Here is a 72,089-nt window from a genome sequence, read left to right as displayed (position 1 = left end):
TATTGTCCAGTTTAAATCTATATTAGTTTAAACTGAAAGATCACTCTATCATCCGAGTGCATCAAGCATCTATGCAGCCGCGATGGCTCATGAGGGGCTTAAGAGAAAGACTAAAAAGAAACATCATGGTGTTCCGCTGTGTTACAAGCCGTGTGCTGATCCCTGCCCTCGCTACATCACGGGTGGGGACAGCTTGTGCGTGGCGTGCCTGGGAGTGGAGCACGCGGCGTCAGGCCTCGAGGGGACTGATTGCCCGCATTGTTTGCAGTTACCACTGCGAACACTCCGCTGCCGGAGGGCTCTCTTTGAGGAAGGAGCCTTCACCAGCGTCCCCAGGGGTTCTGGCGGAGAACGCGATCTGGCGGAGAAGATGGAAACGGGCTCGTCCCTTTCTCCATCGGAATCCGCCAGATCGGGCGCTCGATCCCGTGGATCTGAAGCCCGAACATCGGCTTCTTCGGCCACGGGGGAGACGTCCACCCGTGCTTGCTCTTCCTCCGAGGAGGTCGATGCTGACACGGGTGACGACACACCGCTGCACACGCCCCAATACGAGGAGCTTTTAAAGGTGGTAACTCGTGCGGTTGCTAAACTAAACATCGATTGGCCCGCCAAGCAATATGCTGAGCCTCAGAAGTCTAAGCTGGATGAAAGATTTCTGAGAGCAAAGCAGCCACCTCTGAGACGGAGACTTCCGTTCTTCCCAGACCTCCACAGTGAGCTATAAGACGATGCCCCGGGTGGAACAGTCTCTCGCCACCTATCTGTCCCCCGGCACGGTGTCGTCTTTGAAGGCTCTGACCTTACCATCAAAGCCACTTAGAACAACGTCGGCTTTGGTGGCTAAGGGGTATGCGGCAACGGGTCTGGCAGGGTCTTGTCTGCACACAATGGCGGAGCTGCAGGCATATCAAGCCGACTTGCTGAAGGAGGTCGACAAGGGAGAGGGGGTCAAGTCCGACGAAATTGCAGAACTGCGTCGGACCTCTGACCTCTGCCTCTGCGTCACAAAGGAGACCACCCGCGCTATGGGGTGGTCTATGGCATCCCTTGTGGCCGCGGAGAGGCATCTCTGGCTGACCCTGTCCGACATGAAAGAGAAGGACAGGGTCTGCCTATTGGACGCCCCCCTGCAGATCTCAGGGGGCATCGGGATGAGAGATGCCCCCACTGCATGCTGGAGTGCAGAAACAGAGCGTCACCTCTCGTTCCCCCCCTAAGAAACAGCAGGGGGCGAAGCGGCGCTCTGGGCCGGAGGCTTCCGGGTCCAAAGATCTGAGAGTCTTTCTGGACAGGAAGTCCTCGGCCAAGAAGCCCTGACGCGAGTGGCCCAGGGCTTCTGAGGGCTGCCCCTCCTGGTTATGCCTTGTCATGCGGCACCCGTTCCTCCTCAGGGCCCTCAGGGAGTAACTCCGCTGTCTCTGCCCTCGTGCCAGAGCGCGGAGCCTCCCAGCACGTTTCCCCAGCCAGATTCACCCGAGGGTGCGTCACGGCCGGGGAGCGCGCCACCCCCGCAGGGGTCCCGTTTACAGCTAGCCTGGCGTCTGCCTGCCGGTCAGCCGCTTCAGGCCACTGAGTTAGTTGTATCTCGAGAGGCTGATTCCCTTAGTAGATTATTTAGCAGCGTGGAAACTTCTGCCAAATGTATCTCAATGGGTCCTGCAAAAATGATAGAGAAAGGCTATCGAATCCAATTCGGTTTTCCACCACCGACATTCAGGGGAGTCACACTGACAGTAGTCGGCCCCCAGCAGGCTCTGGTGATGGAACAGGAAGTAGAATCCATGCTCAGGAAGGAGGCCATCGAGTAGACACCCTGAGTGGGAGGAAGACGCAAGCATAAGAATATAAATATTGTGTGAAATGTAGTGTGAGCATACAGAGCATGCCTTTAATGCTGTTGTTCTGTATCCTGAGCTCAGTCTCAATTATTCTGACTTTATTAAACTAATTAAGATAGTAAATTTAAAAGTAAGTCTCATCATTGACAGACCTGAATCTGGGAGGGAAACAATGAAGATTTTCCCAACAATTTGGAGGGGGCACCCGGATCTGTCTGAGACGAGGTCTCTGCTGGGAATCCTCTGCTTCAACCATCAGTACTGAACAACGAAACAGGTAAGCAGTCACCTTTTTCACAAAAGAACTGCAGGATTGATTACTCTAAATTATCTGGTTGGAGTGGTAGAGCACCAGTGGTTTTCTGTATATTGAAATCAGAATAATTGACGAATTCAAAGGATTTAAAGAAGTAAATGCAGTCAAAATGAATAGAAAAATGGTAATGTCCTTTTAGAAAGGTTGAACTGTATAAGTAATTTCCTGGCAAGGTTGAACTGCAAAAGATTATTGACAAGACCCACAGAGAACCAATAAGGGGGCTGAGGCTGAGCCCTACCTAACTATACTGGTCAACAGACAGCCAGTACAGGCCTTAGTGGACACTGGGGCCTGCTTCTCTACCATCAGGCTGGAATGGTTGAGAAAGGATGCACTCTCCTGTGAAGTACAGGAAGTCAAAGGGTTCTCTGGGGAAATTGTAGCCTGGCCAATATACAAACCTCTGTCTGTAGAAGTAGCAGGTCAAAAGGTCATGCACCCTTTCCTATGCTCTGCCAGTGTGCCCTCTGCTCTGCTCGGATGAGACTTGTTAGTAAAATTGGGGGTGAAAATTCTGTGTAGCCCAGAGGGCATCATTTTAACTTTTCCAAATGGAAAAACACAAAACTGCTCTATTAAGGGTGGTCTAGTACCTGCAGCTGGTCAATGGGTATTAACTACAACAGGAAGAGTGGGGGTGGACATTTATTGGGTCAGAGTGCTGCATCCAGAACAAACCAACTTTAGGCAGCTGATAAACCAGAGACCAGACCTGTTGAGACACTTCCTGCCAGTTTCTGACCCATTACACTGTACTCTATACTATGACAAAAGTAATTATGAGGTTTATGCAACAGAGTTTAGCCAATATGTAGATCAAAGACATACCAACCTGAAAGGCTCAGTCATCTACATTGGAAAGGAATGGGTAGCTGTGGAAGTAAGGTTAAGTGAGGAAAAATATGACTGGTTTGAAATGAAAACTGTCTCTGTACCACTCATCTCCTTAATGATCAGTAAACACCATGGAGCCAAGGCCTTAGGCCCTGTAGGGTTTTCACACCTAATTTTAATTATGATAATTATGAATTGTCATTTGAATCAGCTCTCAATTCAAGTTTGGGGAATTGAATCTTAAAAGATTCAAGTCAGTATGTAATTCAAATATACCTTTAAATCACCTAATGCGTCCAGCGTTTTAGGGCAATTTAAATGTATGTTACCAATATGAATTTACTCTGTGATCAGCAAAATAAATCAATTGGATTCTTCGCTTTACCTCGAGCAGGTAACAACGGATCTGGGCATGAGTTTGACTTTCCAGTTACATAACACACAAACAAGAATTCGTAATAATGAAACACAATTTATTAAACAGTACCTACTAATTGACAAGACTACACTGAGAAGACTAAACATAAACACACACACACACATGCATTCATCTCAATGGACAACAGAGGTCTATTCGCTAAGAGCTAGCCTGATGCTAACAGTTTGCATAGGTTTCAATGCCAACACATTAGATTCAGTTATCCTAGCCTCTGTTCACGAACTTCAAATATGGCGCCGGAGGACTGCGCTTGCGCACTTTGAAGTTAACTCGGAAACGGCGTCCTAGGACTTCCGCGTCGTTACTATGGATACGTGCAATTCGCTATTATACGAGTTCGGCCCACCCGAAATGACGGCGCATTTCGCAATGAGTAAACTCGATCAGCCGTCTAGCACTGACAACTTCACTTGCTAAAGTGAGGCACTTTTACATACATATACTGCAATTAAACGATGGCGTCATTGGACGCGGCGGGTCTGCACAGTTTATTCACTTGATCAAGAATTTTCTTCTCCCATATACTTCCGCGTTCTGACGCTCTCTGCGTTACGCTCGGTTTCACTTCTTCCAGTGACTAAATGGCAAAGGATTACTTAGTTAGCTACTTCTAAGCTCCTGCCAGGGAGGAAATAGATTCATATGACAGTGGAACTCGCACTGTCATAGATTAACAAAGGCCTTATGGAAAATAACAAGGAACACGCTTGCTTTTTCCCTCGACGCGCTCTAACGCGGATCTCTGTCTCTATGGACAAATATTACGATTACTGCAGTTTTCACAAAGTCTTCACAAATCACACGCACTTTCACGTGTTCGCATGTCAAAATAGAGGTACGAAATAACAGCAATTTGTCTCTGTGTCTTAATCTATTCTTCCGGATAAAATAGAAAAACCACGAAATCACGAATCACAAATTTATGAATTATGAACCGAAAATCAAATCTTGCCCGCCTTGATTCTCCACCATTATATGTAGGGTTTTCACACCTAATTTTAATTATGATTATGATAATTGTGAATTATCACTTGAATTCGCTCTTAATTCAAGTTTGGGGAATTGAATCTTAAAAGATTCACGTAGTATGTAATTCAAATACACCTTTAAATCACCTAATACGTCCAGCGTTTTAGGGCAATTTAAATGTATGTTACCAATATGAATTTACTCTGTGATCAGCAAAATAAATCAATTGGATTCTTCGCTTTACCTCGAGCCGGTAACAACGGATCTGGGCATGAGTTTGACTTTCCAGTTACATAACACACAAACAAGAATTCGTAATAATGAAACACAATTTATTAAACAGTACCTACTATTTGACAAGACTACACTGAGAAGACTAAACATAAACACACACACACACACATGCATTCATACACACATTCACGGGTTGGAAGGGAAATGGATAATTGTCTGTCCAAAGTCTGTTAGCTAGTTCTGAGATCGCACTGAGAGCACCAACAAAGCAAAGTTAGGTTTTAGCTTGCTTATATGTGTCTGCGCCGATTCAGTCAAGAGATGAAAAGGTAGTTTTACCACTCGGCTTGTCTGGGAAATCCCGGCTTGCTGATTGGGCAGGCTCGTCCGTGGGATGACGTGGTCGGGCTTTCCCGGGCCGTTTGAATGAAGTCTCTCTAGCTAGGTGGTTCGCTTTGGATGAACCGGGTTGGTTATGGAAAGGGCAGTGAGTGTCCGTGGAGTGATGTGACGGAGCGGACCGAGTCGTCAGGTATCGGGTCGTTCTAGTTCAGAGTCTTCTAACTTCTCCCAGTTCGAAGTTTCTCCGTTTCCTTGGCGATTCCTGCAGCGACCCGAATTCCCTGCGACTCCCTGTGGTTCCGAAGAAGTTCTTCTCGACTCGACTCCGACTCTTCTCAACTCAACTCAACTCAGAGAGCTCTGTTCCTGCGTTTTGAGGTGCAAGTTTTGGGCCGTGCCCTGGGCAGTTGTCCAATCCCGAGGTCAAAGGGGCGTGTCCACACCTGCTTTCGACTCGGTTTCGTGCATACTTTATCCCAGTTAGAATTGACATTCTGCACTTCTGTTTCCTATCAAAAGCTTATAAGTGGAATACACTGTTGTGCATTGCACAAACACATATATTCATTCATCACGATATTGGAAACATCGTAAGCTTCAATTTGATATCAAACATGCATTATCTAGCGCTTATGGAACGCTCTCTGTTAGAGGATTATTTAACAAGTATATAGCGGTTCCTACATACATCCCGAAACATTTATTAAGCAGTTATTTACAGATGAACCTTTATTCGTTTGAAAGGAAGGCATTTAGATTGTTCGTTTAGTGGTTTTATGTGTGTCCTGGCAGTTCCTTTATTGTAGCGAAAAGGAAAAAGGCGCGCTTTTAAGGAATGTATGTTGGGACAGAGCAAACCTCCCTGGGGGGTTGGAAAGTGTGAGGCTGTCCTGGCCACGTTGATTCACCGCGGGAGTCTTATCACCTTTTGACTTGGTGGCTTGGTAGAACTGATCCCAGGTCAGTGCACAGAACGGGTTATCGCGCTGTCGACCAGATGTTGCGTTTTCAATCATCCCAATCTTGACGTGGGTACTCTCGGATTAGCCGAGCTCACTGCAGCGACAGTCCCTTGAGAATGTTTGGTAGACGTTGTGGCGCTCTGCATCACTCGGCTGACCATCTTGATTGCCTTTATGGTCCGGGGTGCGGAGGATGAGCGATTTTACGACCTGGTTCTAGAGCGATTCCCCCTTTTATGGTTCGTGTCTGTTCATCGAGGCCCCACAGCCCCATGGTAAAAAGACTAAAACAGGCAGCAGATTGGGAAGATGAGAGACAGGGTTGGGAAAGATCCCACATGACAGGAGGTCACAGACTACACATAGAGGAAATATGTGAGGGCAGCTACGAGAAGTTAAGGTCAAACAGAGAAAAGACTAATGCTGTAATGGATGGGCCAGGAGCAGAAGAGATGCTAGCCAACCTGCCAGAAAAGTTATGGTCAACAGGAAGTGAGGATGTGGGTTATTGTGATATTCAGCCAGTGTCTTTTGAAATAGACAAAACAACAGTGGTAAAGGAGAAACAGTACAGAAATAATTGTGAGGCCATGACTGGTATTGCCCCGACCATTCAGAGTCTATTGAACAAGGGAGTGCTGTGTGAGACCACCTCTGAGTGGAACACCCCAATACTGCCTGTCATTAAACACTCCACATGGAAATATAGAATGGTCCATGACCTGAGAAAAATAAATGAGAGGGTTATGACAACACCACTGACCACTCCAAATCCTTACACCATTTTAACCAGATTGACACCAGAAAACACCCACTTCTCCTGTATAGATCTAGCAAATGCATTTTTCTGTATACCTTTAGCAGAGCAGAGTAGGGACGTGTTTGCCTTCACATACAACGGCCGGAAGTACACTTACACCAGATTACCACAAGGCTTCATTTTGAGCCCTGGCATTTTCAACCAAGAGCTAAGAAAGCTGCTGGACAATCTGACAGTCGATACCAACACAATTGTGGTTCAATATGTGGATGATTTGCTCATTGCATCTACATCTGCTGCCACCTGTCTGACAGACACAGAGAGGGTGTTGTCACTTCTGGCTGAGGTAGGGTTGAAGGCAAGCAAACAAAAGTTGCAAGTCTGCAGGCCAGAGGTCACTTTTCTAGGACGATTAGTGGGTCGGCAGGGGACCTCTATGACAAATGACACCAAACAAGCCATACTAAACCACCCAAAACCCAAAAATGTGAAAGATATGTTGTCTTTTCTGGGCCTAATAGGTTATAGCAGACAGTATATTGTGAATTACACTGAAAGAACAGCTTTTCTGAGAGCTTTAGTGAAGGAAATTGGAATGAAAAACAGTAAGGGTGAATTGAATTGGACAACAGAGGCTGAACAGGCCTTCATTACCCTAAAAGGGGACATGGCAAAGGCTGCTGCTCTACAAACCCCAGACTATGGCCAACCTTTACATTTAGATGTGACAACCACAGGCAAAACTGTGAGTGGTGTGCTCTACCAGAAACAATTTCAACAAAGACGAGTGTTGAGTTATGTGAGTGCTCCATTGGACGTGGTTGAACAGAAACAAGCCCCTTGTGCTCAATTCGCTGCTGGCGTAGCTAAAATGATCGAAAAAACAAATCATGTGGTAATGGGACACCAATTGATAATTCTATCAAACCACTCACTGGTAGCATTCATTACCTCCTCCTCGTTCACATTCTCTGCACAAAGGCAAAACAAATTGATCAAAATATTGACTGCACCAAACATTGTACATGAACACAAGGGCATAAATATGGCAGAATTAGTGGTGGATGGAGAGCCCCACATGTGTGAGGAAAGGGTAGAAAAAGACAGCAAGATCAGGGAGGGTATGAGTAGCAGGCCACTGTCATCACCAGACGTGACCTTGTTTTGTGATGGATGTTGTTTCAGAAATGATCAGGGTACTCTTTCTGCTGGGTATGCAGTGGTGTCCAGTGTAGGGGAGGGAGATGACCTGACAGTAACAGTCCAACAGAAGTTGTCAACTAAACCATCAGCTCAAAGAGCTGAATTATTAGCTTTAACATCAGCATTGCAAAAGGGAAGTGGTAAAAGGGTGAACATATATTCAGATTCTGCCTATGCAGTAGGGGCAGCTACAGTTGAGCTGCAAGGGTGGGCCAAAGTGGGATTTGTGACATCAACAGGGAAGCCAATCAAACATGCAGCCGCAGACAAAGCAGCAAAGCAGGCAGCTGGCTACGTGCCATTACAGATGATGGTCAGAGCACAAGATGAGGTGTTGAATTTAGACCCAGCCTTAACAGAAGAGTTCATAATTAGAGAGCAAGCTGCATCCTTCCCCGAAGAACAAACTAACTGGTTACAAAAAGGGGGAACAAAAACAGCCTCTGTGTTGCCAGCTAGAGTAGCTGTCTCCGTAGCTGTCTCAGTGCTAGCAGAGGCCCACTCGCTAGCACATAGTAATTCAAAAGATATGACCAAAAGGTTAAAGGGGTGGTGGCATCCATTTCTACCACACATGATCAGTAACACTATTGCTGAATGTCAGACCTGCAGTGAATATAATGTCAAGCCCACCACACATCTGTTGCCTGGACACTTCCCCACGGATAGAGGCCCTGGGTACATGACTGTGATTGACTTCACAGACATGATAAATCCTGTCCACAAAAAGAGATACCTACTGGTCATGGTGGATAGTTTCACAGGATGGCCCGAAGCTTACTCATGTGCCAGGGAGGATGCAACGTCAGTGATAAAATGCCTCATCAATCACTACATACCTACACATGGGTTCCCCAAAGTCATAAGGTCAGACAATGGTACACACTTTAAAAATGAGCATCTGAACCAAGTAGAGTCAGCTCTAGGATTGAAGCACTCATATGGAGCCGTCTACCATCCTCAAAGCCAAGGTAAAGTTGAACGACTGAACCAGACCCTAAAAAACAAAATAGCCAAAATCTGTGCTGGATTAGCCTAAATAGCCTAAATTGAATAGCCTAAATCACTGGATTTACTCCTTTTGAATTAACCACTGGACGCCAATTTCCTGGCCCCTGGGCCCCAATGCCTGGGGATGGGTACACTGATACACCTAAGGCCTACCAACAAAAAGTAAGAGCTGTTATTAACACATTTTCCCCACAGAAGTTTTGGCCTGAAATAGAGCAACAGGAATTGAACACGAAAAGAGGACCTGACGAGCAGTGGGTGAGGCTGAAACAAATGAAACGAAAATGGTCTGCCCCCAGGTGGTCAGAGTCCATGAAAATAACTGCGCGAACCTCGCACTGCTTACAGTTGGCTGGAAAAGGTAACACATGGTTTCACCTGTCTGCTTGCTGTTTCTGTTCTGGCCATAGCAGGCCTCTGACAACAGTTCGAGAAGGTCAGAGAGAGGGAGAAGAGACAGGAGACGGGGAAACAGCAACAGGCCAACCCGAGAAGGGAGACAAACAACAAGACACTGAGGAAATCAGCCTACAACTACCACAACTGAAACATAAGAATTTTAAAGTATTATTAAGGCAAGGGGATTTACTAGAAATCCCAGAACACATTCCAATCACACATTGTATTGGAGCAGACTACGGGTTAGGGGCCGGGGTAGCAAAACAAATCAGAGAACTGCACCTGGTTCTGGTTCTGGTTCAACTGCACCTGGTTCTGTGAAGGACACCCTGAGTGGGAGGAAGACGCAAGCACAAGAATATAAATATTGTGTGAAATGTAGTGTGAGCATACAGGACAGCCCTGCATGCCTTTAATGCTGTTGTTCTGTATCCTGAGCTCAGTCTCAATTATTCTGACTTTATTAAACTAAGATAGTAAATTTAAAAGTAAGTCTCATCATTGACAGACCTGAACCTGGGAGGAAAACAACAAAGATTTTCCCAACAACGGTCATCTGTGGGAAATCCCCATAAGGCCGGATCTACTCTCTCAGGCAAGGGGAACAATAGTTCACCCTCGCCCGGAGTTATTGAAGCTGTGGGTGTGGCCCCTGAGGGGGCACAACTCATAGCTTCTGGTCTTTCAGCTGAGGTTGTTGAGACCATCCTCCAATCCAAAGCTCCCTCTACGAGGAGCGTGTATGCCAGGAGGTGGAAAATGTTCACTTCCTGGTGTGGAGACCGCCACTTAAACCCAGTTAACTGCCAGTAGGCTCAGTGCTGGAGTTCCCTCAGGCGAGATTCTCCACCGGGTTAACCCACTCCACCCTAAAGGTCTACGTCATGACCCTATTGATGGCCACTCAGTGGGCAGACACCCATTAGTTACATGATTCCTCCACGGTGTGCTGAGGCTGAGACCTCCAGTGTGGACCAGAGTTCCCCCCTGGGATTTGGTTGTGGTGTTAGAGGCTCTGTGTAAGGCACCCTTCGAGGCCCTCGAAGAGGTTCCCTTACCTGTCTTATCCTATAAGACAGCATTTCTCCTCGCCATCACCTCTTTGCGGAGGGTGGGAGATCTGCAGGCCCTCTCCGTGGCCCCTACTCACTTGGACTTTGCCCCAGACATGGCCAAGGCTTTTGTATACCCACGAGTGGGTTATACACCTAAAGTGCCCTCTGTTACACCGCAACCAATCATACTGCAGGCCTTCTGTCCTCCCCCCTTCCAGAACCAGACCAGCAAAAGTCCAACTGTATGTATCCAGTGCGAGCACTGGACATGTACGTGCACAGAACTGCGTCTCTGCGGAGGTCAGACCAGTTACTCATTTGTTTTGGTCCGACGAATAGGGGTTGTGCTGCTACGTAGCAAACTATCAGCAGGTGGATAGTCGGGGCTATCCACCTGGCCTATGAGGCCTCTGCACTCCCGTGCCCTCTTGGGGTCAGAGCCCACTCAACAAGGGGTATGGCGGCCTCAAAGGCCTATCTTAGCAGTGTGCCCCTCGGGGACATTTGCAATGCTGTGGGGTGGTCCACGCCCTCCACCTTTGCCCGTTTCTATAATTTAGACATGAGGGCCGCCCCTGGCTCCTCTGTCTTATCCTGATGGGTGGTCTGCAACAATTTGCAACAATTTCAAAAAATCTTTTTTCACCTTGTCATTATGGGGTATTGTGGAATTTTGAGGAAATAAATGAATTTAATCCATTTTGGAATAAGACTGTAACATAAAAAAATGTGGAAAAAGTGAAGCGCTATGAATACTTTCCGGATGCACTGTATGTGCAGCAAAAATCTCCAAACATCGGACAAACTCCTCCCTTTTCAGCTAACAGCATATCAAGGGCCATCCTATTCTGCACCGCCATCAATGAAGTGGGTGCTAACTGCTCTGACAGTCCTTCTACTGCGTCTCTTGTAAGATTGGCCAGTCTCATAACATTATAATACACATAATTAATTTGATCAACATTCTTGTTTGGTGTAACTGGGAAAATGGCTGAAAATATAGGAAAGTTCTCAAATCCTGAGGCTATTTGATCAGACAATTTAAACTCGTTTGGCACTCCTCTAGGCATTCCTATCGCATCAATATAAGTTGGGCTATTCCGTCTCAAATCAAAGTGTTCTTATAAATCTCTTCTTCCTATAATATGTCTTCTTCTTCTTCTAGTTAATGCTGCTCCAGGGTTTGCTTCTTTTCTCACTATAGTCTCCCCATCATCATCAGTGGTGCAGCTAATCTCACCATTTCACAAACTCCTTTTGCGTTCTCACTCACTTTCACAAACAGTCTTCTGTCACCACAATACCAATACAAACCTGATCTTGCCCATGGGCCTATAACGGATATATCTGTAATCTGGGTCATGTTGGTACACCAAGTCACATCAATTTCACCTTTGTTGATAGTAGCTCGCTCTCTAGTAAAATTAAAACAGGTATAATTATTCTTTAACACTCAAATGGTATATATAGTAATAGTTATGTCCACGTCCGTGAACACTTCTCTCAGGATCTGTAAGACTCTCTCAAACTTCAGCTTGTCAAGTCCGCACCCCAGCCGGGGAACGGAAACACTCTTGATGTTATTAGTAATACACCAATCTCTCATGTAGGTTAAACTCTTCCTGAAATTGTCATATGTTGGTAATTCAGTAGCAACTTGTTTTGTGATTAGATGAAAAACAATTCTTTCTTCTTCTTTGGTCACTGCACACTCGCCAAGTTTTTTATTTTGGATTCTTACTTTGTATGTTCCATATCATTCTTTGAACCTGCTCCGTATTGTTTTATGATGCGCAAATCTCCTGCACCTCCTACCTTATTTAGTTTATCCTCAGGTAAGGTAAAGCAAGTTGAGTCTGTCCTATCTCTCATAAGCATTTAATCATACTCACAAGACAGGTCACAGAAGACGTCTCCGTGGTCTGTTTTGCTCAGGTCTTGAAATCAGTTTTTTGGCAGGCAAGCATATTGGTTATAATAAGATATAGTTTTATTATATATAGGTTAAATACATTACAAATAAAACACTAATATAAAATAGAAATAAAAACAAAGTTGTATCATTTGCAAGCTCGTCGTTTGGAGGCGTTGTGGCGAGGCTGTCTGGCATCGGAGAAGCGTGTCGCCGAGGTGCAGCTTTATCTTCTGGTTCACTTCTAAGTGCAACCCTCCTATATAGACTACAGGTGCAAGTCGACACTTTTTGGGAAAGTCCCGTACAGCTGAAGACCTCCCTTTCAAGAAGCTCACTATAAAAACACAGCCATCTTATCAGTCTGCTCTTCTGCGAAGATCTTTCTAAGATGTCCTCCTCTCCGTGTTTGGAACTCAGCACTCAACGGTAACATTCCTATTTTTCAATGTTCTTACTAATACATATTTTATCTCTGGCTATACTTTAACTAAATGCTACATATATCATACCTAATGTCTTTTCTCAATAAACTACTTTTACACATGATGCTGTGGTGGTCTTTCTTTCTACTATTCAATAACGTGAATACAATACCATGTGTACTGTGTATCTTATAAATACTTATCGAATAAAAGAATACAATATTCTGTGTGGTCTCTTCTTCTTGATAAATCAGTAACACATCACAATGTGTTTACAATACCAGGCATCACTCAAATAAACAAGGCAAACTTACAAAATTGGGAAAACTTCCTGTTTTCCTCAACAGTATGCACAGTCAGCACACAATGGGCCAAAGGCTCTCCTTGAGGAGCTGTGAATAAATCACCTGTTGTGTGGATAATCTGTAATGCTTGTACTGCTGTTGGTGTGTGCAATGCTTTTGTGTTACCAGTATCAATATCCCTCTCTTGGTCCTGACTTGTCAGGGCCAATCTGGTATCTTTCAGTGATTTCTCAGGTGGGTCACAGGCTGCACATGAAGACAAGTGATACCAGGTGTCACCTTTGCCAGCTAGGCGAACACAGTGCGAAGTTCTAGCAGTGACTTTCAGGGGAGTAGACCACCTACTCCTTCCACTTTCTCCTAAATAGACGAAGTCTCACCCACTCTGTCGGCCGAGGCTGAGCAGTTTGTTCAGCATTGTCAGTGCGTGATGCTGAAACCTGAGTGGAAAAACAGTTAATCAAGGCAGTTACTTTGTCAAAATACACTTTATGTGTCAAAGGTTCAATTGGCTCCAGACACAGAGCCGTTGCTGGTCCAGGAAATGATCGACCTGTCATAAGTTCAAAAGGTGTAAAGCCCATAACCCTGTTAACAGAAGATCAGACAGACACTAGTGCCAGTGGTAAAGCAGACAGCCAGTTAATCTTAAATTGCGCACATATTTTAGCAAGCTTGTGTTTCAGGGTTAGATTCATACGTTTCGACTTTTCCTTGTGATTGGGGATGGAACACAGCACCAAATGAATGTGTCAAGCCTAAGGCTGTTTCTACAGTTCTTAAGTGCACATTTTTTAAATGACTTCCATTGTCAGACCTGATCCGTCTAGGAAAACCATAATGGGGTATATAGTGATTTATCAAACATTTTATGACAGCGTTGCTGTCTTCCTTCCCCACAGGAAATGCTTCTGGCCATCCAGTGTAGGTGTCTACCATGACCAACAGGTACCTCTTACCATTTACTCTGTCTATCATATCAGTAAAATCAATGACCACCTCATCACCTGGTCCACTAGCCAGTAGAAAATTACCAGCTGATGGGCGCATTGAAGGCTTAATGTTGTGTTCTTGACAAACTTCACATGAAACAATCTGGTGTGAGATCAAATGTGGCATGAAAGGGTGCTCGAGTAATGCACAAGACATTTGTTTGTCTCCACAGTGGGATGGACTATGAATTTGGGTCAAAACAGAAACAGCTAATGATGAGGATAACACAGGACGACCATTTGGTGACGTCCACAAACCATCATGTGCCCTTAATAGCTCCTTTGTTTAACCATTGAGTCTTTTCTAATGGACTAGCTAGGTGTTGTTGTTCAATGATATAAGGTCTGGATAAATTAGGAAACAAATCAGACAGCTGACGCTGTGACATCATTAGGCATTGACTTGGCAGATATGCAGCTGCCTTTTTGGCGACTTCATCAGCCGCTGCATTTCCTAACGAAATGAATGTATTAGAAGTTGCATGACCTTGACATTTCATGACAGCTACTGCAGCAGGCATGGCCAATGTCTCTGACAGCTGTTCTGCTTCTTTAGCATGCGCGATGGGACGTCCTGTAGCAGTGATATAGTCAATTCTCTTCCACCTTGGCAGCTCAATGTGTACAGCAGTAACAACATATGCAGAGTCACTGTAGATGTTAACCTTCTGTCCCTCTGCGAAACGCAGGGCCTCTATCATTGCCCACAATTCAGCTCTCTGAGCAGACTGCTTTACTGTCAACCTTCCTGCCTTCACTGAGCTAAACCTACCATCAACTTCTTGGACTACTGCAAATCCAGACTTCAGCTCTCCTACTTCATCCCTGAAGCAACAACCATCAGTAAACAATGTCATAACATCTTCATCTAATAGCGGCGTCGCAGACAGGTCAGCCCTAGCTTTTGAAGCTACATCAGTCAGTGGATCACAGTCATGTGGTATACTATCAGTCACAAGGTCGGCCATGTTGATTCCTTCATGTGTAAACGTCAGGTTTGGGGTGTTTAAAACTTTGGCCATACGTCTTTGTCTCAGTGGTGAAAAGGTAAATGAATTACTATTTACAAATGACATAACAGAGTGTGTTGTTAAAATAGTCAGTGGATGGGCCATAACAACATGGGATGTTTTGTCAATGATCTTTGCCAGACCAGCCACGAAGCGTGAGCAAGGGGGCTGGCGTTGTTCTATCTGATCCAGCAATACTCTGGCATACATGAGGACCTTCCTCTGTCCTTTATCTTTCTGAAATAGCACGCTATGTGCACTTGTCTTCGTCTCTGAAACTTCCAAGAAAAATGGTAAAGTGTAGTCAGGGCAGTTTAAATGGGAGGCATGTGACAGTTGCATTTTTAATTCAATGAATGCTTTTTCTGCCTCAGCTGTCCAGCTGAGGGTAGTAGTCAGGATTCTCATGCCAGCTTCCTTAAGAAGTTGTCGTAATGGCATAGTTAAAGCTACATACATTGGGATGTATTGTCTGCTGAAACCTGTCAAACCTAGGAAAGAAAGCATGTCTTTCACAGTGATTGGTCTTGGATGGTTTAATATGTCTGTACGGTGTGAACCAGTCAGTCCAGATCCTTCTGCAGTCACTAATCTGCCCAGAAAAGTTTTTGTTAATCAAAATATAAAGAAATCTTATATAATTTAGTTTACCATTATAACTGCAGTCAGACCTAAGCTAAAAACCCCACTATTTAAAACCAATCTGTTTTTGGCATTTTACATCTGTTGTCTTACACCTGTGATCCTCATTTAGCAAGGGTATTCCAGGAGGCCACCATATATTACTGTGACGTGGTAGTGTGACGACCATATAAAACCCCCTGAATAGTGGTGAGGGGGAGTGCTGTCTATAGAGTGGTTCTGTTTGGACCTTAGATAGACTCGGCTTGTATTGATCAATAAAAGTCTGAATTTTGCTATCAAAACCTAATGCTCGGAGTCTTCTTTAATCCGGGGGAATCCACAACAGCTGTAGGACGACATAGTTGCAGTTTGTCTTTACTGACATTAAAGCTGTGTGTAGTTTTATCAGTACTACTTTTGTGGCTGTCATACAATCTTGTGGTGTTGTAGCTGCAATCAGTAGGTCATCTACATATTTAATCAGTATTGTGTCTTCTGGCATTTCACACGGCTGCAGTATTTGTTTCAAAACCTGATTAAAAATGCCTGGTGATAAAATGAAGCCTTGCGGCAAACGGTTGTATGAATACTGTTGACCACGATAAGTGAAGGTTAAACAGTCTTTGAATTCCTCAGCAATAGGAATACAGAAAAAAACATTTGCTAAATCTATACATGTAAACCATTTCTGTAGAAGTGTTAAGTTTGACAGGGCAGTGTAAGGATTAGGTACTGCAACTGTAGGTGTTGAAACTAAGCAATTTATCTTCCTTAAATCATGTACCATACGATATTTATCAGTACCAGGCTTAGGGGCCGGAAAAATTGGTGTGTTCCATTCAGAGTCATGTTTGATCAGTACCCCAGATTTAAGTAATCCTTCTACAGTTGATGCTACCCCCTGTTCTGCCTCTAGCTTGTGTCTGTATTGTGGGACCCAAACAGCTTCATCAGTTTTCAGAGAGAAAGAGACTTGAGTAATATTACAAAATCCAATGTCTGTTGGACCTGCAGACCAAAGGTCTTTTGGCATTGATTCAATCAATTCACCATCCGTTTTCTTCCTTCCGTGACAGTGGTCAACCCACGTGTGTGTCATCGTGCCAGTGTCATTTGTGTAATGGCTGTATTTGTACGCCTGTTGTGATGGCGAAAAATACATGCAAATATTGGTTGGTTCCCAATCAGTACTAGCTAATAGTCGTTTTGTCATACTTCCTAGTTCCCTAGCCTCATGATTAGGACTAGAAATGTGTGGTGCTGCTGTATCAGACATCTTGTACCACTCCATTTGTTCAGAAGTCAATTTAACTGGTGAAACAACACCCTCTTTTCCAATCAAGAGGCCCATACCTCTTAAGCACCATTTGGTGCCCTCATGTTGTTCAAACAGTTCCTGATACAGCAGATCATCATTTCTGTCATAAAACAATGTGCAGTGTAATGGGTCTGGTGGTGGTAAGAAAATTCCAAACTGTGTTATCCACTGCCGCCATTGGTTATATAGAAACTGAACCCCATATTCTGAATCTGAGTCAGTGTCTAACTCTATCCAGTAGATGTCAGCTGCCTCATTCCTATCAGTTCCCCTAAGTATCCACTGATTGTGTGCTGTGTGTCCATGTGTTGAGCAGTTATGTTGAGTGCCATTTGGTAGTGTAACAATTACCCCTTGCGAGGAACATAATATATTTGCCCCTAACTTAACCAATAAATCTCTACCCATAAGAGGAATTGGGGCGTTGGAAGAGTAAAGAAATGAGTGTAAGAGCTGTTGACCAGCTACAGTCACAGTGAGAGGTTTAGTCAATGGCCAGCGTTCTAATTCTCCAGAGAAACCCATTACTCCAACAGTGTCTTTTGATAAATCAGTCTCTTCAATGGTGCCTTTAGTCACAGTGGAGTACGTTGCTCCTGTGTCCACAAGGAGCTGTAGTGGTGTTTGGTTAACCACTACAGTCATGAGAGGTTTAGCCTCTTCTCCCATGACAGGTCTCTGTGAGCCTCTTCATTCGTTTCCCCCTCCTGTTGCCCATGATGGCATCTGATGTTGTGCCATAGGGCTCAGGGTTTGACCTTGGCCTGCTGCGTAGCCACCTCCAGTCAGTTGTTGGCTTCTGCCTCAACCAAACGAATTGCCTCCACGGGGTCCCCAGCTAGATCCCCTTCGTTGTCTGTTTGGGCATTCATGTTGCCAGTGTCCAGACCCCCCACACTCAAAACAAACATCCCCTCTGCCTCCAAACCTCTGTCTATTGTAATTTTGCCTGCCCCTATTGTTCCCCCCACCCCGTCTGTATGCAAAAGGTGGAGTAACGTCGGGTGGTGATACATATGCTGGTGTTTGTGGTGTCCAGTCTGTCACAGGAGGTTCACGTTGTGGCATTTGTTTGGCCTTTTCTGATTTAGCTTAGCTCTAGCTTCATCCAGTTGTAGTTTAAGAAGCTGGTTCTTCAGTTTATCAGTCTCTTCCGCATCTTTAGCTGATTTAGCTGTAGCCCTATCTACATGATTCACAAAATATCTTTCCCATACCTCATTTGTGTAACCTGGGATGGCAGGGTCGTCCTCCATCTTAGCTTTAACGCTTTCAGGTGCACCTTTTAGGACAGCTGCGCGAAATATATCTCTTGTAACTGGGTTGGCTGCATGATTGTCATCTAACATTCTCCCCCACGACTCACCTGTTTTCATCTTAAAAGTAATGTTTTGATATGTCGTCGGCGGAATTGGATATTTCTGTCTCAGAGCCCTACTGAGTGGTGTCATGATACGTGTCAATGGTGTGTTGTGTGGTAGCCGGCTCAAGTCAGCATTAATTTCTATTTCTGCAATCTGTGCTAGAGTCATAAATTGACCAAACAGACATCTAATGTCACCTAATGAAAGTACTGTGCCGTGACATAAGGTAGTGAGTTTACTCAACCACCTGCTACCTCCTTGTGTAATAGGTGGCAGCTTACCTTCAATGGCTAGCATGTCACTGTGTGTCCATGGCTGGTACTGCACGTTACCACGCTGAGTCACTAATGGCATTTGGGGTGTATACAACTGACTCTTATATGATTTGTCTGGTTCATCTATGCTCTCATCATCACTGCTGTTTTCCCTTTGTGATTTGGCTGATGACCTAGTGCGACTAGCGATGGGCCTTTCTTTCTTTCAGTTTCTTACCTTCTATGATGTCCATAGTCCCTATAATGTTTACCTCATAAATATCTCTCGATAGTCCCTTATCTTCCTTAACTACTACGTCAAATCCTTTCTGTCCACAGTCCTCACTTCTCTCAATTTCAGATTGTCCTCATAAAATGTAGGCTGCTGCCCTTCTCCTTCTCTATTCAGTTCAGCTAATCATTCTTCTAGTTTTTCCATTATCTTTCCCACACTATTCATCATGTCTGTGTAACCATCCTTTGCTTCTATAAAATCTTTACCAACTTGTTCAGCTATCTCAGTAATTGGCATGTCCATGTCTAACTGCCCTCCCTTCACTTCCATCAAAGGCATCTGTGTCTCTATATAAATGGGAGGCGCTGTTGGTAAGGGCGGATACAGTGGGGCGGAAGCTAGTGATGCACTAGGCTGCCGGCTTCCTACTTTCTCTTCCTGTCTCTGTTTGGCTGCTGCACTGTCAACTTCCTTTTTCTTCTTTGTTGCACTCAATGCTGTTACAGTCACTGCTGTGCTGGTCCACTTTCTCAATTCATCATCTAGCTTCTCTCCCTCTGGGTTATATGAACCCTTTTTGTGCCACTGAACATTTCTTCTTATCTCTATGCTGCATAACTTTTACACGTGCCCTTCTTTCTAATTCTCTGATTTTCGGTCCTAAAGCGACCGTTTTCTGTCCAATATCTGGCCCAAATGCTACTACCATAGTTTCCCATTGTTCACCTAATTCCTTCTCTCTACCCTTGGTGGTGTATGTGCTATTTCCATATCTACTACATTCAGCCATTGCGTTAACACAGGGGGACATCCATACTCATCACATTCTTTCTCAAACTCTGCCATTTTACAATCTTCCTCTGCACAATACTTCTTTGTTTAATTAAATATTCTACACAGTTCTACTATCTCTTATACAGTTTTAAGCACAGTAATGCAACATAAACACTTCCACTTATTTTTAATAAAACAATGTATCAACAATAATGCTTCATATCTCCACTAATGCCTCCACTCCTACTCTTCAGGGACTTCAACATTCATCTTGACAAACCTTACTCTACGCACTTCCATTCACTTCTAGCTTAATTTGACCTCAAACGCCTTATCACGACAAGCACCCACATATCAGGCAACCAGCTTGATTTAATTTACACACGCAGTTGTACTGCAGACACCATTTCAGTACAACCGCTTCACATCTCTGACCATTTCCTTCTTACATTTAAACTGCATTTTCCTATCTCTGTGCAACCAACCCCTATACCGGTTACTTTCCGACGTAACCTTCATTCCCTTTCTCCCTCCCATCTCTCCTCTGCTGTGTCCTCCTCCCTTCCCTCACCTACCCATTTCTCTTCTTTGGATGTGAATGCAGCTACAGATACCTTGTTCAGTACTCTAACCTCCTGTCTAGACGACATCTGCCCTCTCTCCTCCAGGCCAGCACGGACTGCCTCCTCTAGCCCCTGGTTGTCTGATGTTCTCCGTGAGCATCGGGTCAAACTCAGGGCAGCGGAGAGAAAGTGGCGCAAATCTAAAGATCTGACAGACCTGAGCAGGTATCAGACTTTGCTTTCTTCCTTCTCTGCCAAAATCCGCACTGCCAAATCATCATACTTCCAAAACAAGATCAACAACACTTCAGACACACGTAAGCTCTTCAGATCATTTAACTCCCTGCTCTATCCCCACCACCTCCCACCACCTCAATATCACCTGACGATTTTGCCAAATTTTTTACAAACAAAACAAAAGCGATCAGTAGCCAGTTCTCAGCCCCCCCAACGCACAACCTTCAACCAACCACATCGACTACCGATTCCTCCTCTTTCTCCTTCTGCTCCCTCACTGAGGCAGAAGTATCCAAACTTCTCCTCTCCAGCCATCCAACAACATGTCCGCTAGACCCCATACCCTCTCATCTTCTGCAAGCAATCTCCCCCACAGTCTTGCCGGCACTCACGCACATCATCAACACATCTCTCCTCACAGGCACCTTCCCCACAGCATTTAAGCAGGCTCGGGTAACCCCACTGCTCAAAAAGCCCACTTTAAACACTTCCCTTATTGATAACTACAGGCCAGTCTCTCTTCTTCCATTCATAGCGAAAACACTTGAAAGAGTGGTTTTCAACCAGGTATCACTGTTTCTTTCGCAAAACAACAAACTGGACCATAACCAATCAGGTTTCAGGTGCGGCCATTCAACTGAGACTGCGCTGCTCTCGCACTTCGTTGGTTCGAATCCTATCTCACTGGTAGGTTTTTTAGGGTGGCCTGGGGAGGAGATGTATCCACAGCACATCAACTGGTCACTGGGGTTCCTCAGGGATCGGTTCTTGGACCCCTCCTCTTCTCCATTTACACTACATCATTAGGCCCCATCATACAGGCTCACAGCTTCTCCTACCACTGCTACGCCGATGACACACAGCTCTACCTCTCTTTTCATCCAGACGATCCAACGGTAGCTACTCAGATCTCGGGTTGCCTGGCGGACATCTCGACATGGATGCAAGAGTACCACCTACAGCTCAACCTGACAAAGACTGAGCTGCTTGTGTTCCCTGCCACTCCAACTACACAGCATGACTTCACCATCCAGCTAGGTTCTTCGTCAATTACCCCATCAACCTCAGTCAGAAATCTTGGTGTAATCCTCGATGACCAACTAACCTTCAAAGATCACATTGCAAAGACTGCTCGATCCTGCAGGTTTGCATTACACAACATCAGAAAGATCAGGCCCTTTCTAACAGAGCAAGCTGCACAGCTACTTGTCCAGGCCCTTGTCATTTCTAGACTGGACTACTGCAATGCTCTTCTGGCTGGACTTCCATCAAACACAATAAAACCTCTACAAATGATTCAGAATGCAGCAGCACGGCTGGTATTCAATGAGCCCAAGAGAACCCATGTTACACCTCTCTTTATCTCCTTACATTGGCTACCGATTGCAGCTCGCATCAAGTTCAAGGCACTGATGCTTGCATATAGAACAACCACAGACTCGGCACCGGTCTACTTCCACTCACTATTACAAATCTACACACCCTCTAGTAGTCTGAGATCTGCTAGCGAGCGATGCCTCGTGGTACCATCTCAAAGAGGCTCGAAATCACTCTCCAGAACTTTCTCGTTCTCTTCCTGGCTGGTGGAACGATCTTCCCGTACATATCCGGAATGCTGGATCTCTGTCAATCTTTAAGAAACTGCTGAAAACTCACATCTTTCAGCAATACCTGACCTCATCATAAAAAATAAAAAAAAATGTATACTCTCACTGTCTCTGTCTCACTTCTCCTCCCTTATTCCTTCCCTTCTGGCATGTACTAATTTGAACACTCCCTGTGACTGGGTGTTATAAGCACTTACTCTGTCTGTTTGTCTCTCAAAAAATTAATCGCTGTTGTACTCTCAATTGTAAGTCGCTTTGGATAAAAGCGTCTGCAAAATGACTAAATGTAAATGTAAATGTAAATGTCATATGACTTAAAATATTTACATTAACAACCGGATTTAATGCATTGACATACACAAGCAAGGAATTATATTATATACATATAATTATATATATATATACAACGATCGTATTATATTCGACAATTCGTTTCAATTGTTGAACCTTTCACTCACACAAAAATTTACTAGATCAACGACTAGAGGGTGCACCCAAATTATGGTAATTTACCGGACTCTCACCAGAGGGACTCCAACCCAAATGTGGTAATTTACCAGACTCTCACCGGAGGGACTCCGACCCAAACTTGGTAATTTACTGCACTGTCACCAGAGGGACTCCGACCCAAACGTGGTAATTTACCGGACTCTCACCGGAGGGACTCCAACCCAAACTTGGTAATTTAGGGGCTCTGGCTGAATTGACGCATGACCTCCTCAATCCATGTGTGACCTATAGAGCCTGAAGGGAGACATACATGACCCCTGACCCTCTCAACTCCCAAGCATGCAGCTTGCTTATCACTCCTCGGCACGCAGACATAGGCCAGGGACGTTAGCTGACAGTTTCCTGTTAAACTAACATTCTTTTGGACAATATATTGCTTGCACAAATACCATACTACTTAAAAGATATATTTGCTACTTTGTATTTAAATGCCATAGCCAATTATAATGCTCATAATAAACTGTGAATTAATGCAAAACATTTGTATAGAAATATAAAAAATAAAACATCATTAATAAGTATTCACAAAGGATAGAAAAAATCCCACACCGGCGACTAGGCTGGTGCAGTGACGGCTAGGCCTATTCGTTCCATCACCGTGTAGGGGCCTTGCCAGGTTGCAAGGAACTTGCAAGCGGCGGTGGGAACCAGGAGGACCAGAACTTTGTCTCCTGGTTGAAATTCCTGTGGTTGGGCTGCCCGATTATAGTGCCGCTGTTGAGCTTGCTGGCCCTGGCTCAGATGTTCCCGGACTAATGGCATGACGCAATCTATCCTTTCCTTCATTTCCTTCACATGTTCGACGACCGTCCAGTGGGGTGCCGGCTGCTGTTCCTAGGCCTCCTTGGCATCGTCCAAAGAAGAGCTTGAAGGGGGTGAAGCCAGTTGAGGCCTGAGGAACTTCTTGGATCCCAAAGAGCACGTACGGAAGAATCAGATCCCAGTTCCGTCAATCTTCGGCTACTACACATCGGAGCATTTGTTCAGGGTCTGGCTAAAGCGCTCCATGAGACAGTCCGTCTGAGGGTGGTAAACCATGGTCCTCAACTGCTCCACCCGCAGCAACCGACAGAGGTCAGCCATTAGTCGGGACATGAAGGGGGTACCCTGGTCAGTCAGGATCTCGGTGGGGATGCCTACCCGACTGAAAAGCAGGAAGAGCTCTTTCGCTATTGTCTTGGCGGTGGCTTTGCGTAGCAGCACGGGTTCCGGGTATTGGGTGGCATAGTCCACGATGACAAGGATGTGTTCGTGTCCCCAGGCAGACTTCGGCAGCGGCCCTACCAGATCAATCCTGATGCACTCGAAGGGCACCTAAATGATGGGAAGCCTGTGTACAGGTCGCCGGGGGCCCTCTGGCGTGGGCACGGGCTGGCAGTCAGGGATTATACTCCCATGCGTGGAAGTGTCCAGGTTACAAACGTATCCATGGTTCCTCAAAGGAATGAGACTCTGTGTCTTGTAACCGCACTTCTGGCATCCCTTCCTGCGCTCACTTCATGACAAAACCTGAAGCCGGCTTATATGCTCATAAGCCAGCAACATGCTTATATGCTTCCTGGCCAATGACATCATTCACTCATGACGTCTCGCCCATCCTTTGGACTGATTACACATACTACTCAGAGCATGGTCATGTTGGAGGCATTCCTCATAGTATCAAATGTGTATTTGAGCTCTAAAATGACTTATGAGTATTATATATAGATATATAGATATAGATTGTTATAGGAGGGAAAGATTTGTACAAACTTGTTAAATCATCTAAACCAGCAACTTGTATGTTAGACCCCCTCCCTATGCAACAGGATATGTAACCAAAAACTTTCTCTTGAATAGACTATGTTGGCATTAGTGGAAGCGCCGTAGCATGGTTCAAATCTTATTTATCTGACTGCTATCAGTTTGTAGCAGCAAATGAGCAGGTATCATATCATTCACAAGTGAAATATGGAGTACTTCAATTCTCAGTACTAGGGCCGCTACTTTCCAAACTTAATGTTACCTCTGGGAGATATTATCAGGGAACATGGCGTTAGCTTTCACTGCTATGCTGATGATACTCAGCTTTTCTTTGAGGCCCGGTGATACATACCAAATTGAGAAACTAACAGAATGCATAGCCGATATAAAAAACTGAATGATGAGTAACTTTTTAATGCTAAATTTGTAAAAAACAGACCTAATTATTGGACCTAAAACCCCACATGTAATAATTAAGAACACTGTCTAACACTTGATGCCTGTTAATTCATCTTCATCAGTTAGGAACCTAGGCATGATGTTTGATACCAATCTTTCCTTTGAAAACCATCTTTCTTAGCATCTGTAAAACTGTGCTTTTTTATCTCAAAAATATATCCATATTTCTACCTGTTCTTATAACGTCAAATGCAGAAATGTGAAAACATGCATTTATGACCTTAAGGTTAGATTATTGTAATGCTGTATTGAGTGATTTTTCTGTATGCTTAATAAACAAACTTCAGATGGTCCTAAATGCAGCAGCTAGAGTCCTTACTAGATCAAGCAACAAACAGATACACTCTGTCAGTTTGAATTTAGATTAAAGACACATCTTTTTAACTTAGTCTACACATAACACACTAATACGCTTTTATTGTTCAAATCCGATAAAGGATTATTAGGCTGCATTAATTAGATAACCCAGAACCGGAAACACTCCTCATAAAACACAATGTACTCATTACATCCCAGAGATGATGTTCATTGGAGACCAGAGCACCTAGATGTCCCGTGGACAGATCACCAGAACCAAAGATTTCAAAGATTACAACTATGAGTGGTACTTTTTTATATGAAACGCATGGACTTTATTACAAGTGACAGCTAGTTAGTTACACATCTATTTATTCTTTTCAACTATTACTCCAAATAAATATGATGGCACTTTCAGTTGATGCAGTTGATGTAAAAACTACTTTTTTTCTATTTTGCTCTATACAGAGAATACTATTACTCGATATGCTACCAGAAATCATTACTACTAACACCAAAACATATTGTAAAAACATTGACTTTAGACATGCAACATGTATAGTGGCAGAGTCACCCTAGTCGTTTTAATGGCAATTCTGGAGCTGCCACTGGGGTGGATAATATGAACACTGGGACGCAGATCTATGTCGTCCATCTAAGTAGTGTTTTTGAGGATCCATTTCGATAGATGGCGCTATTGAAAAAATGTCCTAAAACTGCTGTCATGAAGCTGTAGCCTCAAGAGAACTACAAATCCCATGAAAAAAATACAGCGTACCCCGGAAGGAATGGTGATGTGGTTCAAACGTGTCGGGTGAATTTTTTTTGCAACTGCTATTCATTCTGAAAAACAGCTATAGATGGTGAGTAGTTATTTATTATGTTTATGCTTGTTACTATAGCTTTCCATTGGTATACATGTGTTTTTTTAAGGATATTGCGTGTACCAGGATGTTGTAAACGAATAACGTTAGATCGCCTCGCACTTTAGTAAATCCTTTCATTGATAAACCATGTTTACTAAACTAAAAACATGAAAAAAGAGTCCTGTAAGGGTGTTTCGTCAAATTCTTAAAATCCATGGGACCCACACTACTTTGCACATTTTGTATGTTTATCTTATCTCACATGGTTCATAGAATTCTCTCAATGAGCTGATGATGAATCAGGTGCTTTAAATAAGGAAGACATGCAAAATGTGCAGAGCAGTGGGTCCCAAAGACTGGTGTTAAGAACCATAGATCTCTAAACAGAGAATTAATTAAGTAATTTAAATATATATTTAAAAATTACATAATTTTACACAATATTTGACACGTTTTGATTCCATTTCTACATCAGTCAATATTTTACTACTCATTAAGTTTTTATTATTATTGTGTGTATTATTATTAAGAGAGTGTGTGTGTGTGTGTATATATACAGTATATATGTGTATGTACTTTATGTGTGTGTATATGTTTTTGTAAGTTTTGTAAGAGTACTTTTTTATTTTGTACAAAACTCTGTCAATGTAGCACGTTCTTGTTATGAAACATAAGAACAGGCATAAAACATTATTTCAGTCATTACATTTTTTTTTTAAGATAGAGTGTGTCATGATTTGTTAATATGATGGCTAGTTTTTGATATGCGAAACAAAAGCCAGTTCCATTAACCGGGTGTGACCACTGACATGTTGATTCTTTGCAGAGACTATGGCATCTTCACCTAAAGTCAAGAGAACTGCTAAACCTAGAGATGGTGTACAAAATCTCCTCAGATCCCAGAAGGATGCCTATGCCAGACTTCTGAATCAGCATCAGAATGGCAAGTTTCGTTCTTACTTGCAAGAGTTAGCGAAGCAGCAGGTGGAAGATAGCACATCAGCTAGCAGGTCTGGGATTGTTGTGTGCAAAAGAAAAAAGGGCAATTCAGAGTCGTATTCTGTTGATAGCTTATCTGCTCAGCAAGCCTCCCTTTGTTTGTACATGGACAAAACCAGCTATCAGGTGACATGCGCTGAAGACCAGGGCATAAAATCTAGCATGCTGGAAAAGCACGCCAGAATGGAGCTACCTAAGGCTACTGCAACCAAAAAGGTACCCTCAATACTGCAACACAAGAGAATTGAAAAAGATCTGGTGGGATCTGAGGAAGGTGAAAGTCAACAGTTGAGCTGTTTGTGTGAGGAGGAACAAGCAAAGAACAAATCAAAGAAGAAGAGATTAAAAGGAATTTTAGCAAAAAAAGGCAAGGGAGAATGTTGCCCTGAGGTTGACCCCATTATTGCTGGGAAATCACCAAAAGAAACCATCAAAGCTCCTCAAACACAAGGTACTGCTTACTGAAATGTAGAGCCAGTGTCTCACAAACAATTTCTATCATATATATATATATATATATATATATATATATATATATATATATATATATAATCATGGGTCATGGGTCAATCTTTGCAGGACTGTGAAGAGTGTACAAAGTAGCACATATAGCAATAGTGTGAAAATTAATAGCACATGACAGGCACAATACCAGTGTAAAAGTATGCATTGGTTCAATATGTGCATCACCGTTTTTGAAAGGCTCCTTTTTTTTGATAGTCCACACTACAATGTTAAACATGCATTTACTTTAGAGAGCGTTTTCAATACAAGCGTAGTATTACTTGACAAAGACACCATCTCTGTTTGTATGGAAGGCCAAAACGGAGATAAAGATGAGTTTTTAAACTAAAGTGTGGACAAGGCCTTAATGTATTTTAATAATAATAATTTTGTTTAAAGAAATATGTCACCCCAAACTAAATTGTCAGCTTTTCATTCTCATGTTATTCCAAATAAAAGTTCTTTGGAATTATAAAATATAAAAGGTATTGTAAAATGTCAAAGTGTTTAATTTTTTGGGGGGGCAAATAAGTCTTTATGGTCTCATTCAAATTTGGCTTTAATCTGTATGGGTTAGGGGAATCACACCCAGCTGCTGCAGCCTTTTGTTGGATGTCTGTCAGACTCATAAAAAAATGGAAGAAGGGTTGTAATTCAAGCTAAAAGTAAACAACACACACACACACATATATGGCTTCAAAGTTAATATAGTTAATATACAGGTTCTGGTCATATAATTATAATATCTTTAAAAAGTTTATTTCACTAATTCCATTCAAAAAGGGAAACTTGTATATTATATTCATTCATTACACACAGACTGATATATTTCAAATGTTTATTTCTTTTAATTCTGATGATTATAACTTCTGACAACTAATGAAAACCCCAAATGCAGTATCTCAGAAAATTAGAAAACTGTGAAAAGGTTCAATATTGAAGACACCTGGTGCCACATTCTAATAAGATAATTAACTCAAAACACCTGCAAAGGACTTTAAATGGTCTCTCAGTTCTGTAGGCTACTCAATCATGGGGAAGACTGCTGACTTGACAGTTGTTCAAAAGACGGCCATTGACACCTTGCACAAGGAGGGCAAGACACAAAACGTCATTGCAAAAGAGGCTGGCTGTTCACAGAGTTCTGTGTTCAAGCACATTAATAGAGAGGCGAAGGGAAGGAAAGGATGTGGTAGAAAAAAGCATACAAGCAATAGGGATAACCGCACCCTGTGAAGGATTGTGAAACAAACCCATTCAAAAATGTGGGGGAGATTCGCAAAGAGTGGACTGCAGCTGGAGTCAGTGCTTCAAGAACCACAGACGTATGCAAGACATGGGTTTCAGCTGTTGCATTCCTTGTGTCAAGCCACTCTTGAACAACAGACATCATCAGAAGCGTCTTGCCTGGGCTAAAGTACTGGACTGCTGCTAAATGGTCCAAAGTTATGTTCTGTGATAAAGGAAATTTTGCATTTCCTTTGAAAATCAGGCTCTCAGAGTCTGAAGGAAAAGAAGAGAGTAACATAATCTACGTTGCTTGAGGTCCAGTGTAAAGTTTCCACAGTCAGTGATGGTTTGTGTCTCATGTCATCTGCTGTTGTTGGACCACTGTGTTTTCTGAGGTCCAAGGTCAGCGCAGCCATATACCAGTAAGTTTTAGAGCACTTCATTCTTCCTGCTGCTGACCAACTTTATGGAGATGCAGATTTCATTTTCCAACAGGACTTGGCACCTGCACACAGTGCCAAAGCTACCAGTACCTGGTTTAAGGACCATGGTATCCCTGTTCTTAATTGGCCAGCAAACTCTCCTGACTTTAACCCTATAGAAAATCTACGGGGTATTGTGAAGAGGAGGATGCGATATGCCAGACCCAACAGAACAGCTTAAGGCCACTATCAGAGCAACCTGGGCTCTCATAACACCTGAGCATGCCATGCCGCATTGCTGCAGTAATTCAGGCAAAAGGAGCTAAGTATTGAGTGCTGTACATGCTCATACTTCTCATGTTCATACTTTTTCGTTTGGCCAAGATTTCTAAAAATCCTTCTTTTGTATTGGTATGAAGTAATATTCTAATTTTCTAAGATACTGAATTTGGAATTTTCATTAGTTCTCCGTTATAATCATCAAAATTAAAAGAAATAGACATTTGAAATATCAGTTTTTGTGTAATAAATGAATACAATATACAAGTTTCACTTTTTGAGTGGAATTGGTAAAATAAATCAACTTTTTGATTATGTTCTAAATATGACCAGCACCTGTGGCAAACCATGGCAAAACCTTGAAAAAAAAAAAACTTTTTAATTTCATTTTATTCCAAATCTAATCTGTTATTGCCTTTCTTTTCACAGCATCAAAAGAGAACTTGCCACAAAACAATAAAGATAAAGGCGCTAAAGGTGGTAGAGGGTCCCAGAAGCAACTGTTTGAGCAGTACATGTGCACAGAGGATGTTTCTGCAGGCCTGAAGAGAGGGGAACTCATAAAGGTAATACAGTACTTGTAAAGCTATTCATTTGAGTAGTTGCTTCACAAGTTGAGCAATGAGCATTTTCTGCAGCGTGACATGTTTACGTTTTATAAGACAAACTATCTATCTATTTTTATATATATATATATATATATATATATATATATAAGGCTGCAGTTTCTTAACAACATTGACTCTTGCATCATTTACAGTCAGGTTATTAGCAGAGAGCAGCAGAACTTGCAGAAATTTCAAGAGCGGAATTGCGGCTATTAATAATAATTCTACTCATTACCTCAGGTTCCAATGTAATGTCACATTTGTACATGCTTTTGAGTCTTTATAACTCGCTTGCATGCTCATTTTCTGTGCGCTCATAAATCGCGATAATGGGAATGATGGCTTTAAATATTAAGAGTTTGCATATGAGATATTGATTTAAAACGTATATACATAATAACATATTCATAAACAACTTCTCCATGACTTATGGCTCTATATAATCAATGAAATTTTAAATGTTCTAAATAAAGCGACAGCTCAGCTGCAGATCTAACTGCAAACACAGCAGTGTTTCATTCATGAACCAATGTGCGCTTTTGAATGAATTTAGTGAGTCAGTGATTCACGATTACCCATTCATAAAGACACTTGCTTCATTCCTAAATCAATCAGCTGTTCGAACTAATCAATTTAATGAATTAAATTGAATGGAATTGCCTCCCTCTAGTGTTTTCAGTTTTATTTTTAGTGTATTTCAGTTACTTAAATCTTTTAATATTTCTGGATTTAAAACATTAATCACCACATGAATATACCAATTTTAATTGCACTCATACCACATCTGAGCCTCATATAACATCTGAAAACCTCTGCAGTACAATGTTTTTTTTAATTGTTCTGTTACCAGCTAGAAAAAATATTAGCAGAAACACTGCATACATTTAATAAAATTAGAGTTCCAGCTCCAAGTTGGTGCTTCTTCTCTTCAGGTCACTTAATATATTTTCTATAGGGTTTAGGTCCGAGGACTGGACTGGCCATAGCTAGGGATGATATGATTATAAATTTTGTTGGAACGATTATTGCATGAGAAATAATCCTAGGTTTATGATTATAAATATTATTTTTTATTTATTAATTTCAAAGTATTAATAATGTACGATCACATGAATAGTCTTTACATATTAAAGTGTTATTTATTGCTTTTTGAAACCAAAATAACACCTTAACCAACAAAAAAATTGTAAACAAAAGTGTCTCCCATTGGAATAAAATGAAGTGAAAATAATAAATGAAAATAGATCAAAAAAGTTTTTTTTCTTCACATTTCTTTTGGAACTGGGGTAGAGAATTTGGAAACATTGAGAAAAATTTGTTCACCATGATTTTTACTTATGGATAATGCTACAAAAGGGATAGTAAATAACAATGTTAATAAAGTTATTAGTGATTAATATAATATAATATGTTTGTGCTCTTTAGCAGCATTTACTTATGGCAATGTTTAAATGACACCTACTTGGTGTACCCAAAATGGTCCTATACTATCAACAGACATATTTCAGATGGAAATAAAGGATCGCTGTTTGGCTCCTCCCACAGTTAATAATTAGTGTAGTGGTCTGTGTCTCTAACCTCGGTGGTCCGTGTCTCTAAGCATGTCATTATAAACTGGTGCTCGGCTAGTGTAAGTTTTGAGTTACTTTTGTTTCATTCCGTGTAAAAGAAGCACTTGATTTAGCGGAACCTTTGCGATGAATTACCCGTGATTTTAAAGCATGGTTAACTGCTTTATCCCTAGCCATAGCAGATGCTTTGTTTTGTGCTCAGTGACCCATATTTGTTTTTGAGGTTTGTGTTTGGCCAATTGGACATCCAGGAGGCCGCAGGGCTGCTGGCCAAAGATTATGTACATACATTATGTACATATCATAATACAGGTTAGAGTTTTGGGAGGGGGACTCACAATCTCTCCCACTATTGGAGGTCAGCAGAGTAGGGTGTTGTTGGGGTCCTCAGGCTGTTCTCCATTGTCAGCAGTTCCCTCTGGGGCTTGCAGGCTGCGTGGCAGCAAACAGTAGGCGCTCAAACCCTGGACAATTCTGCCCTGGTATGACTGGTACCGGAAGATCCTTTACAATCCTCACATCCACGGGCCAGGAACTGGGGATAGCGGAGATGTTCACCCTCCGGGCAGGCACTTGTTGGGTGTCCCCGTGCACACAGGTGATTGGTATATAGCTCCTACTTTCTCCTACGTGCAGGACTATAATGTGATAAGAGCTCATTCAAGTATTGAGGAGCTAAACCATTCAGGGCTTTATAGGTAATTTAATAAGATTTTAAAATCTATCCGATGTTTGATAGAAAGCCAGTGCAATCTTGACAGAACTGGGCTAATGTGATCATACTTCCTAGTTCTAGTAAAGATCTAGCTGCTGTGTTTTGGAATAGCTGAAGTTTATCAAGCGTGCAGAACAACCACCCAATAAAACATTACAATAATCTAAGCTTAAGGTCATAAATACATGAATGGATATTTCTGCATTAGATGTTGAAAGCATAGGTTGTAATTTAGATATATTTTTAAGATGGAAAAACACAGTTTTACAGATTCTGGAAACAGGAAAGATTGCTGTCAAACAGCACACCTAGGTTCCTAACTTTCATTCAGGGCCTGGGCTTATATGTTGTTTGTCTTGCCTGTGATTTGTGGAGAACTGGACTGATAAATTTAGCCACGAGGCTTTGCAAGACGCAGTGGATTGTCAGAATATGAAGAACCTGCTCCTTCAGCGCAGCGGTGAAACCACGGTACCTGCCAACCATAGAAGTGGCAACATCAGTGATTGGGATTGACTTCTATAAATATGCTGGAAGTGCAATAAATATGTTAAAAATAGTCTGGCCCTTGGTGTCTGTTTCCAGATATTTGGAAAACAAAAATTCCTCTGCCATCTCATCACTGTTGGAGGAATTAGGCCATCAAGTTGTTAAATGTGGTTGTCCACCTCTGCTTCAACGCCCATTTTATTTATCCTGCATGCCACGGTGTCATTGCTGAAAGGAATAGATTTCATCACCTGTGTGAGATCACGCTGTATAAGGGTAGAAATTCCCTCTTTGATAGCAGGCATCACCAGCTTCTCTCTGACTGAGAATGTCTGTCCAGATCAGCAAAGAGATGTTTTAAGACACTTAGCTTACTACCATTTTGGGTGGTAGCCCTAGCGAAAAGACTGCTGATGATTCTCCTACCATGCTTATCTTTTAGGGTCTGAAAGAACACTCCTTGTCTGGGTGAATCTTCATAATGTGCTCCTTCAGATGTAAAGGTTTCATCACTTCATTTGGGGGAAAAAAATACTAACAAAAAAATTCACACAATAAACGCATTGGAAGTTGTACATTTGTTGGGAGAAGGTATGGAAGCAAAGTTAACGTATTACGTAAACTGCTGTCTGCATTTTTTTAAATTAAACACTTAAAAATAAAATGAAAGAATAAACAAATCCTTTATCAACTTAACTAGAACACAAAAAAATTAAATAAATCCCTTTTAAATGGACAAATTAATAGATATTTAAAACTGTTCAATCAATTCATGATTTAAAATGTACAAAACTTAAAATAAAATAATAAATTATGTATTAAAGAAAAGAAATTAAAACAAATTTTAAAACAAAGTGAGCAGTTGTCTTTTTTTCTGTTTGCAAATAAATTCAAACTAAAATATGCCAGTAGACAATTCCTCCATTTGGGCAACCAATCAGCTTTGGAGTCTTTCCCACATGTCAGTCAAAGAAGATATGGGCTGTTACAGACGTGGACAAAATTGTTGGTACCCTTTGGTCAATGAAAGAAAAAGTCACAATGGTCACAGAAATAACTGTTATCTGACAAAAGTAATAATAAATAAAAATTCTATAAATGTTAACCAATGAAAGTCAGACATTTAAAAAAATAAACTCACGAAACAGGCATGGACAAAAATGATGGTACCCCTAGAAAACACTGAAAATAATGTGACCAAAGGGACATGTTAATTCAAGGTGTGTCCACTAATTAGCATCACAGGTGTCTACAACCTTGTAATCAGCCATTGGGCCTATATATATGGCTCCAGGTAATCACTGTGTTGTTTGGTGATATGGTGTGTACCACACTCGACATGGACCAGAGGAAGCAAAGGAAAGAGTTGTCTCAAGAGATCAGAAAGAAAATTATAGACAAGCATGTTAAAGGTAAAGGCTATAAGACCATCTCCAAGCAACTAGATGTTCCTGTGACTACAGTTGCACATATTATTCAGAAGTTTAAGATCCATGGGACTGTAGCCAACCTCCTGGACGTGGCCGCAGGAGGAAAATTGATGACAAATCTAAGAGACGGATAATCCGAATGGTAACAAAAGAGCCTAGAAAGACTTCTAAAGAGATTCAAGGTGAACTTCATGCTCAAGGAACATCAGTGTCAGATCGCACCATCCGTCGTTGTTTGAGCCAAAGTGGACTACATGGGAGACGACCAAGGAGGACACCATTGTTGAAAACGAATCATAAAAAGCAAGACTGGAATATGCCAAACTACATGTTGACAAGCCACAAAGCTTCTGGGAGAATGTCCTGTGGACAGATGAGACAAAAATCGAAGTTTTTGCCAAGGCACATCAGCTGTATGTTCACAGACGAAAAAATGAAGCATATCAAGAAAAGAACACTGTCCCTACTGTGAAACATGGAGGAGGCTCTGTTATGTTCTGGGGCTGCTTTGCTGCGTCTGGCACAGGGTGTCTTGAATCTGTGCAGGGTACAATGAAATCTCAAGACTATCAAGGAATTCTAGAGAGAAATGTACTAGCCAGTGTCAGAAAGCTTGGTCTCAGTCGCAGGTCATGGGTCTTGCAACAGGACAATGACCCAAAACACACCGCTAAAAACACCCAAGAATGGCTAAGAGGAAAAAATTGGACTATTGTAAAGTGGCCTTCTATGAGCCCTGACCTCAATCCTATTGAGCATCTTTGGAAGGAGCTGAAACATGCAGTCTGGAAAAGGCACCCTTCAAACCGGACACAACTGGAGCAGTTTGCTCATGAGGAGTGGGCCAAAATACCTGCTGAGAGGTGCAGAAGTCTCATTGACAGTTACAGGAAGCGTTTGATTGCAGTGATTGCCTCAAAAGGTTGCGCAACAAAATATTAAGTTAGGGGTACCATCATTTTTGTCCAGGTCTGTTTCATGAGTTTATTTTTTTTTAATAATTCTGTTGAAGCATGGTTGAAAAACAATGTCTGACTTTCATTGGTTAACATTTATAGAATTTTATTTATTATTACTTTTGTCAGATTAAAGTTATTTCTGTGACCATTGTGAGTTTTTCTTTCATTGACCAAAGGGTACCAACAATTTTGTCCACGTCTGTATAGGACTGTAAAATCGTCCCTATTGGCCAATCAGAGGCTTTTATGTTAGTCACCACTCACAAAATGACAGCTTTTTGTCCCATTATGCAAGCGTGAGAATCGTTTTATTATTATAGTAAAATGACACAATAAGTGATTTATTGTGCAGTATAGAGAGCTTCATGTATTATTGCAAGATCAATGTGAATTAAAACAAGTGACTGCTTTTAGTGAAACAAGCACTTTTTTTTTTTTTTTTTTTTTTTTTTTTTGTGACTTAATATTTACAGATACTAGTCCATATCATGATTTTGATTGAAGTGTAATCACCCATTTTAGTTTATTTAAAAATTGACATTCCTTGTTAAAAATTAAAATCATAGGGCCCTATATTTGTTTAGTTTTTTTGTTTGTGCTTAAAAGTCCTAAAACTGCTGTGTTTAAGAGGATTTAAGGGAGCTGTTTTGATCTTTTTAAATTTATCAAGGTAAAATGGTTATAATATAAATCTAAATAACATAACACACATTTTAAGCATATTAAGTTTTTGCGATAGTACTTTATTTCAATCGCATGTTCATTTATTTTTATGTGCTTTAGATAAATATGAATAGATCATTTCACATGTTTGAACTGAGGTAATAGTGATCTGTCGCAATGCATTAAAGAGCCACTAAATGGTATTTATGGTTTCAATTTAAGTCAAGTGAAGTGGCTTTTTATTGTCATTTCAACTACATATAGCTGTGCAGTACATAGTGAAATGAGACGTTTCTCCAGGACCTGGTGCTACATAGCCACATAATTTCTTTAAAACGAAGTATGTTTTGTCCATCCAATTAAAATTATAACTTGAACTGAGTGAATTTTTAGCGCTTTAAAGTGCTGCATATTGTTAAACATGTATATAAAAGTCATTAAAAAATAAAATGAATGTTGTAATAACATTTCACTGTTTCTGATACAACACCATAGTTATAGTCAGCGTATAATCAGTGCTGTTTGATCCATCAGTCAATCAATCACTTTTATATAGCACTTTTAACAGTACAGATTGCATCAAAGTACGGAACAGTAGGAGAATACAATGATAGTGATGTATAATGAGATTGAACAATTTTTTTCAGATTAAACAATTGAATGCAAAGATCCTGTTATCAAATCGACGATAATCGCTAGAAATGAGGTGCCCCAACTAAGCATGACAGAGGCTACAGCGACAAGGAACCAAACCCCCATCCAAACAGAATGGGGAAAAAAAAAAAACTTGGGGCCAGTTCTCCTCTGGCCGGACGCTCAGCACTTAATTTTCAGGACTATAATGTGTGTGTTTAATGTTCACTCAAGTATTGGGGAGCTAAAACATTTAGGGCTTTATAAGTAATTAAAACAGATTTTAAAATGTATGCAATGTTTGTAAGGGAGCCAATGCGGTGTTGACAGAACCAGACTAATATGGCCATACTTCTTAGTTCTAGTGAGGATTCTAGCTGCTGTGTTTTGGATGAACTGAAGTTTGTTTATCATTGCCCAATAAGGCATTACAATAATGTATGAATTAACATCTCTGCATTTGACGTTGAGCATGGGTCATGATTTGGATATTTTTGAGATGGAAAAACATGCTAGAAAGGAAAGATTGCTGTCAAACAGCACACCTAGGTTCCTAACTGATGAAGAAGAATTCTTATTGTTATTGGCGGCCTATAAACAGAACAGCCATCAAGTGTTAGTGTTCTAGATTATTACATGTGGGGTTTTGGGAAATTAGTATCTCAGGTTTTTCCGAATTTAGCATTAAGAAGTTATTCATCATTCTGTTTTATAACGACTATGCCATTCTGTTAGTTTCTCAGTTTGATGTGTATAACCATGAAAAAATGCAGAGCTGAGCATCATCAGCAAAGCAGATGCTAACACCATGTCTCCTGATATTTATCATATCTGATATTTGATATTTACCTGATATTTAGCTTTATCAAAAAGGTGTAACTTATCTCAAGTATAGATGGAACAATGCACTGTCAATAAAGAAAAAACAAACAGGATTTTAACGTCTTCTATTGTGAAATTTCTGAGAAACAAGTTTGCACCAAGCATGTAGTCTCTGTCATTTATTTGCATAATTTTTGTCACATTCTCTACCCATCTATTCATGACTTCCTGACATGAAATATATCTTCTGGAGATTAAAAATGTATTTCTTCAGATAACACATTGCAAATTGTTACATAGACATGATTATTTCCAGTATCATGTTTCAAAGCATAGCTTTGTAAAGTATAGTAAGTATAAGTATAGCAGAATAGTTTCCAGTCACTGAATATGAATCTAAATACATAATATAGGGTTGTATTTTGATGGTTTTTTTTCCTCTTTTTTTTGTAATTTTTATCAACTCCCAGACAGTTTCATTATCAATGTCTAGTAAATGTTTATATATGTTTGTGTGTGTGTGTGTGTATATATATATATATATATATATATATATATATATGTATATGTATATGTATATATATATATATATATATATATATATATATATATATATATATATATATATATATATATATATATATATATATATATATATATATATATATATATATATATATATATATATATATATATATATATGTATATGTATGCGTGTGTGTGTGTGTGTGTGTATGTTTAAAAAAATAAATAACACAAGTGGACTAAAATTGTGCCTAGGCTCATGATGATCACTTATTCTGTAGAGTAAAATCTAAAAATTGGCAATTTAAACAATTGGCATATTTTTGATATTTAAATGTCTTTCTTGTTTTTAAGGGAGTACTGAGAATAAACCCTAAGAAGTACAAGGAAGCTTTTGTCCCATCTCCTGTGAGTATTTTTCATCCTTGCACATACTATTGAGCAGTGTGCCCTTAAGATAAACATACTGAACATTAAGTTGTGGTTAGAATTATTACTGAAACAATCTTCCTCACCATGCATTTTTTCTAATCCCTCTAATTTACAGTGAGAGTAAAAAGTATTTGATCCCTTGCTGATTTTGTTGGTAAAGACATGATCATTCTATACTTTTAATGGTAGATGTATTCTAACATGGAGAGACAGAATATCAAAAAGGAAATCCAGAAAACAACTTTAAAGAATATATATTAATTGATTTGTATTTCATTGAGGGAAATAAGTATTTGATCCCCTAGTATGCATTAGGAGTTCTGGCTTTCACAGACCAGTTAGACACTCCCAATCAACTTGTTACCTGAATTGAAGACACCTGAATCAGAATCAGACGATCAGACAGATTCCAAACTCTCCAACATGGGTAAGACCAAAGAACTCTCTCAGGACCTCAGAGACAGGATTGTTGACCTGCACAAATCTGGAATGGGCTACAAAAACATTAGCAAGATGCTGGGTATTAAAGTAACAACCATTGGTGCAATTGTGAGAAAATTTAAGAAGTATAACATGACCATCAATAAACCGGTCTGGTGCTCCACAGAAGATTTCACCTCGTGGGGTGGCAATGATCATGAGAACTGTGAGAAATCGGCCTGGAACCACACAGCGGGAGTTAGTGACTGAACTCAAGGCAGCTGGGACTACAGTCACAAGGAAAACAATTGGCAGCACTTTGCGCCGCAATGGATTAAAATCCTGCAGTGCCCGAAAGACACCCCTGCTTAAGAAGGCACATGTGAAGGCCCGCTTAAAGTATGCCAATGATCACCTCAAAGATGTACAAAGTGATTGGGAGAAGGTTCTGTGGTCAGACGAGACCAAAATTGAACTAGTTGGCCTAATCTCTACTCGTCATGTGTGGAGGAAGACAAATGCTGCCTATGACCCCAGGAACACTGTGCCCACCATCAAGCATGGAGGTGGAAGCATTATGTTTTGGGGGTGTTTCTCTGCCAAGGGCACAGGGCTACTTCACCGCATCAGTGGGAAGATGGATGGAGCCATGTACTGTGCAGTCCTGAGGGACAACCTCCTCCCCTCTGCCAGGAAGTTGAAAATGGGCCGTGGTTGGGTCTTCCAACATGACAACGACCCGAAGCATACAGCAAAGGCAACAAAGGAGTGGCTCAAGAAGAACCACATTAAGGTCATGGAGTGGCCCAGCCAGTCTCCGGACCTCAATCCAATCGAAAATCTATGGAGGGAGTTGAAGGTCCGAGTTGCCAAGCGACAGCCCACCAATGTTAATGATTTAGAGAGGATCTGCAAAGAAGAGTGGGCCAAAATTCCCCCTGATATATGTGCTAACCTTGTGGTTAACTACAACAAACATCTGTCCGCTGTGCTTGCAAACAAAGGCTGTGCCACCAAGTATTAAGTGCTTTTGGCTAGAGGGATCAAATACTTATTTCCCTCAATGAAATACAAATCAATTAAAATATTTTCTTTTAAAGTTATTTTCTGGATTTTCGTTTTGATATTCTGTCTCTCCATGTTAGAATACATCTACCATTAAAAGTATAGAATGATCATGTCTTTATTAGTGGGCAAACCAACAAAATCAGCAAGAGATCAAATACTTTTTACTCTCACTGTAACGTCTACCACCTCCTATTCTTTTTTTTATGTAAGTGCAAAAGTGTAAACAATAGATTTATTTACTTTTTTGCATATGTTTCTTAATTGAGGACAAACAATTTTGATAACAATACAAATACATCTTAATTGTGAATTGCAAGTGTTATTAAATTTTTATTTTTTTTTCTTGGTACAGGATGGGTCAGCTGATATCTTTCTGGATGGGATTGCAGCTCGTAACAGGGCTCTCAATGGAGATGTTGTTGTTGTGAAAATCCTTCCCCTTGAACACTGGAAGGTACTTTTATTTGTTAAAATTTAAGCACATTTCAATAAAGTAATTAAATAATTAAGTAACTTATTTGATCATTCATTCTATCATGTTTCCTTGCATGGCTTTGTTAAAGCCAGTTTAGCAGTATAGTTTCTGGTCACTGAATAGTAATTTCATTTGAACTTTTAAGATTCTCTGAATTTCTTGCCAGTTGCCTAGGCTCTAAAGCAGCAAAGCATTCCTGCACAAGTACAATGCCACTCTGCCATATTTTTTTTTGTGGAATTTGGATGATTTTTGGCCAGCGTCTTTCAGATAGTACCTATGAAAATGCTTTGATAATGGGGCCTGGGCTAAATGCAATCCAGTTCTGATTGCTGCCAGTCCTGGTAGACTTGGGATGCTGCTTAAATTAATAAATAGTTCAGCATATACATAACATTTTGCTTCTATAGAAACAGTAATGGTAGCCATATGCCATTAGAATTTGTGTTCTTAAAGTCTAAAATAGATATCGCTCAAACATGCCATTAAAACATACATAATTTATTCAGAGAAATAACACTCACTGCATAAGTTATAGAGTTAAGGCAGAAAGCTTTAAACAGATGCATGATAATCTTTAAATTTCAATACTACACAGAACAATATATTAACACACGTCTGTATTGTGTAATTACTGTATAATCAAATTAATTTCAGATATTAATACCAGATTTTTTTAGCTTAATATTTTCTACATAATCATGTACATAAATATTTTGTTGAATCATTGCGTGTGCCAGCAAGTATGCAGCAGATACGCCCACTTTCAGCTTATCTCTATGTAAAAAGATCATAAACATTGCATATAACATCTGAAACAAAACTATCATTAGCATACACATATCTTAAAAAGTAATCCTTTGTGACTTAAATGCTTAATTTTTTTTTTTTTTTTTTTTTTTTTTTTTTTTTTTTTTTTTTTAAACTAGTTTTGCTGTCAGTTTTTTTACACACAGTGTTAAGACAGATTTATGTGTAAAAAACCTTGTTAAACTGAATTTTGCATCTAGTGTCCTTTTTGAGCATTTTAGTGAAGCTGAGATGCTGCTATGACACGAGGGGCAAAGAGCAGAAAAATGTGCCCTATTGTCCTCTGCTGCATTTAGCAACTCTGTTTGCATGGATTCTGAAATTGCAGAAATCCTTCACAGATATCTGCAGAATATGGATGACCATTATTTATAAAAATTTTTTTATAAATCCCTCTGCTCATTGTTGATTTGTTTGTTTCTTATTTTGTCAAATTGGCGAATGCCAAATTGGTTTTCAGTAGTTTTGCACTCTCATCTCAATGTTATATATTTTAGGTCATTTAAATCCAATCCAGCAAAGAATCTGCACTGTTCATACTATTATATATCAAATATAAATGTATATGTGTAGTATGTGCTTCTAGTAGTTGTAAAGCATGTGATGTATAATAATAATAATAATAATAATATAAAATGATAGATATCAATCTAATACATAAATGCATCACATTGATTAACCTGCATCATACTGTGAACACTATTTACACAGGCAGAAGTCAGTGGGGATATAAATGAGAGAACTTTAACCAATCAGATGGTGCCAAATGCTCCTGATGTCATAGTGGAGGCCCATTACAATGAAGACGATAAGGTGATTGGTAAAATGAAGAATGTCAGTCTCCATGATAAAGGTAATCAGATTTTACTACAGGTATAATGTTACAGGACATTCTGTTCACCCTTTATCCAAATTGTTTTTGTTTTTTTTAAATTGATGAATCATTTACTGTTCCATTCAGTGTTTTTGTAAGTGACATTTAGTAATATAATTTGGAGAACTGTGTGCCTTTTTTATAATCTCATTTTCCATTATTTCATTATTTTGTTAGCATTTCATTGGTTTGGTCAGTCAAAAGCTAGATTCATTTGTTAGTTTGTGTAATTTACTCCACCACAGTTTAGACGCATTACCCCAGGAATCATTTCTCACACTCAACTCCAGATAGCCTGCCTCCGCTGTGCGTATAGCAGAACTGAGGACAACATCCGTAAATTAACAACACCACGCTTCTCAAACAAGCTTGATCAACAGGCGATATGACCAGCTATAACACAGAAATCCCATCTACAACCTATATATAGCCACAGCTACGACACCTACTCAGTCAGCTTCAGCAGCTCATCACCCTGCCCTTGTCTCAGCATCTCTACACTCAAAATTTCTGAGGTCTCTACACCACTTAAACACAGCCAAGCATGCTCAAATATTGCCTTCCTTCAGTCTTAACCATCCTTCTTATTCAAGCTACAGTTTTCAACTGCTTATTTGTTACAGCTTGACCCCTTTCAGCTATTCATAAACACCCTCAAACTCATTTGTCTAACAGGCCACAGAACCCAGCTAGCTAGGCTAATACCACCTAACTTGTATATTGTGATGTAAAATGCAATGTGGCCGAAAATTTGGGTACACCCTGCTTTTGTGCCGGTGCACCAGTGCAAAAAGTTAGCCTAGAGCCCTGAATAATTATGAATTATGAGTTGTGCTGCTCAAGATTTGAACTAATAAAGCTCACATAATCCCATAATGTCAATCAATAGTAAGTTATTATAAAAATGTATGATCTACAGTAACAATACTTTTCCCAAACAGTTCTTTGGGCTGCCATAGTTTCATAATCAGAAGTGTGTTTCTTTAGCACCAAATCAACATTAGAAGGGTTTCTAAAGCATTATGTAACAGTCATTACATGGATGCCTTTTTTAAGATATATATACATATATATAAATTTTTCTCTTTTTAGCCCTTGTGAAAACTCAATTTGTCAAACATGAAAGTGCATTAAACGTTTCTGGAACAAGTTCAGAGAGAGCTATGCAAAAGACTGGACAGGTAAGTCATTTGTTTGAAAGGATATACAAAAAATGCTCACTTAAATGTTCACCCAAAAAATATCCTATATTTTATTCACCCCAAAAACAACCTAGGTGTGTATGACTTTCTTCATTCTGGCTTTATCCTGGCTCTTCCAAACTTGGTATTGCTGGTGGATGTTGACCATGATTTTGAAGCTCTGTAAATCGGATATATATTCACAAGTACTGCGTCAAAAAACTTTGAGTGGTATCATATGTCCTCTGAAGCAGATTGAGGCGTTTTTGTTTCTAGATTTAAAAATTTATTTATTTATGAGCAGCATCTTAACATAGCGACTTATACAATTGGTGTAAGAGAAAATAAAAAGCATAACAAGTGTAATTTCTACATTGTTTTAATTCTGAACTAAATTATTTAAAGTAAATTCTATATTAGCACTCAATTTAAGTTTGTAGAAAGTTAAGTTTTAACTTATAATTTACTAAAAATTATGTTTACAAAAATTAAGTATTAAAGGTATTAAAGTTATGATCTTGTTTTTCCCATCATCAATAATTAAAAAGGTCAAGTTTTTGAGTTATTTGCACTGTTTTATGGTTGCTTTTGTTGTTAGGTTTAGGTTCAGTTATGTTTTGTGGCATCTGGAGTTCCTCAAAATGATGCATGATGAGCACATGCCTATTCATTAAAGAGAAAACCCTTCAGATTATCGATAACACTTATATATTACTACCTTTTCTCTCAAATTTGTGATTTATTGTTTATTAATAGTTAGTAAGGTGTGTGTATATATAGGTATAATAGTAAGGTAGTTGTTCGGTTTAGGTTTTTGGTATAGGAGAAGAGATGTAGTATAATTATTACTACTAAAAATGCTAATATTTTATTACTAATATTAACTAATATTCTACTGAGTTACATGCTAATAAGCAACTAGTTAAGACTAGTTAAAATAAAGCCTTACCAAATTATTTTACCTAAGGTGTTTTTCCTTAGCCATCAGTTACCATAGCCATATTCTTTGACTCAAGCAAAATGTCATTACTGGTATGTGTAAGCATTTACAATGTAGATATGTTAGGTTGTGAGTTAGAACTGTGTAGGACACTTTTTGTCAGATGTAATGCAAACACATTTGAAAACTATGAAGTTCCACACTTTTGTAAAAGTTATAGAAAAAAATAAAACATATTCTTTATGTAGGAATTATCTTTGCATAAAATGACTAAAAATCATTAAATTAGTAAATGCAAAAGTGTGCTTAGCTTTGTTTTGTTTTTTTTTGTGTAGTTTTCAGGTGAAGAGTTCTTTCTGATTATGGATAAACATACAGTGGTCATAGGACATACAATGTTAAACATGCAATATTAATAGGAATTTATGAACAATTTACAGCATAAAAATAAAAGATAGTCCTTCTAGATTAAACTAAAAGTGTGATGTACTTTGTCCGATTTTTCTATGATCCTGTGTCACAAAGGCACATAGTATATCCTACCTCAAATTGAAAATGTGTCTGTTTTCTGTTATGATGGTTACACTTACAGTTTGACGTTGGACATTAAATATCAAGGAAGTCACAGACAGTTTTCTGTCTCTAAACATTTCTCCAGTAATGGAGTACCTGAAACATGTATCTATCAATGTGTTTTTTTTTTTTTTTTTATGTATATTTCACCAAACTTGAAGGACTGAAAGAGATTCAGCAACAATATACATTTCAGCTCTCAGCCATAAAATGCAAGTTTTTACTAAGATTATTGAGATAACCTCTTTTTTTTTTTTACTGTACCACAAAAATATTTTAATATATTAATATAAATATAAATATAAAATCAATCAGAGATCAAACAAATTCACAAATCGTAGAATCACATTTTCTTTGCACACAACAACACACATTGATCTTTTACGAAGGACAGAACACTTTGTTAACATCCATCTCAGTCTCACTTTAAGACATAACATCCAGAATTTTTCGGGCGGTTACACGGTTATCACTACTGGTGATAAACATGCTTGTCAAATTAGGCAATTCATATTTCAGGCGTCTTACAACATCCCTGTAGTTTTTGAGATAATTGAATCTTTGTTTGTAAATTTTACTTAATGCTTACCGTGGAAAGAACTCAATTCACCAAAATTAAAAAAACAAGAACTGCACATGTACATTTCACTCAGTCAAAACTTACTCATACAATGTAGCACTGAGGGGGAAAAAAAACATGCTATTAAAGCATGTGGTTCACTTGCAAACAAGTAGAAAAGTTCTTTTTCTATTATTCTTTTAAGATGACTTATGTCATCAAAGTGATTTTGTTGCAAGCAATCAAAACAGTGATGTTTTAACTCTCAACATTTAGCCTATAGATCAACCAGAACTAAACTGTTTATAGGTGTGACATGGGTGTGTGTCTTCCAATCCCCAAACAAAGCACATTCCCATTAATAAACATATAAAAAAACATCAAACACCGACTACCCCACAGTAGGAAACATGGTTCTGGTGTCTAGAATCAAATCTACCATAGTTGTTGACCTAAAACACAAACATGGAAGCCAAATGCCGAATATCCTTCTTTTCTTAAGGGGGATGTAGACTGGACGATAGGTGACAAATTGGTGATTTTTACACCATCAGTAAGAACCCTAACACTCCCCTATCCCCAGACGAAGTTAACAACAACAACATAAAAAAAATCTTAAAACCACAGCCATAAATTTACTCCTAAATCCATCAATATCTGATGGAAGGTTTTGATCTTGATTTATTAGTTACATTATGTAGCCTATTTTAAGTGTCGTTCAATAAAACCATATGATTACTTTTTAATACTTTATTTAAACCAGGTATTAATATCTCATCATTAGTTTAATATATAGAAATGTAGTCAATATAAAGCCTGTTTTTCCACAATTTTAGTGTATTTTTATTACTCAAAAATACCAGATTACCCAATTGTCATAATAATCAGTATTACTTTATTACCCAGATAATCATTAGTTACATCTCTAGGTTAATGTTTCAAAGTACAACTGCATTGTTCTGTTTTTTTGCAATTAAAAATGTTTTGTCATTGAAAATTTCATAAAAATAGTGTTTAAATGCTGTCTCGTACTAGTGAAACAAATATCTGTATTTTGTCTCATCCCATGAGCTAAACATTTCATTTCGGATTTTCTGTACAAACCGTGTACATACATGCATACATACACACAAATACATACGCATGTACACATACACATACACATACTAATATCAATACTACGACCTCCACAACAGATAATATTAATATTTACAGTAATAACAGAGATAACGCTGATAATAGTACCAGTAATGGTATAATATGCAAATTTGTGAAAAAGAAAAAAAGGATCATAGTTGTAGTCAATTGCATGGACTTATATACACGCATACATGTTTTATTATTTATTCTGGCAATGGCCTTATGCACATCCCTGAGAGCGCATCTTTGCTGACTTCGACGTATGATGAAGTTTATGACATGAGTCAGAAGTCAATTATTTAGGTTATATTTTTAAAACTGGAAATATTTTTGTTACAAAAACCCATCATTCTGCTTCAGAGGACATATCATAACAAATGCCCCCCTCTCGAAGACATATAGGTTAGTTTTGCGATGCAGTAATTGCGGATGTATCCAATTTACAGAGCTTCATAATCATGGCCACTATCCACCAGCATTACCAAGCTTGAAAGAGTCAGGATACATTTTTAAAAATGTAAAAAAAAGTCTCAAAAAAAGAAGGTGAATAATACACCTAGGATGGCTTGGGAGTGAGTAAAATATGCCCGTAATTTTCATTTTTGGGTTAACAACTCCTTTAACATTTTGTAAACTCAACCAATAGAACTAGCACTGTGCTAACATTTGAACTTAGACCCAAGCAACCAAAATTGTTCTACTGAAAATAGCAAAAAAGCTATTTCAGTATTCGGCCGAATAACCAGAAAGACTGAATAAATTATGGCGAACAAAGACATGATGTTCAAATATAGACGCATTCTCATTCTGCAAATATGTCGGCAGTGTAAAAGCATTTTTAAAAGTGTCAAAGAAAGACGCTATGATCATTACAAGCACCGCAGTGAGAGAACATTTTGCACTGCATTTTGTGCATTTTTTGTAATAAAAATTAAAATCTGCCATATTTTGTAATGTTTTGAAAGGATTCTCTTCTGCTCCACAAGACTGCATATATTTACAGCAAAAAATACAGGCCTGATTCAAGATTTAGTTTATTTTAAATTAAATTGTGCTTTGCTGGTATAGTTATATTTAAGAAATGTTTTATCAAGGAAAATTATATGACTATAGTGATAGTCACATTTTTTTTACCAACCTTGTGTCTTTGAAAAAAAATTATTTGTGGTCTTTGGAAAAATGTGCGTCACTGCAAAATAACTTGTATAAAAGAACATGTATTATGAAAGTAAAAGGGGTGAATTTTGACTTCATGATGTTGATAATACATTTTACTCCAAAATAAAATTATAGCATGACTTTATTTTTTGATATGTATAATTGTATATGCATGTTGTGATTTCAGGTTGTATTCATTCTTGAGCAAAAGCACTCCAGGGTATCATCTGGCTTTCTTAAATTTCTCCCCAACAAGAATTTTGCAATGTTCTCCCCTACGGACCATCGGATTCCAAGAGTTAATGTGCCTCTAGCAGACTGTCCTGCAGACTTTGTCTCCAGACCTGGGGACTATGAAAATATACTCTTTATCTGCCGAATAACACACTGGCCAACAGACAACAACTTTGCTGAAGGGTGAGATTTTGGTTACCAGTGTTTTCTCCATATTATAGGTTATACATTAGCAATCATTCTTAATAAAAAGCATTTTTTTTCTCTCTCTTGTTCTAGGCGACTTACAAAAACATTAGGGCAAGCAGGTGAAATAGAGCCAGAAACAGAAGGCATCATGACGGAATATGATGTTGATTTCTCAGAGTTTCCAGAGGAGGTCTTGAATTGTCTTCCCCAAGATCTGCCCTGGAGCATCCCTGCTCATGAGCTCTCTAAAAGAAGAGATCTCAGGTAACCTACAAACCTTTTCCAACTCTTCAGCACTTCTGACTTTTTTGTGCTTCATTTTTTTTAACTTCTTTTTCGCGTTTAATTTTCATTTTAAGAAAAGAATGTATATTTACCATCGACCCAGCTACAGCCAGAGATCTAGATGATGCACTGTCCTGCAAACAACTTTCAGATGGTATGTGTGGTTGCTTGAGCATTGGCGCTCATTAAAATATTCATTAAACTATAAAATTAGCTCTTTGATGATACAGTAATTGTTTTTTTCTTTTTCTCATGTAGGCAATTTTGAAGTTGGTGTTCATATAGCTGATGTGAGTTACTTTGTGGAAGAGGGAAGTGTCTTGGATCAAATCGCTGGTAAAAGAGCCACAAGTGTTTATCTTGTTCAGAAGGTACAAGTCCAAGTTTGATGTTCACTTTTCTGCTTTGCACTTTAAAACATTTATATTTATAAAAAAAAACATCTGTTAAATTTCTCCTTTTTTTGGAATTTTAAGTGTCATGAAACCCTTCTGTTTTAGCTTTGGTCTTTTACATCTTAGATTTGGAAAGACTACAGAAATAGGCATGTAAAGATATTGAAATGTGGTAGTGAAGAAGGTGGCAAGAAGGGAGTAAATAAAACAAAGACCTTAAACACCACTCATTATACATACAAATTAATATTAAAATATGAGCAAAGAAAGGAATAAAAACAATATAGGAGGTAGGGGAGGTTTTACCCACACTTTTCTGGCTCCCTGTAACATTTATGATTTAAGTTAAAATTCTTCTATTTGTTTTACCCTAAATGGGCTTCTTCATCTTTACATGCTACACCCTTACATGCCCTCAGGACTATAATGTGATAAGAGTCACTCAAATACTGAGGAGCTAAACCATTCAGGATTTTAAGATTTTTTTTCAAGATTTTAAAATGTGTCCAATGTTTGATAGTGAGCCAGTGCAGTGTTGACAGAACCGGGCTAATATGATCATACTTCTTGATTCTAGTAAGGACTCTAGCTGCTGTGTTTTGGACCAGCTGAAGTTTATCAAGCATGCAGAACAACCACCCAATATTATAACCTTGAGGTCATAAACACATGAATTAAAATTTCTGCATTTGAGAGCATAGGTCAAAATTTAGATATGTTTTGGAGATGGAAAGACACAGTTTTACAGATGCTAGAAAAAGAAAAGGTTTCAGGAAATAAAAAAAATAAATAAAAAATTATGCTTTGGCCATGAGATGCAAACTTTTAGTTTTTTTTATTGTTGTTAAAAAATGTAAATAATAATAACAACGTTATTAACATATAGTGATCATCTTGTGATGCCTTACATTTGAACTTGAATTGCTAGAAAACATGTTTACTATGTAGCCTATTTTTAATGTGTTTAACAATTGATGCAAGAGGAGCATGCGCATCACTGTTGCATGATTATGTTGGATAATACCAAAAGAAAATGCTGAAAAATGCATCTTGTCATTTATTTTGAATCCTGTAAGCATGCCTAAAGTTTGCATATTACATTTAAAAAAAAAAAAAAAGTCTGAATGTTGAAAAAATTATATTTTTTTAGTATGTGTACAGTATGTGGCTTGTCTGCTGGGTATTTCAGACTACTTTTAAGAGCATTTAATTTTTAAATCGCCACCCCCGATCCCAGCCTCCTTTCCTCACTTTTATTCATAGTGTGTGGGAGGTGAAAGGTGGTGTGTGTAAAACCACAAGGAATATCTGTGCTGAAACAGTGTCACTCATCTGTTGCGCAGTAATATTTTGTGAATTAAAAGTATAGGCCTACATGCAATTACAAAATACAATGTTCTGTAGTTTTTACATTTTGCGATACAGTAACCAGCATAGACCACTTCTTTCTCTTCCCATTATTATTCCGTACAATATTAGTTAAATTCTTGTTTTTTTTTTATGTGCTGTGTTTGGCCAAATAATTTCAGTTACCAAACATACTGTGCACCCCTAGCTCAAACCTTGTTTGTTGCTGATTTTGGAGATACAGACTCGAGGCAATCAGCTGGCGCTCAGTATCCATGTATCCACCTACAGCAGTCACTGATGATTCTGTAATGATGAAACATGAGTTCCAATTTGTTTATTCCAATTTGTATATATTTAACAGGCATTCACAGGCTTGTTAATCTACTTTCCTATTGTTTTGACTTTATACTCTAAATATTTCGACTTTATTCTGGTATTGCTACAGCTTTTTTCTAAAAATATTGTCTGTGACTTTTGTTGTTAACTTTGCACTAAAACACCATTGTACATAATGCTATTTTTTTTTTTTGTTTACTTCATCACAGGTTCCCACTTATGTCATACTCCGGGGTTTCTTTAAGTATTTATGCACATGGACACTTTTAAAATACGTATAAAGGACATGCAATACACAGATTAAATGCATTTATATTTACATAGAATAGAAGATATGGATTTTACTGCATGCTAACTTGCCTGTGGGCTTGCTTATAAATAATGCTTTTTTGCATAACATGTCTTACTAACGAGAAACTATGATTATAACCACAGGTTAAAGACCTGTACTTCCAACCACATTTGCTACTTAAGTTTATGAATACTAGTTTGAAATATTGTTTTCGGTAAGCATAGAATCATTGAAACTATGTTGGTAATGGCAGAATTTGTGACCATAGATGGCTAACGGTGCTTTAGGGAAATGCACCCCAAAGCTGGCCATGGTGTTTGACTTCAGAATGTTGTTCCTTGCACCACTTGGTGGATACTGTTGTGTGAAGCATATGTGATTGGCCAGGGGTCTTATTTATAATCGTTATGTATGCACAAAATTAGCATATAATATGTGTAAGCAATTTTTCATGCACATATCCAGATTTATATATCCGGAGACTGTGGCTGTTCTGAGTGTGTGGCCAAAGAAATTGCATCAATGACAAAAAATGCAATTCTTGATACTGATTCTGATGCAAGACTTTTTCTGATGCAAGACTGTAGGTGCTCCCAAATGTGTTCAATGGGGTTCGAGTTAAGTGATGGGGCTGGGCATTGCATCTTCGAAGTTCTTTCCTTCAAGTATTCTGTCACCAGCCTTACTTGATGTGGGCCAGCTTTGTCATTCATTAGCATGAAATCTGGCCACATTCTACTAGCATACTGTTATATGACTGGTCCCAGTTTGTATTTTTCTGGAAACAGGCCCTCTCACAGTTGGTCTTGACAAAGTTGTCTTCTATACACTTGCACTCCTAATCAGATTCAAAAAGGTCAAAATGTTTTACATGCATGATCTACAGGGGTTGGACAAAGTAAATGAAACACTGGCCAATTTAGGCCAATTTTGATGTTTCATGGCTAAATTTCACCAGCTTGGTGGCAAATCTTCATTGATTGTATATTCCACCAGTAAGAGCAGAGTATGAAGTTTTATCAGAGTAATAGCACAGTTTTGCTTAAAATATTGCAATGCACACAGCATTATGGGTGACATCTGACAAATTGCTGGTGCACGTCTTGCTGGCGCATCTGTGACCCAGACTGCAAATCTTTGTGATGTATCAAGAGCCACGGTATCGAGGGTAATGTCAGCATACCACTAAAAAGGACAGGCCACATCCAACTCACTGCAGAATTAAATGTGCACCTCAACTCTCCTGTTTGCGCCAAAACTCTGGAGCTCTACGGGGTCAGTATACATGGTAGGGTTGCTATAGCCAAACCTTCGTGCCAATGCCAAACGTTGGTTTCAATGGTGCCATCAGCAAGAATCTTGGGCTGTTTACAATGTGAAACAAGTATTGTTCTTTGAGTCCACCTTTACTGTCTTTCCCACATCCGTGAGAGTTACAGTGTGGATAAGCCTCAAAGAAGCGTACCACCCAGACTGTTTCATGTCCACAGTGAAGCATGTGAGTGGATCTGTGATGGTTTGGGCTGCAAAATCATGGCATTCCCTAGGCCCAATACTTGTGCTAGATGGGCTTGCCACTGCCAAGGTCTACCAAACCATTCTGGAGGACCATGTGCACCCAATGGTTCAAACATTTATAGTATTCTGAAGGTGGTGCTGTGTATCAGGATGATAATGCACCAACTAGATAACTAGAGAACCCCATCCACTCAAATCCCAATCCTCATTGTTCCTTTAAGGGTAAAATGACAAAAGGTGAAGGCAGTGGTAGACATATCCTAAAAAAACACTGACCTGGCCTTTCCCCTTATTGCTGGATTGGACTTCACTGGGGCTGTGCTGGACGAGGGCAGAGGCAGGTATGGTTTCAGATCTGGAAAAAGATACAACTTTTACCATTTTCTGCCATCACAGGCTCCAGTAGATCAGATCAAGTGCATGCACTATGAACAAGTTTATGCCACTACATATAGGTAAACTAATGCAAAAAATAAACATTAATTACTCATTAAAATGACCGCTCCGTGGCTGGGTCAGCTTGCACATCACACATTAGGGTAAATTCATCTCTTATTCCTTTCAGCTGCGCTCTTACAGTGTGTCTTTAAAGGTAAATCCTTTTCCAGAAAAGAAGAGTAACCCAGATGAACTAGATCAGGGGTCGGCAACCTTTTTTATCAAAAGAGCCACTTTGTGTGAGCCACTCCCCCCCTGGAGCCGCAAAAAATTAGAGTTTATAAACTTCTAAAAGACGGCTGCTGACATTGATGTGACATCATATATTTTCAGTGACAAACTATAAAAAAAAAACTTTATTAGATGGTATCAACTAAAACCCCTGAGGAATTGTGCAACAAAATGAACACATAATGACGATAATAAAAGAAAAAAAGGAAAAAAAAACATTCCATGTTTTTTATCACTGCCATCAGGAGCCACTACAAGGAGGCTGAAGAGCCGCATACGGCTCCAGAGCCGCAGGTTGCCTACCCCTGAACTAGATGAATCCTCAACACACAAGCTGTTGTGGGCGTTTACACAACTGTTATAACAAAAGTAGGCAAAAGTAGCTTACGAGCATGGTCACATTAAAAATAATTAGATCAGACAAAGGAACTGGACATGGTGTAATAATAACTTTATAACTGAATATTTGTTTTTAGTTTGACTAACTTCATTTAAGAGTAGACATACCAAGCTATAGATATCTCCCATGTCTGTGAGTCATATTTTTGCTGAGATAATTCCTTTTATAGATTTATTTATTTTCTTTATGAAAAGCAGAATGTTTTGTTTATTGTGAGTATATACAAAAAATACACCATTTACAGACTAGATTGATGTATTGCTCTTATCTGTATAATCACAACTGAAAGTGTAAATTAAACTCTTTTTGGCATTATCAGGAGAAGATGGAAAAAATAATGTATACAAGTTTGCCAACCCCAGAGAGTTAAACAAGTAAATAGTGTTTTGAAGGAACCAGAAATGCCCATTCTTCCCTGGCCAGATGAAGCCATAAGTTGCAAAAAGACATTGTACAGAGGACTTGTTCCTGCAATCTTGTCCTATTGGCCGTTGAGGTGATGTGGAAATGGGGAAATGTTATCTCTTTTGTGGATGGTGACATAGTAGGAGATGTAAAGAAGCTCTGTGTATACAATCACCCTTAACATAGATCTGCGACAGGATTCTGGAGGTTCTTCAGACAGTATTTTTCACCTTGCTTCTGGTACCATGACTGTAAACATAGTGTAAAAACACATCAGATTTTAGTTTTTAGTGTGTCCACATGTGTTTTATTCTTGGAGGAATGTGTTTTTATCAAAGTTTCGTCTGAGGATTTCTAGGAAGGCAGAATGACAAAACCAACATCCAGTAAATTCCAACTTGAATCATTTTAATTACCAATATACCTATCAAGACACATTATTTATTTTATATTTTGTTGAAGACAAATTTAATATATTTGATGTCGTTCTGTTGGTACTGGTTCAAGAGTAACCACCTACATCTCACTAAATTTCTCATCATCCCCATCCACCTTATTATATGCATGAAAGGAAGGACAGTTCCTTTTTTTTGATAGGAAAGTTGCACCAAATGAAACACAAACTTGTAGTTTTAATTTGTGAAAGTGCTCTTCTGTTGAAGTGAAGGACACTCTATTGTACATAGGTAATGATGATTTGTGCAATATATGTAGGATGTGGAAATTTATTTCGGGTATTGTGCCTCATTTCTGTGTAGCCCTTGATAATGTGCTCAACTAATATAATATAATACAATATCTTTAGAATTAATTTAATATCTTGCTTTTTGATATCAGCTGCTAAGTAATTTCTGCAGAGAACAAGCATGTGAGTGCATGGGATATGATAATTAAACATTCTACAAAAATCCAAAAGAATATTAGTTCTGTTAGTACATAATTTCTGAGCACCAGTTTGTGCTTCAGTGAAGGCAGTATTTTTAGGTGAATAAACTGACTGGGTATTATAACTTGGGTACATTTGACTGTTTGAACAAACACCAGCTAATCAGAAATGAGTATTATAAACATAGAAAAACAGAACACAGTGTGCATGACAGTCACACCTAACATGTTAACACTATACTGCATTAAATTGACTTTATAACCAAATTTAGGTCTCACAATCAATCTTGAATAAATCAGATGTCATGTTATGTATGTTACCTATGATTAAATAGAAATCAACACTATAATCATCTTTTGAGCAAATTCCCTCATTTGTGAAAAATGGCAATCACAACCAAAATGGGGAGCACAAATATAATTGGAATACAGAATTACAAATATTTTTATTCTTTTAAATGTGCACCCCAGGTTTTTTTCCTCTTCTCTAAAGCAGTGCAACTTTGCCCCTTTCGTTTGCATATTCGTGGAGGCAGGCTTTAATTTATCAAAGTGGCAGAATTTTTAAAGAAACATCTGTTTGCATTTAACTTCCAGCACTTCAACTTTGCAGATTGTTTATGCTCCATCAGCAAAATGACACACTATGTAATGTTAAAAAAGTTAAATCACAGTCCCTTTAGGGGTCTATAGAAATCAGTGAATTTAAGATTAATGGGAGTATGTTATCATTAATCATTACATTTTCGAAATCATTGATATTAGCCATTTGATCTTAATGTGGTTCAAGGATGAAGGCCATAATGCTAAAGGGAGCCACAGGATAAATCCTTCAAGATCTCAGTTCAAACTTTGAACATTTTTCATTTAAGCCGCTAATGTAATCTTCTAAATACTGATAGACCAATACATTTTAATACATCTTAATTTTAATGATGGTGTTGTCTTAGTATAGTGTGCTTTTTAATTAGAATAGAAAAAGGCAATGACCTATAGAAAAATATTCTGAAAATTGTAACTTGGCCTCTAGTTTTAATTTGCAATCTTTTGCTGTAAGGCCACACCTCTTAAATTTTTTGATCCATGTTTGTAACTCATTGATCTCATTGTTAAAAAAATAAAAATTAAAACGCTATGAAGGTGATTCCACATTGAATAATAACTTAGTAAAAATGTTTCTATTTGTCTTTTTGCTGTGTAATAATACAGTGTCTAAGTGATCGCAATTGAAATATGCATTAATTTGGCAAAAGGTTGTTTAATTAGTAAAGTTGCCTTACTTGGAATTTAATTTGTCATACACAAACAGTTCAGTTCAGTTAACAAGGAGACAAGGGGGAAATTCATCCCATTTCAAAAATGAAAATTCTCATCTTCTTACCCCCATGTTCCAAACTTCTGGTCATCTTTGAGGATAAATAAAACAATTTTAGTTTTGCGCATTATTTTTGTACATCCATAAAAGTCAATGTAACAACAGTACAAAAAAAAACTACCAAAAGCTAACATTAATCCCTATGAATTGAGCAGTTTAATCAAAGTATTTTATTTTGAGTTTTATGCATACAGTATGTAAACATTGATCAATGAGTGTACTGTACATAGAGAGAGAGAGAATTATTCCTGTAAACGGTTAGTTCAGCCAAAAATGTTACACTCGTATTGTTCCAAACTTGTAAGAATTCCTTTGATCGTCGGAACACAAATAAGATATTTTGTTGTTGGAGTCAGAGCTCTTTGACCCTTTCAAAGACAGCAAGTGTCCTTACACGATAAGAAAAGTACAAAGACACAAATCTGTCAACTCTAATTTTATGAAGCTACGAGAATACTTTTTAATACTTTTAAGAAAACAAAAATAATTTTATTCAACATTTTTATTAAGCTACGCGTACAAAGGCAGACTGTCATAGTGTTTGGAAATATGCTTGCATAATTTAAGTACATAATCACATAAAATCATTTCCCATTAAGCTTTTGGTCAGTGCAGTCAATGGGAAGCAGCTGTGCTTCGACTGCTCAATCCAACACAGCCGCATCACCATCGCAAGAGGTTTTTTGGCACACGTCAGCATGACATCAGAGCAAGGCAGACATAACGACGTTTCATAGACCCTTGCAGTATATGGAGAGCTCTCAGACTCCAAAATAACTTAATTTGTGTTTTCTGAAAATAAACGGAGGTCTTACAGGTTTGGAACAACATGCGGGTGAGTAATTAATGACAGAATTAGAATTTTGGGTGAACTAACAATTAGTCCACCATAATAGTTCCAAATGAAAACAAAGCAAGACTAATGGTCTCCAAGCAATACTCAGTACTGGAGTTTAATTTATTCATGTTTTCAGTGAACGTTTTCTTTTATAAAAATAGCACTTATTTAACTACATTAATTTGTATTACATTTTACATTGATAAACTAGTAATAAATTTGTGTAATTTTTTTTTTTGTGCTACAGGTAATTCCCATGTTGCCTCGACTTCTGTGTGAGGAGCTGTGCAGCTTGAATCCTCTGACTGATCGACTGACATTCTCTGTTATTTGGAAGCTTTCTGCAGAGGGAAAGGTGTGCCAGATTATGTCTTAAACTCTTATTGAAATCTAATTCCAAAAAGAGAAGAGAATTAATTCCAGATATTGCAAAACAGCAAGTTAATAAACTTCACTACTAGGGCTGTCCTTTACTATCCTCTTCTAAGCATTTTTTTGGTCAACTAGTAGTCATTTTAAGCATATTCGACTAATCATTATTATGAGCCTTTAATCTAAATTTAATCTTTCTTAGTAAGCACACACACAAAGCAAAAGCAGTCATTATGAATGTATCAGGGAAGAACAGTAAGGAGGCTGCATCTAGGTTTAATAATTCACGGATTATATAGTGCTTTTTTGCTCTCATTTTAAAAGATGAAAACTCATCATGGACACACTCAGTAGTGGACGAACATGTTTCATGCATACATCATAATATTCTCAGATTATGTATTAGAATATTTGTTTTCCATTTCATTTGAAAGTAGACATTTCAATCTTTTAATATAGTTTCAATCCCTGTAAGGTAAAGATATACAGCGACTTCAACATGTGTCCAAGTTGTGTTTACAGACCAAGACGGCAGGCAGTGCATCCAAATTGCTTTCATTATTTCACAAAAGCATCAATTGTTTTTTATTGTGAGTACACACAAGAAACATTGAGTCTTTACAGATTTGACAGATTGATTATTTTAGGTCATTCAGATAAAAATAATACGTCTATCCTTCAATAAACACGCTACTCTTCACACTGTGTAAACATGCTGTAGCGCGCAACATTTCTCTAGGTTAACATTAGATTGAGCATTTGAGATTTTAGATGGCAAGTAATATTTAAGGTTGATGAATAAGCGAGCATTTGGATGTCTTGATGCCTGATATTGCTGTTTACAATCTGTTAGTCGTGGACTGTTGGAATTTATCTGTTGATTTATTTATTCTTTTTTTGTTTTGTTTTTTGAGATGAATAAAATTTTGGTTGACCAAGTCTCTTCTGTCGACTATTGGGGCAGCCCTACCAAAAACACCAATTCAAAAAAGTTGCATGTCTCTAGTAAATACATCTCAAAAAACAGTTAAAAATTTGCCTTATTATTCATGCCCAAGTGCATAAAGAGAACAAAAGGATCTAAACCCTTTGTAGAATGTTTGTAAGCAAACCGTCCAAATAAAATAAATATAAATATATATATATATATATATATATATATATATATATATATATACACACTCATTTTAGCTTGAAGAATTTAAAATGTAAACTTATGAGTACTAATATAGAATTTTTTTTGTCTGAAATTAATGTAGAAATTTTTTTTTTTTTTTTTTTTTTTTTAAGTATTTAATTATATTTAGATTATTTTTAGATTATTACAAAATAATTTTTATCAGTTTAGAGGGCCTCCTGTTTTGACTGGACCTGACAGTATTACTGTTTGACTCTTTGTCCATCTGTGATGACAGCTCTGTCTCAGAATAATCACTTTTTCCCCAAATTCCCATTTTACTTATAGTATTTTTTCTCTCTGTACTATGTAGATCCTGAGTGAGTGGTTTGGCCGAACCGTTATCTGTTCCTGCATTAAGATGAGTTATGATCATGCTCAGAGTATGATTGACGCTCCTGAAAAGCACTTCAGTGCTGAAGAGCTGCCACCCTGCTCCCCAAACCACAGCATCCATGAGATACAAGAAGCCATTCTCAATTTGCACAACATTGCCAAACAGCTTCGAGCCCAGCGCTTTGAGGGTGGAGCTTTACATCTTAAACAGGTCAGACAGACCAGACTTTAGTCTTGAAGTTTACTGTCTTTCAAATGTTATACTATTGTCTGAGGTCCACTTACAATGTTATCAAAAGGTTTACTTATTTTATTAGTCTCTTTCATAACTTGGCACTGCACAGCATCTTGACATCTTCTGAGTCATCTTTTACTGTTTAGTTTCAAGACAAGTCACCTTTATTTACTCTATGTAGTGCTGGTTCTCAGTTCTGGTTGACCTACTTAGTGCAGCTGAACTATCTTTTAATGAATCTCAATGATAAAAATGTGATAGTGTGTTATGTGTATACCAGGTTAAAAAAAAGATAGGTCTCTAATCTTGATTTAAACTGACAAGTGTGTTTGCGTCCTGTGCAGCACACTCTCTGCTGGTCCTTAAACAAACTCAGCTGGTCCAAAATGCAGCAGAGTTTAAGATTGCAGAGCAACTACCCAATAAAACATTACAATATTCTCACACTAAGTTCATTAACATTTATTTAGTTTACTCTTCAGTGATTAACAACCATAACAAATACAAACATCATCAACAACAATTAGTTAAATATAATAGTTAATATAATAATAAATATAATAATAGTTAAGTAAAAGGCTTGTAGCAGGATACATTGCGACCATGCTTGATTTCCAATTTGAGTGTATGCATTTAAATCAAGCCATACACAGCTTTGTGTTTTGTTTTACTGGTCACAAATATAAGATTATGTAATTGTTTCTTTTCCCAAATCCTGTCTCTCCCTCTAGATATATGTTGTTCACTTAATAATTGTTCACAAATAATTTTTGCATATGGTAAACATGTGAGGGAATGAAAGATTTTTGTAGCCATTCTTTACTATCACTTAAATTGTTCCTGCATTTAAGTTAAATCATGGGTTTCTTCTGGGAAAGTGAAACACACTAATAAGTTGAAAGTTTAATACGTTTTAGAAAAGAATAATGTTACAATTGTGCTGTTTGCACCTGGAGCCCTTTCAAAGCAAGGTGCCTGATTTACAACAACAATTATCTAGGGAATATAATAAAATATAATATAATAAAACATGACTTGGCACTATGGCACCTTTTAAAGCTGCCCAGATGTTCAGGCAAAGAAAAAGGCATGGTTTCAGTAACCACAGTTATTTTAATGCAGCCATGTCAGGGAGACTTTATTTTATAAAGCACTTCATTTGGTTTTCTAAAAGTAAATGTATTTAGGAGGAAACAATCATGTCTGTGCCGTGCATTTTATTAATGACAGTTTTATGAACCTAGGAGAGTTCAAAGATGTGTAAAGGCTATTTCTTAAAAAAAGGATACATTTCAACTGTTTCTGACGATCTGGGCTTCTGAAACAGGTACTGTAGGTATGGGGTGTTATTAATTTTTGCTGTTCACTGTTCAAATGTGGAGTTTTGTGCCATTGAAATTAATGGTTTCATAGAACCAGCTGACCAATCAAAGCAGACTGTGTTTGTTTTTTTTTAACACAACACGTTGGAGAGAGGTGGAGTATAGAGGAAAAACAATAATGTACAGTATTTGGAAAAATGTGTTATTTGAACCACCTCCGCATTTTAAAACATTTAATTCAGGACTTGAATGAATGGGGAGAAAAAAAAATAAAAATCCTAATTGTAGCATCACTATAAAGAATTCTACCCAATGAAAGGCTTTCAAGGCAAATTTAAAGGCACCCACAGAGATGCAAAAGTGTAGTTCTGACCTGAGGTTAATGCAGGAACTGTGCACAATTTGTACCTTGAATTTCAGTCCAGCTCACTCTCACGTTACCTTGAGACCCCAACCTTATCGGAGCCTTCCTTGCGTTGCTGTGTCATTAGCACATTTACAAGGAACGCACCCGGAGTTTCAGGAACTCAGAACAGCTCTTTGTCTGCTTTGGGGGACAGTAGAAGGGGAATGCTGTCTCCAAACAGAGATTGGCTCATTGGGTGGTGAATGCTTTCACCCTGGTGTTACCAGTCCCAATGTGAATCATGCCCCCTAGGAATGAGAGCTTATTCCACTCAGAAGTCTGGCTCTCAGGGCATTGGGATGGTTACATATTGAGTCTTATTTGCTCTAAATCACCTGTCAATTACATAACACGGTTCTGGTTGTGGCATTTTCCATAGGGACCCCATGATATTAGTCAATGATGTGACGTCATAATGAATGACTAAAAGGGAATCTCGGTTTATTGTGTAACCCTCGTTCCCTGATGGAAGGATTGGAGACGTAATGTCCCCCTTGCCACAACCTTGAAGTGCGCTGAGTGGTCAGGTTGTTCTCTGCTTCTCAGCACAAATCTGAATAAGTGGTTGCAAGCCGCCATATTAGATGAGTGGCTTGGCATGAAAATACCACTCGCCAATTCTCATTAGCCTTTTCTCCAGAGATCAGAGGGGATTGACTGACTTCATGGGGCCTATGGAGCCATCTTTCTGTTCGTCTCTGTTCCCTCCTTCATGGAGCAATGGTTACACAAATAAATTTTTTTCTTCCAACTGCACACCATTTGCCAGGCTATTTTCTTTAAGTTTTCTTTAAACTCCTTTAAAATTAAAGGAGCATGGTCTAAGGTTCTAGAAAAGAGAGTCAGTAGTTTCTGTTACAATTTATGCCTACAGTAATTTGCAGGAAGCACTCTGCTAATTCCTCCTATGTTCAGGTGATGTGATTTAGTGACAGTATCGGTAAAGGTTGCCTAAGCAGTTGTAATTTTCTGGTTACAGCTGAAGCTATCTTTCACCCTTGATAAGGAGTCCAGCATGCCTCAGGGCTGTTACGTCTATCAATATCAGGACAGCAACAAGTAAGAATGCTCACAAAAGCTGTTGCTATGACTCTTGAGTTTTTTTTGTGAATGTTAATACTGAAATTTAGGGCATGTTTCTTATCTAAAGACTATTTTGTTCTGTTCCATAATTTTTCTGCCTGTTATTTCTTGATGCTATTGAGATATATATTCATATATAAGCTTTTAAAAATTAATCTTGTGCCCTATAATATAGATTGGTGGAGGAGTTCATGTTGCTGGCAAATATGGCGGCTGCCCATAAGATCTACCGCACATACCCAGAACTGGCCATCCTGCGTAGGCACCCGCCACCCCAGAGCAAAATGGTAGATGATCTGCAGGAGTTCTGTACCCAGATGGGCCTTGACATTGACTTAAACTCTTCTGGAGGACTCCATGTGGGTATTTAGTTTTTTTGTTTTTTATTGTGTGATGTTAAAATGTGAACAAACAACACAGAGAAATCTGTCTTAAGTCACCTTTATTTTAGTACTTTATGCAATAAACGTATTTAAGTGGCTTCAAGAGATACTATTTTAAATAGCAAATTAAACTTTTGTTATAGAGCAGCTCTTATTCACCTTAAGTCTGTTTTTTCTTTATTCAGTTCTTTTCTGTTGTATGATATTTAGTTCTTTTCTATTATGAGAAACAGGTTTAATTCAGCCAATTTTACTTCAGTTTACTGTACAACCACAAGTCGGCAGTCACAATCTCCAAGATCTGGCAGTACAACTTCAAATCCTGGCACTTTCAACTTTGCTACACCTTTTGTAAAATTTCTATTGCAAATCTTGCTTGTGCAACTGTAAATTCAAATGTGAGGGAGCAGAGTTGGGGGTGAGGCTAAAAAGGAAGACATTTTATTGGTTTATGTCTAATCAGTTATTTGTAAAACACTGCAAACAGTTTTCATTAAATATTCTTAACTTTAGCAAAATTTTAAGACACCACATTCATTGCATCATTTAGGTAATATCTAATAGACAAATACTGCAACATCCTTCATATATATATATCCTAATGTGTATTGCAGTGTAATATTGTTACAAAATAACTAATTTAAACTTTTATTTGGTTAAATTCAGTCTTTATTATTCATTTTCAGTAATGCACCTTTTTAAATGAAACATTTTAAAAATAATCTAACTCATGAAATATTGAGTGTTTGATAATGCCATTTTTTTTTTATGACCTTTGAGCAACTAGAGTAGAGATAAATACATGTATTTATTAAACAGCCATAAAGAGCATCTAGTGGTTAAGCCATGGCATTATATAAGAATATTATCTTTCTGGCCACCAAATGAGTCTAATTTGCCTCTTTGCATCGGAACCCTAAATACTACACTAACTGTAATATAAATAATAAGCATATTAGAAAGTTTTATATTTTAAATGGTATGCATTTGGTATGCAACGACTATGCATTTCATTCGTTTCTCAATTACTTTTTTTTACCGGGCAGCAAAGAAATATAAAGCTGAGTATCATCAGCATAAAAAAAGACTCCTCCTCCTCTCTGTGACCCAGTGATGAAGCTGTCCCCAGACATTGTGAGAAGATCCCTCAGCAGGATCAGTGCACAAAGCTCCTGGTCCTGACCACATTTCAATGGCGAAGGCTATTTAAATGTTGTTTTAGGATACTGTTATGTGGCCTTTCCAAAATATTTGTAATACTGTACAGTAAGTGTTAGTTTTGGGATATGTCAAGTTGCTATTAAAGAACAAAAATATGACTTTTAGTCTCTGATTTACAATTTAAAAAAAAGAAAGCTTCCTTAAAAGTGTATTACAAAATGTTAAAAGGAAAAAAAAATGTTTTTTGTTCTGGAACTGGATTGTAGCAATTTTAACCAAAAATGTTTAGCCTATGAACTCTTGCAGGACATAATCTTTGTGCGTGCTTGTGGTCCAGGAATGTGTATTTGTGCTCACTAATTTGTTTTTATTGTTATGACAGAAGAGTCTGAATGAAAATCTTGGTAATGATGAGTATGTAGATGCCAGGAAAGGAGTTCTCACTCACATGTGCTCCAGGGCAATGCAGGTGAAGTTGTGCTTCTGTTATCATCATTTTAAGTATATTATCTGTTCTTCCATTATGTTATTTTGCTGTATATTTCCATCAGAAATTCCAAAATTGTGTAATGTTGTTTTTTTTTGTTTGTTTTTTTTTTGTTTGTTTTTTTATTTAAGTAGTATTGACCTCTGAATATATTGTAATTTAATCACAATTATTTGATGTTGTGGTTCTGTTCAGATGGCTTCCTATTTCTGTACTGGAGCTCTGAAAGACGAAAATTCCTTCAGTCATTATGCTCTGAATGTTCCTCTCTACACTCACTTCACTTCACCTATACGGCGCTATGTTGATGTCATTGTGCACCGTCTACTGGCCGCCTCCCTTAGTGAGTTACTTTACTGTTATATGAGGTTGTTGCATGTGGCTAGTAGTTGACTCTGCTTCCAATTCACTAAGGGTTGTCAATAGGGTTGTAGCAGTGAGAAAATGTTCCCACTAGTTAATCAATGTGTGACAACACTGGTAATACCAGTATCACCATGTTGGAGGGGCGTTTGAGTTTTCCCATTTTCTTTGCTTTCCCTTAGTTTTAATTAGATTGTAAAAGTGGCATGCACATTTTACTTTCACTTCAAATTAGCGGCATTTCAGCATCAGTTCTTGAGTTTCCTATTTCTCTCACTTTTCATTCACTTTTAAATAGCTTGTAAAAGCACCATGCTCATTTTACTTTCACGTTTAAATTTGATGCAATTTAGCATCAAGCAGTTGTTTATTTAATTTTTCCCACTTTCCTTTGGTAAAGTGGCTTGTTAGAGAACAGTGTGCATTTTACATTCACTTTTTAAATGACTGTCAGTTTGTAATCAGTTGTTTGAATTCAATTTAAACAACATTCAATTCAATTTTGAAACTCCTCTGTTATCATCTTGTCTGTCTCACCTCACTCTTCTTGTCAATCAGCTCAACTTACTCTCCTCATGTGATAAATGAAATCTGATCTGTGATGCTCGGAAGAGCTGTTGAAGATCATTCACAAGCTACCCCAATGAATCACTCGTGAAACTGATAGTATGTAGCTTGACGCTAACACCAAATAATGAGGATGTGACTTTTGTTGGCTTAGGTTTGTGTTATAGATTACTAATGTGCTGAAAGATTTAATTCCTTAATGGAAGCCTCCAGATATTGTGCCTAAATGGTCTGGTATTTCACACGATACATGATTCCTTCTGTTTTGAATACTTCCCTAGTGCCAGTCTCTAGGAATGTCATTTTGGTGCCCCGTTGTCTTTACTTGTTGATTATGATCTTCATAATATTCCTTGGCACATTTTAGAAAAACCTTTTACCCTTTTTCTGTTTAGTACCATTTCCCATCTACACCTTAACCTTCACACACAACACATCTTTGTGGGCCAATGAAAGCTTGAATTTACATGCATAATGTTACATGACTAATTCTATTGGTAATTTTGACCACTTCTCCCCATTTGTCAGTCTGCTAAAATATAGAGGTGGTGAGAAGGTGTGCTGAAATCAAGCTCTGCCATTTATTTTTATTATTATTATATTTTTTTTAATTCAATATCTGGTTCATAAAAGCATTACAACTGGTTGCAACTTCCAGGTCCTACAAAAGTTAAGTGCTGTCTAATGCTTCTATCTGAATCATCATATTCATTATATTTTTGCTGTTACAGACTGTGGACCACCGTTGAGTCTCTCATTAGAAGAAGTACACAAACAGGCATCCCACAGCAATGACAGGAAGACTGCTTCAAAGAGAGTCCAGGAGTTGAGCTCTGAGCTTTTCTTTACTGTCTTTGTTAAGGTACGTATCATAGAAAAATCATCAGGCTTTATTTATTATTTGAACAGCTTGCACATAGAGTAAACATCTACTGTATTTGTAAATATTAATAAAATAAACTTATATTATGCCCTTCATCTTGTGAGCATTGTTGATCTTCCAAATGTTGTTGATCTTGCCAAGGCAAAAATGATGTTGGCAACACAGCTGAACCATTTATTCATATATGTGCTGGTAGGAGTGTGGTCCTTTGGATTCAGAGGCTATGGTCATGGGAGTTCTTGACCAGTCCTTTGATGTGCTTGTGCTTCGCTACGGTGTGCAGAAACGAATCTATTGTAATGTATGTATGACTTTTTATTCAACTTCTGTTTGTTTTCATAGCTTAATGTTATTTATTATTATTTAGAAATAATCAAATGTACATAATGACTTATAAAAACCAATAAAATTACACAATTTCCTTATGTTGTTTTAAGGGAGATTCAATTTAATATACAGGCTAATGAAAGTTTTTGAACGATAAATCCTGTCCTTGGCCATTGGTCCTCTATACAAGGCTACACGTTCATGACACACTATTTGCGTCACAATTCTGACTTGCACCATAAAAAAAATAATAAATAACTTGAACAAAATCAAAAGAAATCAAGATTAAATGCTGACATGTAAAGTGCTGAAATGCTGTCAGCATGACCGGTGTCTAAAGCACGTGTAAAACAGTTACAATTGTACTTATAATATGTACAGTAAATATATGCACAATATGTGCCTAAAACCCCACAGGGAAGAAGGACTATTTAGGTAAGGGCTCAGGGATGGCAGCTACTTAAAACTCTTAAGAAGGGGAATAGTCACTGAGCAAGCACATAGCTATCCTCAGGTAACTATATACATAGGAAGGCTACCCAATGGGACCGAAAACTAATAGGCTAGCTTTACTAGATAAACAATAAAAATTATTTTTACAATATAAAAGAAATTTTAAGCACTTCCATATTCTCTGCCAACCAGTACTGACCTAACAAGACATGATCCGCAAAGAAATGGTAAGCTCTAGTCTGTTATAATCTGATGACCATACTAAGATTTACTGAAAAGATTTATGAAAAGATACCTTCTTAGCACATTCTTCTGAGAAGAACCAAAAAGATGCTGGCTGAATATAACCAGTTCCTACATGGTCAACTCCAACAGCAAACCAATGATGAATGCTTTCACTGTAAAGGATTGTGAAAAGATTGTGATCTCAGTTCAGATTCCCTCCCTGTCCAACAAAGCTTAGGACTGTCTTGGAATTTGGAAACTGTTTCACATTTCACGTTTCTAATGAAGAAAAGACCTGCACAAGCAGAGGTGCTCTTTCTACTGTAAACAGCATGTACGATATGCTGACCATTAAGACCATAAGACCATTAACTCCTCTGAATCAAATGAGGCATTAAACTGAGCTCAGAAAAGGAAACCAGCACAATACAAATGACAACAACAGTTGAAACATTGATTTTTAATAATGAATGACATAATGGCAAATAAATATTGTCTTTCTCCTAAAGTCATTAGAGGGACTTAAGGCAGTCCACTTCCGTAAAGTGGGAAAGAGACCAGAGATGACGCTTGTTTGGGAACAAAGTGACCCCAGCAAAGAGCCCACACAACAGGTGTACTATACCAAACATCTTTCTATTTGCTAAAAACATGTTTTCTTAATTCATTGGTTTATATTGAGTGTATGTAGAATTTCAGTTTCTAAATGTTGAAACCATTTAAATCATGATTATGTTTATGTATACCTAAAACAGCACATTTGTGTATCAGGAAACCACACAAACATTTTCTTTAACCACTCAAAAGAAATTTACCACTAAGCCATACCTAATAGCCTAGTTAGTCAAGTTGCTCTGAAAATGTAATTACTTTTAAAAGGAGTCATGAGTAATCTGTAATTACGTTACTGTTCTGCAGGGGGTGATGACAGTGATTGAGAACCACTTATTTAAATGAACTTGCCTAAGACATTGAGTTAACAGTATTTAAGAAAGTAACCCGCCAAATTAGTTAGCGATTTAAAGATCCCTCATTGTCAAATCTGAAATTTTCTTGTTTTTTTCAATGACAACAGAGGTTTAGGGGCAATGTAACTACCATGTTAGTTTCAAAATGGTCAATCCACATAAAATAGCAGTGATTTTTCATAACCGGCTGTGACGTCCAATCTACTCAATCATTACCCGAGCACTTTCCACCGTCCATGACATTGCTAGGTTTCAATTTAACGTTACCAGTGTTGCCAGCGTTTCATGGGGTTGGGGCAAAAATCAAAAATCTTGTCTAGGGCACAAACGTAATTTGGGCCCGTCCTAGAACAACATCCTAAAACTCAATGCAAATCAAGTTCCTACCTGCTTTTTGCAACATCCTAGAAACCACATGCATTGTTATAGCTGCAGTATATAATGGTGGTGTCCTTTTTTGCAGGAGATTTCCATCTTCACGTTGTTGCATGTACAGCTGAAGGCAGATGGAGCTTCTCTGAAATACAGTGCTGTACTTAGGAGACCCTCAGCACACCTATGAATTTTATTCTTAATATTCTGTATTCTTATTATATTTTGTTTGCTTGCAGACGTCTTAACCAAACAGAGGTATCACTAGCAAGTAAGGCTGCTCCTTTGCACCGATATAATATGAACTTTGTTCAATAATCAAATAATGCAAATAATCTCTATAATTTTTAACAAAGTGAAGTTTTGTGCCATTTGGAGAATAGTTTCTAAAGTTAGTTTTAGTTTATATTTTATGCTTTATTGTAATTAACAATTTAACCTACATGTACTTTCTAATATTTGGGGTATCGTTTTCTGTCTTGTGCCTGCTAGTATGTGCAGTCTTTGTATCAGCAAGATAAACAATATTGTCAACTTCAGGAGTTGCAGATATGTAAATGTGATTTTGTTTTCTCAGTGGAAAGAATTGGGCCTTTAAAGCCCTTCTGTAGTCAAACGTGTACTAAAACCTATCAAAAATTTACAATTAAATGTTTGTTTTTTTGTGAAACAAATTTTTTTTCATGCCTTAAAATAGCTTGAATGTAAATGAACGTTCAAAAGCTGTGAAACACTTTTGTAACTATTAGATTCAAATATGTACACTTTAATACAAATTTCTACCTTTAAGGTACTAAAATGGACCCTTTAGGTACAAACATGAACCTTTGAAAAGGTACCACCCCAGGGAGTTAATACCATATTGACAAAAAGATTAATAGCTTTGACCTCATAAAATTATTAATAATATCCATATGTTTTGATCTGTAAATAATATCCGGAAGTATAAACTATCATGCATGAAATTCCGATGTCTACATCCTGAGTGTGAAGAAAAATGTGGTCTCTCTCTCTCTCGCTCTCTCATTTAACTCGTTATCTTGGCTAATTGCATCTTTTCTTACAAAATACTTCAGCATCTATAAAACCTCTTGAGCAGCATGTTTATGCACTGTTAAAATAAAATACTAAATTGTGTTTGAAATACTTAAATTGGGTGACACTTCATTTTACAATCATAGTTGTATATTTTTATTACCATATTCATTAAATATAAGAAATATGAAATATGTGCATGCTTGTTTATATGATTTTATTAGAACACAATTACACTGATATAACAAATGTAAATTTGGTTTATGCTGAAATATCTTAATAATCATAGTCCTAATAAATCAGATCAATTGATGGACAGGTGTACAATTTGTACAGTTAAAAAATCATTATGCCTATGGAATGTCCCCAAAAACAACGTGTGTCACCCTGCTCAGATTGACAATTCGGTCATTTTGTTGGGCGATTTCATTCGTGGTATGAACATCGTTGCTTCCACAATAATGGAAAATATTTTATATTTTATAATTTCAGTGAAAATTTTTAATACTTAAATATTATATTTTCCATATTCTTTCAAATAGAGACAGTCCTGTCTTTATCTTGAAATGGTTGTGTATGTGTGTGCTTGTTTATATGATTTTATTAGATCACAAATTGGTATTACACTGACATGTAAATTTGGTTTATGCTAAAATATCCTTATAGTCCTTATAATTCAGATCACTTAAAAATTGTCTGTATGCAAAACATTTGCGTGATGGACAGGTGTACAGTGTTTACAGTTTGTACAGTCAAAAATCATACCCTAGTGTAGCAATATTCCAAAATGTGACCCCATAAAGATTAAATTAAATATAATATAGATACGTTCTGCCTGTCATGTCAGGGGAAGAAATTGCTCAGCCTGTTAAATAAAATGAACCATTTAAGCCATTTAACATTTGTGTGTAACCACAAATTAACACAGGCCTAATATAATGGCTGAGTTTTAGGTTTTATGTAAAGATATATTCAAGATGTAAAATAATAATATTGGTTCTAATATAATAATGGTTCTAATTATTTTTTGTTTCTCAGTGTATACTATATGCAAACAATTTACAGTGAGATGGTTTGCAACATGAAGAGTAAAAAAAAAGTAACAGATGCATAAACACATGAGGGACAGAGAGATGTCAGAGAAAATGAGAAAAGGAAAATAGAAGTTCAAGATAAAACATTTACTTATTTGGCATGACCCTAGCCTAGGGATTTAAACTTTTTTTTCAAAATTTGTTGTGGAGGTATAAGATGGCCTGGATGAGTGTGAGATTCCCCAGCTTGAAATTTTTTCCCAGTGCCACTTCCACATGTTCACACCAGCAGGGACTCCTGATACTTGGATAATGACTGCTAAAACTGTTGTTATCCAACTACATTGGATATTGCAACATTTGGGAAATGTGGACGCCAATAAGTGGGTCTGACTCTGGACTTCATTTACACTGTTGCTGCAGGTTATTATTCAAGTTAGTGGTTCTAAATAGAAATAATTAAAAACGAACAGCACATGCCACCATCAAAATGGTGAAAAATATCAACAGCTAGTGCAACATCTACAGAAAAAAAATATACTAGATTCATTTGACTGCCTTTTTACTAGAGCCTCTGCTTTACAGCACAGTTAAAAGGGTTGACTGTTTTTTTCTAGGCTTGATTGTGTTTATAGCGTGTAGTCTGACGTGTTAATGCTTTGTAAAAAATAAATAAATCACTTTACCTTTATTCCACTCTGTACCTTTTTTAAATTTAATTTCTGCTTTTATGAAGCCATAGTTAAAATGGATGTAAATCCCTTCAATAAATCACTTTTATTTATATAGCACTTTTAACGATACAGATTGTATCAAAGCGCTAAACAGTATCAGATAGGAGAATACTATGATAGGGGTGTCGTAATGACAAGATTGAACAATTTGTTATTAAATGCAGAGACAATGCAGTGTTGACAGAACCGGGCCAATGACAACAAATGTTACTTCATTGTTTAATCATAATGTTTTTTTCATCATCTTGTAGAGATAGCCCCTCTCTAATTTCATAGGTTTTTGCTTGTAAAAGGTTTGTATGACATAAAACTCTAAATGATTTAACTGTAGGATTGTTTACGTGTGCATATTAATGTTGTGTGTTTTGTTTTTTTTGTCTTTGCGTGTGTATGTTGGTGCATGAATGAGTTTTTATTTGTGTGTGTGTGTCGAGTGTGTGTGTTTTTGTTTGCGTGTGATGGAGTGGACATAAATACCAAACGTTTGTAATTACTGGCTCATATACTGACTTTATTTGAGAGAAATATGTAAACTCAATTGTTTTAGACAATGTAAAGCATTTAGTCTATCGTATACAAATTCTAAAGAGAAAAGTCATGCATTCCATTTTCATTTTGTCTCAGGACACAAAAAACCTGTGACTGTGACCATTAATCCATTATGAAAACTAAAAAAGGTTAGTTTAAGTATTTTTACAGATATCGTAAAGCTTCTGTACAAATAAGATGTTTGTCTCAAACCATCAGACATATCAGATGATGTTAAGAGGGAATTTTTGTTAATTAGTTGATAAAATCTTATTTGACAAAATCCACTGCGTAAAAATAAATGTTGCATTTAAACACCATGTTTAATCATACCATTTTTAAAGTGAGAAAGTCTAATCTGTTGTAAAAATCCTGCAAGACATTTGTAGTACCTTGTTTAAGATTTACTTTTGTTGTAAACCACTTGTGACAACTAATTTATTGTCACGACCCAGGCTTGAACGCAGGTCTCTGGTGTGGTGGTCAAGCGATTTACCGCTTAGCCACAAGGGGAGTATTGTTGGTCTCAAATGCAACACTATAGGCAGAGCTCCAAGCAATGTAGATTTAATAAAAAAAAATTTTGCACAAAAAAAAAAAAAAAAAAAAAAACAATTCCAACAAAAGTTCTTCTCGGACCGAGGTAAAGTTAACAGCACAAACAACAGAAAGGAGTACTTGGAAAAATAAAAACTCCACGGGGGGAGAAAACAAAATCAGTAAACTGCACAAAGAAAAAATACCCGAACAACTTACTAGAGAGGTAACTTGAGGAACTAGGAAACACGAGGCAGAAACTCACAGTAACGACTCAAAAACCGAATGAAGAACAAATGAGAAAATCACAACTTAAATACCCAATGGTAAACAAGGCACAGGTGAACTAGATATCACTAAACAAGGACACACGAGGAAGAACTAAGGCAGGGGGGAAACACAGGGGCCTCTAGAGGCAAGGAGAATAACTGCAGGGAGTGGGATGCTGACAGGACCGGGCCAATGCATTTCTGGGTCAGTTTCTTGGACTCGACCCGGAGAGGCAAGTTTTTTGTAGCTAACCAAACTCTTTGACCAGCTCGGAAGTTAGGGGCTGTCCGCCGGCGATGATTAGCCTGAGTTTGGTAT

At 38.3% G+C, this 72,089-nt stretch overlaps 1 protein-coding gene across 3 annotated transcripts; it reads left to right on the top strand.

Annotated features, from left to right (window-relative positions):
* The first annotated feature begins 25,759 nt into the window (after positions 1 to 25,759).
* Positions 25,760 to 70,393, top strand: dis3l2 (DIS3 like 3'-5' exoribonuclease 2). 3 transcript variants are annotated; one of them, XM_043216664.1, is made up of 21 exons: positions 25,760 to 25,860; positions 26,690 to 26,806; positions 29,727 to 29,863; positions 38,067 to 38,120; positions 39,985 to 40,086; positions 41,629 to 41,770; positions 42,884 to 42,972; positions 47,530 to 47,759; positions 47,856 to 48,029; positions 48,125 to 48,204; positions 48,309 to 48,421; positions 56,761 to 56,868; positions 58,376 to 58,609; positions 61,341 to 61,420; positions 61,620 to 61,803; positions 63,371 to 63,457; positions 63,671 to 63,818; positions 65,137 to 65,267; positions 65,485 to 65,589; positions 66,803 to 66,907; positions 67,725 to 70,393. In XM_043216664.1, the coding sequence occupies exons 2-21, from the start codon at positions 26,695 to 26,697 to the stop codon at positions 67,821 to 67,823; spliced, it is 2,514 nt and encodes an 837-aa protein (XP_043072599.1). In that variant the 5' UTR covers positions 25,760 to 25,860; positions 26,690 to 26,694; the 3' UTR covers positions 67,824 to 70,393. The 3 variants fall into 3 exon arrangements, with proteins under 3 accessions (XP_043072599.1, XP_043072592.1, XP_043072585.1); XM_043216657.1 differs by having other exon boundaries at positions 26,690 to 27,313; positions 63,374 to 63,457; XM_043216650.1 differs by having other exon boundaries at positions 26,690 to 27,313.
* The last annotated feature ends 1,696 nt before the right edge of the window (positions 70,394 to 72,089 follow it).

The sequence above is a fragment of the Puntigrus tetrazona genome, chromosome 2 (assembly GCF_018831695.1).
Source record: "Puntigrus tetrazona isolate hp1 chromosome 2, ASM1883169v1, whole genome shotgun sequence".
NCBI classification, from domain to species: Eukaryota; Metazoa; Chordata; class Actinopteri; order Cypriniformes; family Cyprinidae; genus Puntigrus; species Puntigrus tetrazona.
This window is presented reverse-complemented; position numbering and strand designations above follow the sequence as displayed.

Excerpts from the sequence above, each read along its gene's own strand:
- dis3l2 (XM_043216650.1), top strand. The coding sequence starts at position 26,695 with ATGGCATCTTCACCTAAAGTCAAGAGAACTGCTAAACCTAGAGATGGT. Across the intron at positions 48,030-48,124 it reads TCTAAAAGAAGAGATCTCAG|AAAAGAATGTATATTTACCA; the intron begins GTAACCTACAAA and ends TTTCATTTTAAG. Across the intron at positions 63,458-63,670 it reads TGTGCTCCAGGGCAATGCAG|ATGGCTTCCTATTTCTGTAC; the intron begins GTGAAGTTGTGC and ends GGTTCTGTTCAG.